At 37.8% G+C, this 72,089-nt stretch overlaps 2 protein-coding genes across 5 annotated transcripts in view; one reads left to right on the forward strand and one right to left on the reverse strand.

Moving 5' to 3' along the window:
* Positions 1-1,508: 1,508 nt before the first annotated feature.
* On the reverse strand, positions 1,509-33,994 carry LOC131061311 (peptidyl-prolyl cis-trans isomerase CYP18-1). 2 transcript variants are annotated; one of them, XM_057994930.2, is made up of 5 exons: positions 33,791-33,994; positions 33,614-33,688; positions 3,054-3,215; positions 2,800-2,958; positions 1,509-1,977 (listed from the first exon to the last, which is right to left on the reverse strand). In XM_057994930.2, exons 1-5 carry the CDS (start codon positions 33,791-33,793, stop codon positions 1,963-1,965), a joined length of 414 nt encoding a protein of 137 aa, XP_057850913.1. In that variant the 5' UTR covers positions 33,794-33,994; the 3' UTR covers positions 1,509-1,962. The 2 variants fall into 2 exon arrangements, with proteins under 2 accessions (XP_057850913.1, XP_057850912.1); XM_057994929.2 differs by lacking the exon at positions 1,509-1,977 and adding an exon at positions 2,228-2,620.
* A 30,816-nt stretch (positions 33,995-64,810) lies between these two features.
* Positions 64,811-72,089, forward strand: part of LOC131061310 (uncharacterized) — an 11,941-nt gene continuing 4,662 nt past the window's right edge. Inside the window, exons 1-8 of one of the 3 annotated variants that reach the window (XM_057994927.2) lie at positions 64,811-65,060; positions 65,864-66,006; positions 66,805-66,981; positions 67,104-67,192; positions 68,288-68,397; positions 68,557-68,863; positions 69,799-70,035; positions 70,138-70,355. In XM_057994927.2, the coding sequence (XP_057850910.2) occupies positions 68,630-68,863; positions 69,799-70,035; positions 70,138-70,355 (689 nt within the window). In that variant the 5' untranslated portion in view covers positions 64,811-65,060; positions 65,864-66,006; positions 66,805-66,981; ... (1 more) ...; positions 68,288-68,397; positions 68,557-68,629. Of the gene's footprint in view, positions 65,061-65,278; positions 65,582-65,863; positions 66,007-66,804; positions 66,982-67,103; positions 67,193-68,287; positions 68,398-68,556; positions 68,864-69,798; positions 70,036-70,137; positions 70,356-72,089 lie in introns of those variants that run through there. The other 2 variants (XM_057994928.2, XM_057994926.2) reach the window with 2 other exon arrangements.

Consider the following 72,089-nt stretch of genomic DNA (forward strand, 5'->3'; position numbering starts at 1 on the left):
GCAAATCTAAATAATTTGCACACCTAATTAGGGCACACTTAGATTATTTATTTATGTTTTGTGTCATGATTGAATGAATGAATGGAGGAATTTTAATGATGTCCACAAGACCATCAGTCCAAGGGATCAAGTCACATCCTTAACAATTTTTTAAGTTATTTTTTATTTCGATTCTACTATGAATCTTGATCAAGAAACCTATAGTTTTGTGAAATTTTGTCTCCTCAAGTAGCTCATTTAGACTACCTACCTTCAAATTGTTTTCATATCATACACAAATATCCTTATATGCTTCACACTCAATGATGAAGTGTCATTCATTTTCAGCCATCCCTTTGATGCAAAAAATACATGTCCTTGAATACAATCTTCCTAGAGTAGTTTGAGACCTTTCATAATCATGATTGTAACACTCGTCATAATCTTATGGTGTCATATGTCTCACCCTTGCCTATATAAGTAAAATTTCTAGTACAATTTATACAACTTGTATGCATTATACCATTATTAGCAATATAACATTCTTTATTGCTTCTCTCGTGTGGAAGAATCTTTGATTCTACAAAATATGATTACCCATACGAGTCCTCGAAGTGAATTCAACATAGTTTCAAAGCTTTGATTCTACAAGCCCCTTCTCAAAATATGATTACCCATACAAGTCCTCGAAGTGAATTCAACATAGTTTCAAAGCTTTGAGTCTACAAGCCCCTTCTCAATTTTGGAGAGGTCTTGCAAGGTTTTTTATTTTGAGTGCATCTTGGTCCAAACTCGCAAGGTTTTTTATTTTGAGTGCATCTTGGTCCAAACTTGACCTTACCATTAAGTTTAGAATATCCACGTCCATATAGATTGATTGTAATTTTTATTAAGATTTGTTACAATCCTATACCATACTATCCATGTAAGTGCCATATCATCATCTAAATACTCAACCTATTCTCTTAGTTGAGTATGTGGGCTAGCGAAATAAATTGTGCAAGGTATCAATCATTTATGTGCCATATTCCTTATTAAAAAAAAAAAATGTTATAGGTAGGGATCTTTTTTGGTTATTGCTAAGTGTTTTGAGAGTTTTTGACATCAAGATAAAGGATAGATGATCATGATAAAGACATAATGATCAAACAATTATCCTTGTGAGCATTGAGCTGTCTGCCAATCAATTGTCCCTCCCTTGTCTTTTATAGCACAAGGGCTCCAGTTAAGTATGGTCCACATCATCATTAGACTACCACACAACACGGGAATAGGCCCAGGTTTGGAGTTTATTGAGCCCATAAGCAGGAATGTCTACACACGATTTTCCTTCAGACCTGCACACGAACCATATGAGAATCATAATTAACATAGCTTGGTACAGAGTGCTTGGCCTCAATGTAACTTTGTGAGTTCGCAAGAGGAAACTACGAAAGGAGAGAGTTCTGCGTGATTCAAACGATCAAGAAATAAGGAAACTCAAGTTTTTTAACATTAAATGACTTAGAGCAGCAGGTGGTGCCACCTTTTTGAATTGGTCATTTCTAGGATGTGGTAAACATGTTTTGGGGACGGCATAAAAATTTCCTAAATCTTTGGCACATCTGGGGTACAGCTAAATAATCTAAAAGCAGCTGAAATTTTGGAAGGCAAATATAATGTGTTGACAGGTTTTTGGCATTTTTCCTTTCATTTTTATGCAGTATATGGAGCAAGCTGTCCAATACTGAAAAAGTAGAATGTCCCTTCCCAGGGGGAACACTGGTTATTTCCACCCAAATCAAGAGCTGCAAATGTTTTCTTTTTTTTTGCGTTGAAAACTGGGACTAGAATCGCATTGATATACAGCTCATTAAAATGTACCAGTTTAATCTCTATAAAACTCCCATTTGTATGTGACTAAATCATATACAAGGGTTGTATCCTGATTTGACTTGATTTCACATCTAGAGTGTCAGAGCAGTATTTTGAGGGTAACAAGTTTCAATTCACGTTCACCTGCAAAATAACAAATTATCTGATTGGTAAATGCTGGACTATTGTAGCAAACACAAAAGAAAGGTACAACAAACTTTTGAAATTATAATCTGCATGCAACACCTAGTTCTATTTTTGCAAGCCTCATCACCAATAGTAATTTTTCGCTTTGACTGTTAGTTTTCTGATGGATGATATTTGAATGAAAAGGCAACAGTTTATTCCTTCTAGGTGAAGACCACATCTATTACTGCCTTTAAAGAACGTTCCCTTTCGGATAAGTGAGTCAGATTTATTGTTTGAAAGAAAATGCCAGCTTTGAATAGGAAAACCAAAGTTCACAATAACACCTGCCAACTTGAGAAATATTCAGCGCCACAGCAATATTTTACAAAATCTTCTGCATGATGATCTACATTTGATACCTAAATACAATGTACGATCTCAAATTGGTTTCATTAGAATAGTGATATAAGATTAAAACACTTTCTAAGGGGCTTCAATACAAGTTTAATATGTTTACAGCATTACTCCGAACGGAAGAACCAAAAACTAAAACTTATTATCAAAAGATGTAAAACTATCCAGCAAGTGGATTTGCATGTATAGTAACACGATTCAATCTGATTTCTGCGAGTGGTCGGTCTCCAGGTCCTGTTGGAGTCTGTGTAAATGGATAAGCATAGTTGAAATTAATGATTCGGCACAAGTAGTTCCGAAAACAGGTCAATAGATGCCCCAACAGGTTATATAGTTTAGAGATGTCTAGATGGTGGTTGGACAACAAGAAACCTTATTAAAACTTCATTCAAAATATTATAATTTAGTTAAAGAGATGCCCACCTTTTCCATTAGGTCTAGAACTTCAAATCCATGGATAACCCTTCCAAAGACAGTATACAGACCATTCAGATGTGGCTGTTTGGCATATGAAATGAAAAATTGACTGCCATTTGTGTTAGGTCCACTGTTTGCCATAGAAAGCATACCTCTTGCATTGTGCTGCACAATTCAGAGTTTTTCTCAGCTTTTAAAGCAAATTATTAACAAAAACGTCATATGTGCATATTGCATGCCATAGAAATAATAAAAATTACCTTCAAAGAATCCCTTATCTCATCATTGAACTTTCTCCCCCATATGCTGGTGCCTCCTCTTCCCGTACCTGTTGGATCTCCACCTTGTATCATAAAGCCTTTGATGTTCCGGTGAAATATTGTACCATCATAATAACCACTGGCACATAGTGCTAAGAAGTTCTACAAATATTTTACGAAGAATCATTTCATTAAACTGATGAATGTTGTAAGCATACATTCAAATTGACTATCCCCATTTTAACAATAAACGATAAATATTAAAAAAGGTAAGAATCCAATGAATGTTAAGGTCACTGTATTGAAGAAGATGAATAAAGCTATACTACACTAAACATTACACCAAATCCTTGGCATCTATTTTCTATATCATTTCGACAGCTTGTTTAGGCAAAAATTTGTGGCATTTCCCTTAAAAAGTTTCTTTTCTTTTGCTTAATCTTCACAATTATTAAAATTAAATTTCAGACCATATACTAGCAGCATAACAATTTCAGCACCTCCAATAACACAACACAAGGCAAACATCAGCATTCCACCTTGATCACAGGTCAGCTTCAATCTCGTAGACCCCTAAAACTGATTGAGATCACTGAGTAGGGAACAGAACTGCTAGGGATAAATGGAAAGGGGATACAAACTTTATATAGTAAAACCAGGCACCACAAATTCTCCCAATATCCTTCAAACTATGCATCAATGGGAACTCAGAATTGGAATTTATCTGATGTTGTAGTTGTAAATGCCCTGATAGACATCGTCTGCCAAATGTGGTAACAGACAGAGGCTATGAAAACCATTTAATAAATACCTGGAAGAATTGAGGTCTCATGGAATACGGTGGTTGCATAGTATTCACAAAATGGGTTCATCAAAAAGATCTTGGAAAATTATGGGCAAATGCAATTGGCAGGTGTAAAGCCAACTCCAAAACTTTTGCCAGCATTCTCCTAGCTTGTGCCAAATTGAGAGCTTTGGAATAGGGTATAGACTATAGAGTTCCATCAAGGAATAACTGGAAGCTGATTTTGTCAAAAAACCTTAAGTCCAAATGTCCTTATAGATCATAATGTGTGACAATAGATCATTGACGATGATTATAGGCATAGATGGCACACTCGCAGAGTACTCGGCGAGTTGCCAAAACTCAACCTTAAGTCCAAATGTCCTTATAGATCATAATGTGTGACAATAGATCATTGACGATGATTATAGGCATAGATGGCACACTCGCAGAGTACTCGGCGAGTTTCTTTTAAAAACTCGGCTAGACTAAAAAAAAGAGGCCCAAACATGTGAAAAAATTATCAATTTTTGTTTTTTCAAGTCAATTTCATTCTCTTCATCAGAATATATACATGGAATATAACATTTAAGTATAAGTGATTCCATATATACTGTCAGGATGTTTGAGAGTGGTTTCGGACCTCCAGGAGTTATAATGCAAAATCTAGTTTTTGGAGGATTCTTCAATTTTCCAGACTTAGTCAAATTTCAAGATCCTTCGGCGATGCCCCTTGACCCCAACCTGGGGGTGTTGCCCCCAAACCCCCATCGAAAAATATAGGGGGAAACTGTGCTGATGGAAGTAGGGAAAATTTAACCTCCGAGTCTAATTAGGCTCCATATAACAACATAATTAGCATTGAAGAAATCCTGGTATTATACATTTTAGAGTTGAAAGTTTGAAACTATGAGTATGAATGATGAAATTTCAAATATGATGAAAGTTTGAAACTAGTTTTGGCTAGAGCTAGGAAGAGGAAGTTGTATTTACTTTTGGTTTTACAAAAACTATTTACTATTTTGCTTCCAGCCATCAGCATTTCTCATGAGGATGCGATTTTGTAGACACTTTGCATTTAAATATATCTAGAATTAGCTTGTTTCTTTTGTGTTATCATTTATTGACTCATTGGATGCATCTTCTCATTTAATTTTGCAAAAAAAATGCAATTTTTATTAAAATTAAGCATGTTTTTACGTTGTCGAGTTTTTCGCCGAGTTTTTTGGAGTTTTTCCCGAGTTTTCGCCGAGTTTTTTTCTCAAGGGCTTGGCGAGTCGAGCCGAGTCGCGAGTAGTTCAACTATGATTATAGGTATTCATATATTGTTAATCCTATGTTTTTGCATCTTTGTTCCTGTCATGTCCCCTAAATAAACATTTGACGTATGTTATAAAGTATTAATTATCTTATATGAATTTCCCCATTCTGTCATATATAATTAATATTTCATTTTGGGTAAAAGACATGTTTGTACTTAATTACATGTGTTATGATTTAACTATTACGGGATCATAACTACCAAAGTGGTCTTAATAAAGAATGGGCATTATCGATGGAGATCATCGTAGGTTTTATGAAAAGAAAAACAAGTCTGAAAGAGGAGATACAACCTGTAAGAGTAAGACAGGATCCATATACAGTCACCTTTCGTCAGAGATACTGACCTATTGGTGGATTCGTGGTTGTGAAAGTCGTGGACCAGAGAAGTGTTGCTATTGGACGCGTAATCTTACATTGGCGTCAACAGTGTGCGGAAAACTTCGTATTAACTCCAAATCCGCGTCGTGTAATATTCCCGAGCGTAGTATCGGGCGTTTGCAACCAAACAGTGACGGAAAATAGCGAGGACGACGGCCGAGGCAAAGCGGGTGTGGAAGACATTCACAGGGAAAATCGACAAACGCAGTGCAGTGAAAGGCAATCACGGGGAGAGACGACGAACACAGTGTGGAAATCTTTTCCGAACACGGGGGATTACACCGATCAATGCCACAAACTTATAGTCCCGATATCGGGAAAGGCTGCTATTACGGGACATGGCACCGATCATACCAAAGGTTCATGATGGGAGGAAGATGCCAGACAATTGCAACACAGGCATACAATACCCAGAGTTGACGTCGTATTGACAAGGAAACTACAGGTGCATAATAAATTCTCTGAAGTATTTAGATTTATAGTTTGAATGCCATGTAAATATTTATCTACACAGTGTTTACAAAAAACTGCGTAACAATGCTATGTGGGAACTTTGAAAAGTCTGAATTACATTGTTTAAGGACATCCTGAAGTTTTACAAGAAACCCACTAGTTAAAGCAATACCCGCTGCATACTCTGGAACACACAAACCGTCCTAAAATAAGTGATTCTCTGTATAACCTGAAATGGAAACGTTCACTTTCAAAATGTCCTAATAAGGAATTTTACAGTTCCTGATAAGATTAAGACTGTTGTTGAAGCTAGGAAAGGAACCTCTCTTTCTTATTCAATTGTGCAGTTTCGCATCAGTATGAAATAAAACCACAATGCCTCGGGAGGAAATATATTAAATGTGGATTCATGTCATACAAGGGCTCTTCTCAGCACAATTGTTTATAATGCTTTGCATTTCCTTTTGTTGTAGTCTGGTATTTGATATTTTACAGGACATATCATTTATAAGTTATTTTTATAGGCAGACACTGTCATGATGTTCACTGTTTTCCATTCGGAAATGTTATTTATGACTCTATGGGAAATCAACCAGGGTTTAATTATTAATGGTAATGCCAATGGCAATTGGCTGTGTGATATGAATACAGCTAAGATATGCTTGGAGTTGGAATACTAGTGTACTATTTTTAGAATCTCTTGCACACCTAGTAAACACTAGGCATGAACAAGTAAACTAGACAAATGGAACAAAGTTGGGGAAGTCTGCTTCCACTTAGTTAAACATAAACATTTATATATTTTGGGAAGGGTACAGTAAACTTGTGTGAATAGATGTGCCATTCCCATAAGACAAGTTGTAAGGAATGCCTTACATCCTTTATTTACTTCTGTTGCAAGATACGATTCTAGGGATTGCAATAATGTGATCCCAACCTCACCATGCATCCAATTGGCAGTCTTCTCTGATAGCTGGTAGCTTTTGGTTCTCCTGAATTGGAGTCACTGCATTTTCTCCCCTTATGTCTGATGTCAAAATAAACCTTGTTAAGACTCTTGTGATCTAAGAAAGTAGTTGGATATGTTTTGACTGTCTATGAACATCACTGTCTGAACTCAACCATAATTAATTGCCTACAACTGTAAGATAAGGCAGTAGAGACTTAGCAAAAAGGAGACATTTTATTTTTAGGATCTAAGCTGAGTCTTTCTAATCTGTTATTATCAAGGTTTTTGTCAGACTGTGAAGCCCACTTGAGGAACCTTGTATTAACATTGCGAGTCTTAAAATACGAGGACTCCGCTACGTGTCTCACCATTGTTTAAAGTTATCATCTGAGATGTCAAATCAAAAGGGTCCAAATTGAAAATAATGCACAATTTGCAATTTATGCTTGTTTGTTTCTTATTGGTTGATCATAGATCTGGGCACATTTACCAGTCAACACATTTTCAATCACATTTGATCTTATAAAGTTATTGAAAAAAAAATCAGGTCAATGAAGGCTTGCAAACAACAAGTATAAGAAAACAGATGTGAAGCAATAATATTAAAAACATATTCTAGAAATATCAAAAAAAAATTGTTTTCTGTTTTAAAAAGGCTGCAAGAAACATTCAAATTTCAACATTCCTTGAAAAAATAAGCTAGAGAGTACCTTTAAAATAAAATTTTTAAAAAATATCAAAATATATAGATCAATACAAAGCAAGCATTGTGATGTCTAGGAGTCAAAGATTTCAATCTTCTCATAACCCAATGCAAAATTTCCATGTTTTTACCGAACTTTTTTTGACCAGCAATTTATTAATATACACTATTCAAAACTCAAAACAAACACCTTAAAACAGCACTACATGCATACACTGATTTTAAATCAGAAACCTTAAATTAAAATATACAATGAAATTTTTAGGGGATAAATTGGCCACTTCGCTCAATTTAGAAAATCCATACACAAACACAAGATACAAGAGGATAAGATGAAATGCCATTCTAAAATTATTCAGATATCTAAGCTTTGGTATTCTTTTGGTGGAGATGTGTGTCCAGATTAGATTGCGTAGTATACACTATTGAGGCAACGGAATAAGCAAATGAAAAGATAATTGATTTACTTATGGAGGAGAACATTAAAAACCCAAAATCAAAAGGAAATCTGATCAGTATAACCCTCATTGGTATCCTTTTGTATGAAATGCTGAAAACGAGGTGATTTCTGATTGTATAATTTGGGTATTTATTAGCAAAAATCAATTCACTACCTTCAACATTGTTGGCCAACTTTTTAATCTTGCCTGATGTCAAATACAAAACCTGGTTTGAGTAAGGATCAACCAAAAAGTCGGCCCAGAAATCAGCTTATGATTCTGAGGCTTATATCCATAAACTTTACTTCCCAACTCACAAAAATATGAAACAAAAATGCACAGCAGCATAACAATCCAGAGAATTCTGCCAAACTAGCTTGCTCATAGTAATGTTGCAGCCTCTGTGTATCCTAGAATCTGACTGTTTCTTAGGGGCTCCTCTACTTCTACCAGAGTCCCTTTCTCCTCTGAATCTTTTGCCCGTGGGTTGCAGACTGGCTTTGACACCTCCAAAACTTGGCTACTATTTCCATCTGTAGTTGCTTCCAAAGCGGGGTCAACCCTATATTCCACCACTGCCTCCAGTCTTCCGTTTGGATCATCCTCCCTTGAAGCTCCTATATTCCTACAATCCTCTGAAGTCTCCTTTGCCTCATCTCGATTCCTCAATCCACCAAAGTGCCTGCCAATGAAACCCAAACCTGATCGATTGGCCCTTTTTCAGATTCAACATTAACCTCCACTCCTGCCTTGCCCTGTTTTTCGAATGGAGTAACTTCCTTGTTTGATCTGGAAAGAGTCCTGTTGTGATTTTCTTTCCTGCTAACCTTTGGTAATTTAATTTCTATCCTTTGTTTCCAAAAACCTGCCTTTGATAGGATCTCCATCTCCTCCCAACACTCCATCTAAATCCACTATCATGCATATTCTGGTGAAAGCTCTGCATTCCCCTTCCACCGTTTCCACATCAATTCTTACAAAGGAACCCAGCTCTTCGCCAATTGAACTCAAGGCCTCTATGCTCCAATATTTGGTAGGCAGATTATGTAACCTAATCCAAATTGGAGTCCTGCCCATCCTTTGTGTGAATGGATCAAAGTTTGGCTCCCACTCCTTGATTAAAAAAACCCACAGTATCCATCATCAAGAGGTATACCTGAAGGATTTCTTCCTTCAAATTCGCTAGTTTACATTCTACAATAAAGAAACCGTTAGTGATTTCCCTGACCTTAACCCCTTCACACCAGTTGTCCTCCCACCACTTGATGATTTTACTTCTGGAAGGCCCCCAACAAGCTCACTTGACAAAGAAAGACTTATCTAGGGTTTTTGATGAAATGACATTGGTTTTGCTCCAGGGCATTATCATCTTTCTATGCTCCCTTACAATTATTTCTCCCTTGCCAAAACTAGTTTTCCGAACCTCAAAAGCCATACATTTATATTCTCCCGAGGTTGCTTGGTGTTCATTGAAGCCCAATCTTTCTTCCAGGAAAGGCTGCTCCCTTGTTTCTGACCTAGTGGGATTCTATTTGCCCTGGTCGCAAATGGGTGGATTGTATCCCACGATGCCGATTGTAGAATATCTCTCAACCATTCCCTGTTAGCCCCTCCATTCGCAACTATCCAATTTCTCCCTGATCTATCGCTCGTCCCTTCTACCCAAACTTGCACCATTATTCTAGTATCCCACAATGCCAATTGTATAAAATCTCTCAACCATTCCCTGTTAGCCCCTCCATTCGCAACTATCCAATTTCTCCCTGATCTATCGCTTATTCCTTCTACCCAAACTTGCACCATTATTCTATATAGTTTGGTTTATGCTTATTCATATTTAAGTTCTCCCTTTTTAATGCATCACACCAAGATTTACTACATATAACAGAACATTAAACCTTAAACTTCAGTCAAGGTTAAGTCTAAGGTTAATCTGTCAACATTGGTTCTGTTGCAAGCACCTTGGTTGTTGTTGCATGAGGGAGATCATATCAAACAAAGAAATTAGTATTTAAAATTTGAGAAGAGAAAGTTTTGAAAAAAAAATTAAATATTTTTTCCAATTGGGAAAGATAAAATAAGGAAAATGAGAATGTAATGTGCAAAAAAGATATTTTAAAGGAAAAATTGATGAAAGTTAAACAACATAGTTCAAAATTGAAAGCAAAGATAAAGGGGTTAGAGAATGAGATAAATGAATATTTACGTGAAAATGGCAATCTTGAAAAAGAATTGGAAAAAGTTAAAATAAAAAATCAACTAGAAGAAAATATGAAGATGGAAAAGAAAATTAGTTTACAAATCATAAGTTAGATCAATTACTTGCATCATACCAGAAGGAAACTCGGTGTCCAAAGTCTAAGGATTTGTTATATGATACTTATTGTTGTTCATATGATTCAAGTTATTCGTTTCATGAATCATCTGACAAATTTGATATAGCTAAAGGTTCTTTTGAAAAAAAGTGTAAGGTAAGAGGTAATGATGATTTTGAATCTACAAGTATTGATAGTTGGGATGATGATGACAAAGGATGCTCTCCAAATAACGTTGGGTCTTAAGACAATGGGAATAATAGGATATATAAGAAAAGTTTATAAAGAGCCTATTGAACCAAGTGTGAGGAAAAATAATGAAGTACGTGTAATATCAAAAATATTATCCCTTGTAATTAATGTGACAAGTGGCGCTTTTCCTCCATGTCATCGGAGGTCAGGATCCGCCATCATGTCCTTCTCTGTCCACTCAGACCATCCATGTCAGCTCTGGCCGAAGCATTACCTACTCTACCAACCTGACACCTTCGAGGACACATGTGTGGCGCGGAGACGTCCGCGCAGCATGCTAGCGTCCCGCAAATCTGACAATCCGCAGGTGGCCATTTGAGCACTACGCCTGCGCCCGGAAGGAATCGTAACGCCTCTGCATGCGCCCACCGACATCCGAATTCCTTCCTGGGCCTTTATCTTTCACTTTGGAGGTATTTTGAGAGGATTCTTTGGCAAGTTTGACAATCTTCTTGCAGGTTAAGCTCTTGGAGACCATTTTGGACAGCATTCCATCAACACCACCATTGTTGTAGCATCTCAAGTACACTACACCAGCATTTCCAACAATTGTTTGTAAAAGGGGAGTTTCCTTAAACTCTTTCTTCCATTTTTCAATACTTTTTATCAATCTTTTGTTGCATCCTTTCAATTATCTTTATCATATTATTATTCCTGTGGCTTCTTGGGTTGTCCGTGGAGGTGGAAACACCAAAGCGGGGGTCTGACTTAGGCAGGCTCCAAAACACAATCCCCAACATTTTCCTTTCTTGCATGTGTAAATATATTGTTGTGAAGAGGAGATTAACTTGCAAGAGGCTTCATAGCGTGGACCTTTTGTTTGTCTATTTCCTTCCCTTTTCTCCTTCCATTCTATCTTGGTTATTTCGTATATCGCGTTTACTAGTTTAGATTCATTATTTTCTGTACTTTTATTGCATCAAAATCACACTTAAAACTTTTTGTATGAACTTTGTACCTCATTCGTACAGGACGACAACACGCCGCGCTGGTGTCCCAGATCCGCGCACTCGTCCCGAGGAGCGAGGCTTTGCAAAGCCGTCCAGAGACGCTTCTCGGGTGTCTGACACTTCTTGCATAATTATGTTATCCCCTGGCTCATCTCAACGCCAAATCACATAGGTAATCGGAAGGACAATTTGTCCTCAAAGATGCATCATCCTTGAGGTGGCAAATTCCCTCCATTACATTTTGGTGAACCCGACGTGAAACACGATTATCTTTGCATTTAGCCTTTTAAATTTTCAAAAGTTTAAACATCTAAAAAAATATATTTAAAAAAAAAAAGAAGAGGAATACCCAAAACAAAAACTTTCATTCACATTTAGTTTAAATTTCTGCATTTTCCGTTTATCATTTAAAACCAACTTTATCATTCGGTGTCCCTGTAGTGTGGTTTTGGATGTCGTGTTGCTTGTCTATGAGCTTTACAACTCAGACTGAAACAAGAGTCGTAGTCAGGAGGTCGTCTAGGCGGAGTTTTCCCCCTAATTGCTACAGTCCTCCTCTACCCGGCACCATGCAGGGTGGGCAGTTGTTTGATCCCAATGAATTCTTGACCTCTCACAGTCTGAAATCTATTCTGACTGGGGGGCCTTCTCCTTCTAATTCGCAACCTGACTCTCCTAGGATTTCTACCCCGTCTTCCCCTCCTGTGGTCGATCATGATTCTGCGGTCACTGTAGACTTTGAGAAGATCAATATGTTGGAGCATAATCTTAGAGACTTTGAGGGTTTCTTGAACAAAGAGAATGTCCTCCAGGCCGGGAATGTCACGAGTACCTTGAGAGACATGTTAATCTCCGACAAGAGAGGCCTGGAGATGTTGAGGGCCTTATCCATGATTGTTAAAAGCCATGTGCCCCTGGCAGATGCACCCCCAGTGGACAATCAATATGATCCTTTTAATTCCCAGGTTAGTGTTAGCATTCCAGGGCTAAGCGCGCACATGGTGTACTCCACCATACCTAGTGTTAGTGCCTCACTCACTCCCTTGGGCTACACAAGTATGGCTGGTAGTTTGAGCTCCGTCGCTGCTCAGGTTTCAGTAATTAGCACTAGCACAGCATCTGTCGGTGGCACTGGTCCTTCTGGAGGTTCTGGTGGAGGTGGCGGCCTATCTGGCCCACCTCCACCTCCTCCACCTTCTAATCATGTCCTAAATACAATCTTACAGAACATGGGACAGTTACAGTTGCAGCTAACGAACGCCTCTGCTCGGAAGGAATCGTAATGCCTCTGCATGCACCCACCGACATCTAAATTCCTTCCTAGGCCTTTATCTTTCACTTTGGAGGCATTTTGAGAGGATTATTTGGCAAGTTTGATAATCTTCTTGCAGGTTAAGCTCTTGGAGACCATTTCGGACAGCATTCCATCAACACCACCATTATTGTAGCATCTCAAGTACACTACACCAGCATTTCCAACAATTGTTCGTAAAAGGGGAGTTTCCTTAAACTCTTTCTTCCATTTTTCAATACTTTTTATCAATCTTTTGTTGCATCCTTTCAATTATCTTTATCATATTATTATTCCGGTGGCTTCTTGGGTTGTTCGTGGAGGTGGAAACACCAAAGTGGGGGTTTGACTTAGGTAGGCTCCAAAACACAATCCCCAACATTTTCCTTTCTTGTATGTGTGTAGGTATACTGCCGTGAAGAGGAGATTAACTTGCGCGAGGATTCATAGCGTGGACCTTTTGTTTGTCTATTTCCTTCCCTTTTCTCCTTCCATTCTATCTTGGTTATTTCGTATATCGCGTTTACTAGTTTAGCTTCATTATTTTATGTACTTTTATTGCATCATAATCGCACTTAGAACTTTTTGTACGAACTTTGTAACTCGTCCGTACTGGACAACAACGCGTCGCGCTGGTGTCCAAGATCCACGCGCTTGTCCCGAGGACCGAGGCTCTGTAGAGCCGTCCAGAGACACTTCTCGGGTGTCTGACACTTCTTGCATAATTTTGTTATCCCCTAGCTCATCTCAACGCTAGTTCGCAGAGGTAATCGGAAGGACAATTTGTCCTCAAGGATGCATCATCCTTGAGGTGGCAAATTCCCTCCATTACAGTACGTATAAATGGAAAATAAAATGATGTTACAAGTACAAGAAGTACTAACAAATCTATTAAAAAAAATGCAATGTTCTCATTCTCATAGGAAAGGACATATAAAAGAGATATGTTTGGATCTTCATCCTTGTAGCCTATGTGGTTTGAAGAATCATTCTACAATGTGTTGGAATAGGGAGCTAAAGAAAGAACATATGAAAGATTGTATGCAAATGAATTATGGATAGACTAATGCATCTAACTGGAAAAGGACTACAAATATGTTTAAAAAGTTTTACAATTCATGTCAATAATGATAGCAATCATGAAAAGTTTGAATATTTGTGTAGCACACCAATATTGCTCATAAAGAAGTAAAGAATAAGGGTAAGACTACAATGGAAACATGTCACAAAATCAAAGAGGGTTACTACTAAGGAAGAATCATGGCAAGAAAGATAATCATGAAAAATACAAGGGACTTTACCAAGTTGTCTTGAGGACAAGACAATGTTTTAGGCTTAGGGAGAATGTTCGTAGGATATAAAGGGTTGTGAGGCACCACAAATGTCATTTGGGTCATTTCTAGACCCATATATCCATTATATACCACTTAAATAGCCTTAAAACACCTAGCATACCAAAATAAGCTATAAAATTGTAAAATATTATAGAAGAAAAGGCAATTTCGTGGAAATAAGATAATTAAGTGTTATTACAAAAGGATATGATGGAAATGCAATATGAAAAGGCATTAAGAGATTATATAAAGAGGGAAAAGTGGGAGATAAGAGTGTAAAATAGTGTGGAAACATGTGTGGATTAATATGAATTAAATATATGTGAGAATACAGAAGAGCAAAAGATATACGTGATATATGTATGGATAAAGCATGATGAACGAAATATAAGCCATGTGTAAGCCATTAAAGTGATATATATATATATATATATGGTTTATACTTATTCATATTATAGTTCTCTCTTTTTATTGCATCGCATCAAAGTTTACTACATATAACATAATATTAAAACTTAGACTTCAGTCAAGGTTTTTTTTCAACACTCCTCTTTGGCTTCTTCTACCAATCTTATTTTCTTATTGTTCTCTGGATCTTTGTCCCCTCCAATTGAGGCATGCTGTCCTCCATTAGAGAAGGGGCTTGTTATGTATCAAAGGATGTAATGTTCCCGACTTCCGGCCGTCAGCCAGCCCCAATAATTAATAAATAAAATATTTTAAAAATGGCATTATTAAATATTTTAAAATAACGTTTTCGGGTGACTTGACCAAGCCACCCTTGAGTTGGTTTTCCTTGATGCGGGCTCCACACATGGAACAAATGCAACAGTCTGTCCAAATGCAAACTTGGAAGGCCCTTACTTGGTAGGACATAGCCCCTGCCAGTCTTCTACAAAGTACCATATTGTTTGGCTTGTTTGGCTCTTGCTCTGTTCAGTTGCTTGTCCAATCTGAGCATTATCTAATTTATGTTACCTGCGACCGAGAAGATACAGCAGCGATTCAAGAAGTATTTGAATCCTTGAAAGGAATCGCATGATATTCAGTATGGGTCCCTGGAGTTTTCCATAAAAGCTATAGCTAGGTGTGAATGACAAAGTGCTTGAGTCTGGAGCAGATTGGGAACATCTTTGAGGCAACGAAGTTGCATTCTACTTTACTTTTGTCTAGCAACACAGTAAGGTAGACTGAGTTGGCGACTAGGGGAGGTAGATGTTATTCAAAGTTGTGCATATAATCTATTGCCAGATCAAAGGTGTTAGCAGCTACCTCTGGTTGGACATGATACTGAAAGGGTCGATACAGCATGCTCTAGGATGCAGGTTGAGGGTAGCAGAGAACTATTTGTATCTAAAGAAGCACATACCAATCAGCATTCCAATCAAGTATCTATTCAGAGTGAAGCTGCATTTCCAAAGGAACATTCCAGCAGGTTCATTTGAGATTTACATGTTTTTCTAAATGTAATTATATTGCCTTGGCAACTGACATGTAAATCTGTTATCCATGCCCATATACTTGAACTGTGAAATCAGAGTAGCTTATTTGAATTTTGAGATGATATGCTTCTAAGCTTATTGTGGTTAAACAAATCCTGTTTAGATCTCCAAACAAATCTGTGTTATTATATTCTAGATTAGATTTGTAAAAAGATTTTCTGTTGGTTTCTTTTAGTGGTATCAGAGCCACCTTCCTACCAGCCTGTGGGAAGTACAGCTTCATGTAAATACGAAGCTATGGATCCAATGCCTTTAGAAGGTCAACCACATGAATATACTAAAGAAGTGGCTAGATGTCATGCCAAATATATGAACTTAGGAAATGCCATCTGACAAGATAAAACCTTTATTGAATATTTTGAGCTTCAAACGTATGGGCAAAGGAGAAGAAGATATGGGGAGCAGCCCTGCAAAGAGAGTTTCAAATTGGAACAATAGGATTAGAAAAAATGCACATTTGAAGCCGTCCAAATCTTTGAAGAATATTTAGGGCTGTCTGATCAAATTAAATTTGTATATCCTTTTGATGATTATTTGGGATATCTTGATTGGATAAATCCAAGAGGAAGGGGACTTTATGACAACATAAGTCAAATGAGAACAAAAGAGACAAATTCAAAGAGGAACCTGAAATGATGAATAGTACAGGGGCATGAGAGGAGGTCAAGGAAAAAGTGATAGTGGAGCAGAAAGAAAGGTCAGAGTCTCTAGATGTCAAACTGGAGGACTCTTCAATGACAGAAGATAGTAATATCCAGAAAACATCAGCCCAAATTCTAGGTATGAACATAATTGCATCATGTAATGATTCACAGTATGTGAGAATGATTGAACCATACAATACCATGCAACATACTAGATGTCATGTTGTCATGATTGATTCATTTGAGATTGAGTGTCATGTAGAAGAATTGCAAGTTAATCTAGAAATCCCTATGATTATGCACTCCAATTACATGGAGATGGGCCAAGAAACATTAGCACTCCTTTGTTCCAAGATTGATAAGATCATTGATGGAGTTTGGAAGAGATATGTTTACCTCAAAGTAGCGCAGCGGAGTGGCAAAGCAGAGAGATTGAGGTTGATATGGGATCCTGGCATTCAGTTTTCATATGTAAGTATGGATTCCTTGAGGACAAACAATCTCCGGGATGGGAGGACTGTAAAGTTCCCAATTTCCAGTTGTCAGCCAACCCCAATAATTAATAAATAAAATTATTATATATTTTTAAATAAAGTTTTGGGCCAACTTGACCCAGCCACCCCTGAGTCGGTTTTCCTTGAGGCCAACTTGTTTTAGAATGATATCAATAGGTGAACAGGAGAAGGATTAGGCGTTGAATGAGTTCCATAATCCACGCATTGAATGAATGCAACAATCTGTCAAGACACAACCATGGAAGGCTGTTACCTAGTACGACATAGCCCCTGTCAGTCTTCTACAGAGTACTATATTGTTTGGCTCCTACTCAGTTTAGTTACTTGTCTGATCTGAACATTATCTGATTTATGTTACTGCACAGATTGGTGCGACCAGGAAGATTACAGAGGCAATTCAAGAAGTATTTGAATCCTTGAAAGGAATTGCATGATATTCAGTACAGGTTCCTGGAGTTTTCCGTCAAACCTGTAGCTGGGTGCGAATTCCAAAGTGATTGAGTCTGGAGTGGATCAGGGACATCTCCTGAGGCAGCGAAGTTGCATTCTACTTTACTTTTGTCTAGCAGTGACCTCTGGTTGGACACAATACTGAAAGGGTTGATACAGCAAGCTCTAGGATGCAAATTGAGGGTAGCAGAGAACTATTTGTATCTTAAGAGGCGCATACTGTTGATGTGTATTTTGTACACAACCAAACATAGAATAAAATACCTAAAGGGTACCTTATCCTCTCTTGAATAAAGTCTCCGAATGCTGAAGATGTCGCGAAAAGGATCAATCGGGATGACTTCAAGGTTCTTTGTATGTAGGATCTCTACGTGTGGATAAGCTCTCTGTGGTATGATGTGATTTTGCTGGAATCACAAGGGGACTTACACTTGATGACCTAAACGTCTGATTTGCTGGAATCACAAGATTTTACTGGCTTAGATTTGAAAAAAAAAAGAAAAAAAGGATGACGGCGAGGGAAGGATCTAATTCTGACACTAAGAATGTAGGAGCAATGAATGACCTTTGATGAAATTCTAATGAAGTCTTGTCTTGACATCCCAGGACCATCTCCACAAGGTTAGTGCGATCTTCGGAGGAAAGCTTTATGATGTTCAGATCATCGCTACAGGCATAGACACCATCAGGCTGATGTATATCAATGAAGAAGCGACAATTGAAGTTAAGTTTAAGTTGAATGATTCCAGTTGACTACACAAGGCAAGTCTGCAATCAACAAACTGCTAGTAGTATGGATATACAAATTTCACCATCAATAAAACACATTTCTTCCACTCATCTAATAACATGAAATCAAATCTGAGAAGTATAAAGACCATGCAAATTGTTGAATCGACCCATAGATTTCACCATTTCTGCAATGAAGTTTTACAAGTCTTTTACAACAACATCTTGGCAACAATCTTTGCCTTCTCTTGCTATTCTACTCTAATTGCTATTCTATCAACCGACTATTCACTATTAGCTAACTATTCACCTACTAACTCCTGACTAACTATTCACTAACTATTAGCTTTCTATTATCCTTTACAAATGAAGAGTCGGGGTTTATATAGTGCCCTCAATACCATTCAATGGCTTGGATCAATTTGAGATCAATGGCCAAGATTTTACAATGAAACCCTAATTAGGGTTTGTTACAACAAACTTAATTCTGACCAATGAAATAATTGCATTATTTGGACACATGTCTTCTCTGGAATATTCGACCAATGGATAGCCAAGGTAGGTACATCGAAGTTTGTGCCATCTCCCATGAGTCAGGTACATTGAATCTGGACATGCTGAGGTGGACCAACCCGACTGGAGGAGTGATGACTAGGATGCCACCTTGTCTAACACTTGGTTGATGCTCAATTTGGTGATGCTTTCCTTCAAATGTTGGACTAGAAGATAGATGGAGAAGGTCGTCCTTGTTGATGCTGGATTGGAGGAGGTCATCCTTGTTGATGCTGGACTGGAGGAGGTCATCCTTGTCCTGGCTTGATCTTCTTTGATGAGGGTCCGCCAAGTAATTGATCCTCCGACTCCGGGGCCGCCATTTGATGCCTACACAAAAGATTAAAGTTAGCCTTTGAACATCAAACCTTAAAGCATAGAATTTAGGACCTTTCAAGGGTATAACTTAAGATATTAATTTGAAAAAGACATGATAAATCAGGAATTATACATTTTCAAATTAATTATGAATGGAAATTGGATTTTCAAGACTTAAGACTTTACAAAATTGCTATGAAATCACAATAAGTCTTGAATAGAAACTTCAAAAATTTGATTCTTCATACCTCCTTCTTTGAAAGCTTAACTATGAACCTTGAAAAAATGGAAGAAAGAAGCTCAAAATTTGCTGGAAAAAGATTGAATTTCTGGCCTTCTTTTGGATGAAATATGCCTCAATTAGCCTTTTCGCCTTCCACTAGCCTCCAACCACTGAACAATTTCTGGAAATTAGCCTCCAATCTTAGCAAGAAATTCGCTCCAATCTGCTAGAATTTGCTCCTCCAATCTGCTCTTGAAATTCGCATGAGAAGAATAATGAATGAATGATTTGAAAATGCTACAACACTCCTCTCTTATATAGGGCGCTCACCCTAATCAAACATGAGGCCGACCTAGCAAATAAACAAAAATAAAATAAAATCCCTTTTAGAAGGAGGCCGACTTGCTTGTAAAGGCAAAGAAATGAATTTTGAGCGCTCACCTTGATTTTTTAAGTTTTAAAATTAATTCCAAGGCTTCAAAGGTGGGTTTTTTCATTTGTTTTAAGGCTTGGAAATTAGTTAATTAAATTATAAAGGCCTTAATTCATGCAAATTTGATTTAGCTTCCCAAATGTCTTGAATTTGGCAAATTTAGTGAAAATTGTGGGCTAGCTTAGGAATATTAAGGTTTGATCAAGACTTAATGAAACTTGTTTCCTCCTTAAGCACCAAAATATCCAAAGTGATGGTTTGAACCCCTTGTCTAGACTTGCTCACTTGATAAAATTGAAATTTTCTCAACCAATATTTGCAAATTTCCATGTCTTTGTATTCTCAATCTTGCAATTTGGCTTAGACTCAATCAAACAAGGTTGAATGATAGATTTTTTTTTTTTTGATATTTTCGCCCTGGACCCTTTGGAAAGGTCAAGAGCGATTTTTCCAATTAGGTCTTGAATATCTCATTTCTTTCACTCCAAAATCTCCCGAAAGGCGAGCTTATGCTTGTTTTGACCTAATCAAGTCTTGCATTTCAATTATTTATGAGGAAATTAGGTGAAAATGTGAATCTCGCCCTGGGCCCTCTGGAAGGGTCAGGAGCGATTTTTCTCATTTGGGCTCAATTCCTTCAATCTTGATAATCATTAGCAATTTGGAGTCATTCCTAAGGCCTTCTTTAATCATGATCCACACTAGATTTGGCATGAAACTAAGGGAAAAGATAGATTTTGCTCAATTTCGCCCTGGACCCTCTGGAAGGGTCAGGAGCGATTTTCCCTTTTTAGACCAAAATCATCATTCTTTCAAACCCAATCTTTATTGCAAGGTAAATTCTCATCTTTCTTCGCCCTAGGAACAAGGTTTTAAGCTCAAGCAAGGTTTAAAATATAGGCTTGCAAGGAATTTCGCTCTGGACCCTTTGGAAGGGTCAGGAGCGAAATTTCCTTCCTTGGCTAAAACACTCATTCCTTAACTCCTTCAAACGTCCTTAAAGATTTCAATATGCCCATTTTCTCTTTCAACATACCTTAGACTTTTCAATTTGACCAAATAAGGCAAGAAATGAGTCCTAGGTTGATTTTCACTCTGGACCCTTTGGAAGGGTCAGGAGTGAAAATCACTTTTTAAGCAAAATCTTGATCTTTGAAATCATCCAACTCCCTCTCAAGGCAAGAACATTCAAAAACACCTCAACACGTGCCTTGGAAACTAGGAACTTGGTCTTGATAAGTGATAAATTGAGGTGTATAAGGATTTTCGCTTTGGACCCTTTGGAAGGGTCAGGAGCGAAATTCCTAATCTTGGCCAAAATCCTGACTTCATTTTCACATTTCTCCATCCAAACAAGTGTTTTGCCCTCAAAGATCCATGGGAACGAGTTGGTTCTAAGTTTGGGTCAAACTAGAATGTCATATGGACAATTTCGCTCTGGACCCTTTGGAAGGGTCAGGAGTGAAATTCGCTCTGGACCCTTTGGAAGGGTCAGGAGCGAAATTTGACATTTTAGACTCTCCGTCAGGATCATTTTATGGAATATAACATTTAAGTATAAGTTATACTTTAAGTTATATTCCATATATACTTTCAGGATGTTTGAGAGTGGTTTTAGACCTCCAGGAGTTATATTGCAAAATCTAGTTTTTGGAGGATTCTTCAGGATCAGGACATTCCAGACTTAGCCAAATTGCAGGATCAGGACATTCCAGACTTAGCCAAATTGCAGGATCAGGACATTCCAGACTTAGCCAAATTTCAGGATCAGGACATTCCAAACTTCATCATTCACCAACTTGACCTAACTCAAGCAAAACCTGCTATCCAGGTGATCCCCCTGGCGACACTCAAAAGCTAAAGGCTAACAGACAAAACCCTAAAAGACCTAGAAAACAAACCCTAGAAAGCAAAAAGCAGGGGTCCCCATTTGCAATGGGGCGATGTGTGAAATGGTCACAACACATACCAATCACCATTCCAATAAAGTACTACTAGAGAAACAAAAAATCGCCTAGACTCGGTGAGTCCTGAGCCAAGTGAATCTCGATGAGTCTAGGGGGCTCGGACTCGGACGCAGCCGAGTCTGGGGTCCAGACTCGCCTAGACTCGAACTCGCCTAGTTTGGCGAGTCCCAACTCCCAGACTCGGCCGGCGGCAAAGACATTTTAAGTTTGAAAAAAAAAAACTTACGATATGTTTTCAATTAATTTTTTTTTGTTTATATTATGCTTTTGGCCTAAAAACGAACTTCATTTCATTCATTTGGCAAAATAGGAGGAGAAAAGTGAGTTGTGAGGAGAAACAAGGGTTGTGAGTCAACCATGCAGCGCATCTAGTTGTGAGCGCAATTGGAGTATGTTTGAGCACATACACTCCAAGAGGCGCAATAGATTATCTGTGGAGAAGTTGAACGATCTTGTCTTTGTTCACTACAACCTCCACCTCAAACAGAAACGGAGTGCACAGAATGACATCTCCCCTATCATTCTAGATGAGGTTGATCTTGAAGCCGAGTGAACCACTGAGGCTACAGAAACTGTCTTTAGTGACGACGACATTGATTGGGTCGACCAGGCAGGTAGAGAGGCTGAGGCTGTAGCCATGGCAGAGGAGCAGAGAGCACGAGCAGAGACAGCAGAGTAGAGGCAGACACAGATATTCATATACCTGATGTTAGTGAGGGTGGCATGGTGTCACAGGCAGAGGCTATGGCTGCCGAATCATCCAGGACCTACCTTAGACGCCTTCGTAGGAGGGATGCAAGCTCCTCTGAGCCATAGGCTTGTAGTTGTTTTTACTTTTGATATTTGTATGGAACATTTGATCATATGATGACATGGATTTTTTATTCCATGAGTTTTGTAATATTGTATACATTTGACAATATTTATATATCTCTGTTTGTTATTTTCTTCAGCTACAATTTGCGTTTATGCTTATGTGATTGATGTATACTTGTGTATATAATCAAATTAGCTTCTATTTGATGATGTTATTGTGTCTTTAAGGTGTATTTAATAAAGGGTGCATGAAACAAGTTTTAAATCTTTAAAAATCTCTAAATTTCTTGAGTTTTTCACTTTCTTTGTTGATGTTATAGCTAGGTCGGATCCCTTCTAGGGCCGACCTAGCACGTTTAAGTGACTAATTGGCCCTTGGCCTTAGTCATTTCTCATATGCATAATCATAACTTGTATCAAAACGTGTTGGGGCTGACCTATGTTGAGGTCACTTGTAATGTGTGAGGCTAATTCTGTTTTGGCGCCAATCTTAATGCATTGAATTGTAATTAAATGTGCTCTCCTTGCAAGCCGACTTAGGTGAATTAGAAGGCTAAGTCTCCTATATATACAAGGCATCAATCATTGTATCAACACAATCATTCATACAGCGAATACATCCTATGATCAGCGAATATCTTCATTCAGCGATCTTTTCAGCAGTGTTCAACGAATCATCTTCTAGAGTCAGCGAACTACTTTTGGGGACAGCGAACTCCATTCAAAAGACAGCAAACTTCCTTGTGGCAGCGAGCATCTTGTGTATTGCAAATAAGTTCTTCATTGTTGTGTTTGCCCTAGTTTGAAGACATAATACTACTGTGCATAGTTTGCTGGTTCTAAATGCTTCAAGTGTTGAAGCCAAATTGTAAAGATACTTACTAATTATTGCATAATAAGATCTGAGATTTATAGCTGGGTTTTTCACCTCCAAGAAGGAGGTTTTCCCGGGTATTTTGGTGTTCTTTGTGTGCATTGATTTGATTATCTGTTATTGCTATCTATATTGCTACAGTCTGATCCAAAATTAACATGGTATCAGAGCTAAGGTTGTCTCAGTGGTGATCAGACTTTGTAGCAACGCTCCTACTTCACATTCTTCACGCCATTTCCAGCATTCAAGATGGTGTATGGTCTCAAAGTTGAGGACAGACTTGAAGGAGCATTGAATTTCACCTCATGGAAATTCAGAATCCTTGTTACCCTAGAAGAAAATGATCTTTTGGAATTCGTGCAAGGAAAGGAACAATGCAAACCTGAAGATCAAGAAGAGAAACTTCAGTTCAAGAAGAATGCAGTCAAGGCCAGGAAGATTCTAATTGACTCCGTGAAAGATCATCTTGTTCCTATCATCTCCAAGATGTCTTCAGCCACAAAGATATGTTTAAGGCATTGAAAGGGGTGTATGAAATTAACAACACAAGTAGGGCACTTGCCTTGAGACAGCAACTTCATCAAGTCAAGATGGCTAAGGGTGAATCAGTTATATCCTTCTTCATAAAGATTGCAGAATTGAGAGATCGGCTCAGCGCCATTGGAGATGAAGTTGTGGACGAGGACTTAGTCATGCTTGCATTGAATCAATGATCTTCCTCACTCATGGGAGCCATTTATCCAAGGCATGAGTAGGAGATCCAAATTTCCCAAGTTATCAAGATTGCATCCAAGAGGAATCAAGATTGGCAACAAGAGGAATCATCAAGAGCTCTCATGGTGAAGACTCTCATGTTCTTGCTACCCAATTCGTCAAGAAGAAAGGAGGAAATTGGAAGAAAGGCAACTTCAAGAGGAACAAAGATCAAGGGTCAGAATTTGCACCTGATTCTAAGAAGAAGAAAGATCTCTCGGGTATTCAGTGTTTCAGATGTGACAAGTTTGGTCACTTCGCAAGAGACTGCTTGTCAAGACCGAAGCAACAAGGGGCCAACATTAATGAAGTTTCAAATCAGAAGGAAGCGGAAGACTACTCCAATGAATTCCTCTTCATTTCAGCCTTGTCAAGCAACATTCCCACGGATAGTGACACCTGGTTGATCAATAGTGGAGCCTCTAGACACATCACCGGTTATCGGGAGCATCTTTCAGATTTGGTGGAGAGGGAGTCTAATCTCCAAGTGATCATTGAAGATGATGCACGCTATTCTATGGGAGGGTTTGGTGCTACTTCCCTCAACCTTGTTTCAGGAATCTCTCTTCATCTCAGTGATGCCCTGTTTGTGCCAGGAATCAGGAGGAACCTTATCTCCATTTCAGCTTTGGAGGATAAAGGTTACTGTTGTGACGTTTTCACACATCGCCCCATTGCAAATGGGGACCCCCTACTTTTTAGGCCCTCCCGGTCTTTTGGCTTGCGTTTTTGGGGTCTTTCCGTAGCAGTCTCGTCAGTCTCTCTACTTTGCAAGTGTTTGGGGGTCATATTGGTCAAGTCTACCTTTCGTTTGAGCAAATTCAGCTAAGTCGAGGGCATGTTTTGTCTTGTTTTTGGGTTTATGCCTTTTGTCCTAGATTTTAGGGGTTTCTGTTAAGGTTTTGAAGAAACTGAACATACAACTAGAATCAAAACCCTTCAAGGAACCTCCCAGTAAAATTTGAGCCAAAACGGAGCAACTTTCTATTTTTAGAAAGTCCCTAATTTTTAGGGATTATTCCGGGTCTCGGAATGTCATTATTTTGCCAAAAATCAAACTTACTATTTTCAGTAAGTTTCTATTTATAGTAAGTCATCCCTGCACTCTGTCTAGGGGTCTAACACTGACATTTTGAATGTTTCTATTTTTGGAAAGTCAATACTGGCAAGGTCAGTCAGATAAGGCGACAAGGATCAGATGTTCACAAACATTTCTAATTCCAGTAAGTCAGACAATAGACAGAGAAAGCAAGAAATTGATCAAGTGCTAGAAGCCTATGCCTAAAATGGAAAGCTCAGAAATTCGCCAAAATGAGAAAGGCAAGGACAGATGGAAAATTCCATGAATCCATGGCATAGTGGAAATTCCGCCCAAATATGTAGTCAAGCACCAAAATGGGATTCCCAAGGACAGAAGGAAAATCCATGAATCCCTAGCACTGGCAAAATTCCACCCAAGTCTGGAATTGGGCGCAAAAATGGGATTCCCAAGGACAGAAGGAAAATCCATGAATCCCTGGCACTGGCAAAATTCCGCCCAAGTCTGGAGTCAGGTGCTGAATTGAAGATCCCTAGGAGAGGAGGAAAATCTGCGAATCCATGGACAGAGCAAAAATGATCCCAAGTCTAGAGTCAGGCGTTGAATTGAAGATCCCAAGGACAGGAGGAAAAATCCATGAATCCATGGACATGGTGAAAATGCGCCCAAGACTGGACTTGGGCGCCAAAATGGAAAAGGCATTCATAGGTGGAAAAATCCGCGAGTCCATGGACAAAGTGAAAATGCGCCCAAGACTGGACTAGGGCGCCAAAATGGAAAAGGCATTCACAGGTGGAAAAATCCGCGAGTCCATGGACAAAGTGAAAATGCGCCCAAGACTGGACTGGGGTGCCAAAATGGAAAAGGCATTCACAGGTGGAAAAATCCGCGAGTCCATGGACAAAGCAAAAATGTGCCCAAGTCTGAAGTCAGGCGCTGAAATGAGATTCCCAAGGAGAGAAGGAAAATCCATGAATACTTGGCATGGTGAAAATTTCACCCAAGCTAAAAAATTGAAATTTTGCCTAAGGCATGGAATCCAAGGAGTCAAGGAGGAATAAAAAGCAAAATTCCCCTCGGGCGAATTTTCGAATATGCTATTTTTAGACACCAAATCTCAACCAAGTGTGGAAAATTTTATAGATTCGAAATCGGGATGAAATTCCCCATCCAATGAACCTGGCTTCTAAATTTTAGGAGGATCCCTAAAAAATAGGGATGTTGAAAAGAGGACATGGACAATTCACAAAACAATGAATTCCTTCCTCAAGAGGAATTCCCGCCCCAGCCTTGTGGAGGGCGCCAGAATGAAGAATGCATGGAGAAACAGGCAAATTGCAAGAGTCCTTGACCAGGACATTTTAGCACCCAAGTGAGAGAAGGAGCGCCAGATAGAAGGAGGCATGGAGGATTCACAAATTCACTGAATCCTCCACCAAGTCAAATTTTTGTCCAAGATGAAGGACAGGCGCCAAAATGAAGGAGGCATGGCGGATTCACAAATTTCATTGAATCCTCCACCAAGTCAAAATTGCACCCAAGAAGAAGAAATTCCAAGAAAGTGAAAAAATTGGCTGTGTGTCGAAAATTCCTTCCTTCAGGACAGAATTCCAGGAAAAGTAATAAATTGACTAAGTGTTTAAAATTTCTTCCTTCGGGACATAGTTCTTGGAAATCATGAAAATTGGCTAAGGCATGAAGAATTTCCTTCCTCAGGGTAAGGAACAAATTCCTTTCCAAAGGAGAATTCCTCCACAACAAGAAATCACACCCAAGGATGAATTGAAGATAAAATTTCTAAGGCAAGGAAGGAATCAAGGGATGAACTGAACAGGAAATTTCCCCCCCAGGGAAGAATTTGAAAAATCCATTTTCAGGGCTCAAATGACCTCCAAATTTAGAAATTTTTGAAGATATGGATACGTGAGAGAATTCTCTCTCCTGGACCAAAACCCTAAAATTGTGGAAATTCCAAAAAAATAGGAGATGGTGGAGAATTGTTGAAAATCTCCTCCAGAGCAAGGAGAGTTCGAGAAACTTCAAGAAAAATTCTTCATGGATCAAAATCTTCTCTCCTGAAGTTCTCTCTCTCCAAGGTTTTCTCGCCAAGTGGCAGCCGAGTCGACGGACGTTTAATTAATGAAGCATCTCTCTGCATGCAGTCGTCACATTTATGGCATTATAACATATTCCTTCTGCATGCAACCGTCACCTTCGGAAGATGATGGTGCATTTATGGTATCACAGGCGATTTTTGCATGAGGGTACATTCATTGCATAGTGGGCACTTCTGGAACGTAATTAATTGTAATGGGGTGATTTTTGCATGGATGAATATTCAACGCATGTTGGGCGAATTTGAAAGAGGTGGTGCATTTGATGCGCAATGGATGCTATTTTGGGTACTTTTGAATTAATTGTATATGGGCATGATGGGTTATTAATTGGAGATTCCCACCTTGTTGCATCATGTGTGGAAAATCTTTTGGGCAAACCCTAATTAGGGTTTTGCATGTAGCCAGGGCTTGAAGCCTATATAAGGGGTGACCCCCCTCATTTGTAAGAGAGGGAGCTTTGTATGAAATTGTTCCGATAAGTTTTTGAGAAAATAATAGAGAAACATTGTTCTCTGATGGTGTCCACTTCAATTATTTTTTCAAAGCTTGCATGGTTTCACCTTCCTCGCTTAGAGTAGAAGTAGCATAATGCTTTGATTTCAATGGAAAATGTAATGGTGTTTGATGAATTTCCCTGGTTCATACTTTTTGCATCTTGCTGATTGTAAGTTGTAGTGTAAAGTTAGTCTGAGCCCCCTAAATTTGTGCTAAGTTCGATTGTGGATAGTCGTTTGGATTGCACCGTTTTGGGTATTCAAATGTACTTTCTCGATTTGAAAATCCTCTAGCATCCCCGGAAGATTGCACCGGTTCTTGCGGAGTTGTCGTTGATCTTGGCGAAGCAAAGCTTGGTTTATTTGGAATCTGTCCACCAAAGCACTATCCATTGTTATCACTGCCCTTAGGAGTAGATTTAGATCCTTCTAAACCCTTTCCCTTTTACTTTCGGTTCATTTTAGTCCGTTCGAAGCAGCAGCATCACAGAATTGTCATATCCGATGATGGAGTTCCAACCACAACAAAGAAGTGAAAGAATGATGCAAACGTAAGGCCCCTTGGATTACCAACAAACACATCAGCCAACTAAGTCACGTCCACGCATTGAAGGAACCTTGGAGTCGATTGTTTGAACTTCTTGCAATCTTAGCATACAATCACACTTTGACCAAGAGAGAGTGAAGTGACCGTTAGGCAACTTTATTCTATGTTCGACGTAGTCATAAAAAACACGTCAACAGTTACCAAGTAGCGTTTTCAGAAGGAAGAGTCCTTGCATGGCCAAAGAAATCTAGCATCAAATCTACTCGTGTGATTGGGAATCGGTATGAAAGTCTGTACAAGCTCTCCACTCGTCCAGTCCAAGCTCTCCTTCATGACTCTTCCAATTCAAGCGAGCTATGGCATAGAAGACTTGGTCATCTTCATTTACGGGCTATTCCAACAGTAGAGAAGATGGTTAAAGGTATGCCTAAACTCAGCCATGTTCATGATGATACTTGTAAAGGTTGTGCTATGGGTAAAAACACTAAGAGTCCATTTCATAGTAGTGAGAGTAGGGCTAAAGAAATATTAGCTCTTGTACATTCTGATTTATGTGGACCTATGTCCATTGCATCCCCAAATGGATATCTATATTATGTAACCTTCATAGATGACTACTCTAGGAAGACTTGGATTTATTTCTTAAGGTCTAAAGAGTCTGATGAAGTCCTAGGTAGATTCAAAGAGTTTAAGGCCTTAGTAGAAAACTTATCTAGAAAAAGAATTAAAGTGTTAAGGTCTGACAATGGAGGTGAAGACACCTCGGGTAGTTTTCATGATTTTTGTATTGAGGTAGGGATCAAGAGGGAGTTCTATGTCCCTTACAACCCATAGAAAAATGGGGTTGCAGAAAGAAAGAACAGATCTATTGTTGAAGCTCCAAAAGCCATGACTCATGATCAGGATCTTCAAACTTTTCTATGGGCAGAAGCTTCTAGAACAACCGTGCATGTTCAGAATAGATGTCCTCATCGGATATTGCAGAATATGACTCCAAAATAAGCCTTCTCAGGGTTCAAGCCTGATATCATATCAGTCACTTGAGGATCTTTGGATGTCTAGTATATGTACATGTGCCTATAAACAAGAGGACCAAGTTGGAACCTTCTGGCAAGAAAGGAATATTTGTGGGCTACAACAAAACTTCCAAAGCCTACAGAATCTACATTCTGGGTCAAAGGTACATTGAGGTCAGCAGAGATGTTACATTTGAGGAAGATGTTGCATTCAGAAAATCCAAAGGCTCATGCGTGGAGATAGATGATGAAGTCCATCCTCAAGACATGAATATTGATCATGATCCTGAGATTCAGAGGGAGCCTTCAGAACTTGAGGTGCACGATGATCCAGTTGAGCCTATGGATCCTACTGATGGGCCTAGAGATATTGTTGTAACTTGGAAAAGACCTCTTTGGGCAAGGAACACTATGCAAGAGGCAGAACAATTCGCGGCTCCTAGAGGTGCATTCAGAGAAAGTAAAAGACCTCATAAATTCTCTTGTTATGTTGCTTCGATGTGTAATCTTATTGAAACTGAACCTTTCAGTGTTGACGAAGCCGCAAATCAGCAAGTATGGAAAGATGCCAAGGACGAAGAATATCAATCCATCCTTAAGAATGATGTTTGGGATATTGTGTCGAGACCTAAGAGCAAGTCAATTGTATCTTCCAAGTGGCTATTCAAGATCAAGCATGCAGCTAATGAAAGAATTGAGAAATACAAGGCTATATTTGTGGCTCGTGGTTTCTCTCAGAAAGAAGGGATAGATTATGAAGAAACATTTGCTCCAGTTGCTCGATATACTTCCATCAAGACTATCATTGCCATTGCAGCAGCTAAGGGATGGAAGCTACATCAGATGGATGTGAAGACAGCCTTTCTCAATGGTGTGATTGAGGAAGAGGTCTACATTGAGTAACCTGAGGGTTTCGCGATTCATGGGAAAGAGTCTCATGTATGCAAACTGAAGAAATCTTTATATGGCCTTAAGGAGGCTCCTCGTGCATTGGATGAAAGAATTGACAGCTACTTCACAAGCTTGGGCTTCTGCAAGAATGATGTTGATCTGAACCTTTACTTCAAGGTATTTAATGGTGACATGTTGATCCTGGAATTATATGTTGATGACCTATTTGTTACAAGGGAAGATCATCTCATCCACAGGTGCAAGGAGTTGACTTCAGAATTTGAGATGAAAGACTTAGGACTCATGCACTTCTTTCTAGGGTTGGAAGTATGGCAAAGGCCTAATGAGATTATCCTAAGTCAAGGGAAATACACCATTGATATCTTGAAGAGGTTTGGAATGTTAGATTGCAAGTCCATGCCTACTCTGATGGAAACTAATTTGAAGAGATTGAGGGAAGCTGCAACTAGTTCAAATCTTGTGGATCCTTCTATGTACAAGCAGTTGATTGGATCCTTGATGTATCTAGTCAACACTAGACCAAATATTTGCTATGCAGTGAGTGCACTTAGTCAGTTCATGTGTGAACCGAGACAAATACATCTAGTTTCAGCCAAGCATATCTTGAGATACTTGCGTGCCACAGTTAGATATGGATTGAAGTACTCTTCCAACACAGTATTGAGCTTGGAAGGTTATTCTAATTTTGATTGGGCAGGAAGTGTCACTGATCGTAAGAGCACTTTTGGAGTTTGCTTCAGCTTGGGATCCGCTATGATTTCCTGGTGTAGCAGGAAACAGTTTTCAGTGGCATTGAGTACTGCAGAAGCAAAATACATTGTAGCATGTGTGGCAACTCACGAAGCAATGTGGCTTCAGAAGCTCCTTGTAGGATTGTTCAAACAATCGTTGGAGCCTACTACTATTCATTATGATAACCAAAGTTGTGTGAAGCTTTCGGTTAATCCAGTGTTCCATGACATATCAAAACATGTTGAGATTTGGTACCACTACATCAGAGATATGGTACAAAGGAACGTTGTTCAGTTGAGATACATTTGCACTGAAGAGCAGACAGCTGACATTCTCACCAAGCCTCTTGCTCGAGTGAAGTTTGCATACTTTCGAGATAAGCTTAGAATTGTGGAGAATGAAGCCCTAGCTGAGAGGGAGTCTCAGCATCAGTGATACATTGAGATGTATCTTCCACCCTCTGCGAGTAGGCATGGTGGTAATGCACTCTTCTCTGGGAGAAGTTTGAGGTGAAAGCCCTCTTCCATACTCTGCGAGTAGGCATGGTGGATCAACCCTCTGCAAGTAGGTATGGTGGATGTCATGGAAGAAATTCCATGATCTAGCACTTGTGTTTATTCACCCTCTGGGAGTAGCTATGGTGAACGTCATGACGACATCACGATTGCGTGATGGGCACTTGTGTTCATTTGTCTTCGTTCGTGGATGTAGCCATGATGGACCCACCCTCTGGGAGTAGCCATGGTGGTTGTCACTATGTGACTCGGATCTTGAGAAGGTCTCCTCCATAGCTAAGAGGGAGTGTTGATGTTATAGCTAGGTCAGATCCCTTCTAGGGCTGACCTAGCACATTTAAGTGACTAATTGGCCCTTGGTCTTAGTCACGTCTCTTATGCATATTCATAACTTGTATCAAAATGTGTTGGGGCTGACCTATGTTGAGGTCACTTGTAACGTGTGGGGCTAATTCTGTTTTGGCGTCAATCTTAATGCATTGAATTGTAATTAAATGTGCTCTCCTTGCAAGCCGACTTAGGTGAATCAGAAGGCTAAGTCTCCTATATATACAAGGCATCAATCATTGTATCAACACAATCATTCATACAGCGAATACATCCTATGATCAGCGAATATCGTCATTCAGCGATCTTTTCAGCAGTGTTCAACGAAACATCTTCTAGAGTCAGCGAACTACTTTTGGGGACAGCGAACTCCATTCAAGAGATAGTGAACTTCCTTGTGGCAGAGAAGATCTTGTGTATTGCAGATGAGTTCTTCATTGTTGAGTTCGCCCCAGTTTGAAGACATAATACTAATGTGCATAGTTTGCTGGTTCTAAATGCTTCAAGTGTTGAAGCCAAATTGTAAAGATACTTACTGATTATTGCATAATAAGATCTGAGATTTATAGCTGGGTTTTTCACCTCCAAGAGGGAGGTTTTCCCAGGGTATTTTGGTGTTCTTTGTGTGCATTGATTTGATTATCTATTATTGCTATCGATATTGCTATAGTCTGATCCAAAATTAACATTGCCGAGTCTGAGCCAAGTTTTTTTTGCCAAGTCCGAGTCCCGAGTCAAGTCGGCCTCACCGAGTCCGAGTCCCATTTCTATGAGTACTACTCAAAGTGAAACCGCATTTACCAAAGGAACATTCCGGCAGGTTCATTTGAGATTTACATGTTTTTCTGAATGTAATAATATTACCTTGGCAACTGATATGCAATCTATTATCTAAGCCCATATACTTGGACTATGAAATCAGAGTAGCTTATTTGGATTTTGAAATGATATGCTTCTGAGCTTATTGTGGTTAAACAAATCCTATATAGATCTCCAAACAAATCTGTGTTGTTATATTCTAGATTAGATTTGCAAAAAGATTTTGAGTTGGCTTATTTCAGAAAGACTAGGAGGTCTGATTGAAAGTTTGCCTTCCCTTCCTTGGAAACTTGACTTTTGATCTCTGCTTTTACAGCTTCACCTTTAATTTTCAACATTTTTCATGTGATGTTTCATGTAAGTGCAAACCAAAAAACTGGTATTTTTGTTTCTCCAAAGTTAAGAAGCTAAACCAAGCCCCTTACTGCAAGAAAACGTATACTCATTTCAGATTGGATGCTGAGGGCTAGGGGTAACACATAAATAAACCAGGACTCGATTCAAACATGTATTCCTAAAAATAACCCTAGTAGAACCGTATTAAGGTCAAGTGAACTCACATGTTTGTCACAGACTGCTTAACTTAATTCTCATTTAAAGTGGTGAATACCAAAAAATATTACTCTGCTTTAAAATTTTGCATCCACATTTGACACTACTGGTTATATTTTCTTGCTTTTTTTTTTCCTTGAAACTATCACCTAAGCTTCCTGGTCGCCTTTTTGCCAAATGGATCAGTTTGGGTCACTTTGTTGAGGTTAGCTGAAAATAACAAAAAGTACACCACAACCTCACAACATGTCCACTGGAATTATAGCCTGACGAATTGCAGTGGAGTTCCCGTGGTTATAGCTCGACCACAACCCCTTACACAACTGCACTGCTAGTAATTACTAAAACAATATTCCAAACACACTAAAAGCAATTACAGCTGAGTGCTGTTATGTAAATGGCATGTCTGATTAGAATTGAAACTCAAATGTTTCCGTTTGGTAAGTAGAAGAACAAACCCAAATGACAATTTGTATAAAACCCTACAAGCCGCATAAATAATGTAATATGAATTTCAAATATAATAAACCCCTGGGAAATACCTCTGCAGCCTTTGGCACCTCGTCACAAGAGATTTCGCATTTGATATCTCCAAGGTTTGTATGAAGCGTGACAGACTAAAAAAACAAGAAAACAAACACAAGTTAAAACATTAAGATTTGAAAGATGCGTAAATTTTCAATGAATGGAAGTGTAAACAGGAAACTGAAGGGGTTTACCATCGATAGCTTTCCGAGTTGGAGGAAGGTTGCAACCCAGCTATAGCGAAAAATAAAGCGAAGCTCTAAACGCCCTCCATTGCAAGTATATGTGTGTGTATTGGAGATTTAGAGACTTCTGGAAAAATAATTATGTAAAGACCACTAGTAAAGCTTACCATTCTATAACTTAAGCTTTGCATCCTGTTTCTTCGTTTATTTTATTATCTTAGTGCTTCTTGGAAGGCGAGATGATACGGTATAGCCCATTTCAATTTTAAAAATAATTATGTAAAGACCACTAGTAAAACTTACCATTCTATAACTTACGCTTTGCATCCTACTTTCTTCGTTTATTTTATTAGTTCTTCTTAGTGCTTTCCGGAAGGCGAGTTAATACGGTATTGTATATGGTGAAAATGGATAACAACAATATTGAAAGACTAAATGAAATCAACCACAAAACCTTAGCCTAACAACAACAAAAATCCACCATAACATATGAAGATTACCTAAGACAATGCAAATCAAATGAAATCACAAAGATTATACCATCACATGTCCAATAGGGTTTGGATCTCCATTCTTTCTATCTTCATCGATCTTGCTTGATATATTTGTTCTCAGATTTTATATGTGCACAAGAGTTCAACAAAGAATGGAAATGTGGTTGCAAGTAGGATCGCATATGAAAGTTCAAAAGCATAGTGTAGTCGAATAATCATCGGGATGCATAAATTGATTAGGGTTGATAATGAAGGAAGTATCTCCTTATATAGAAGATACTATAAGAAATGAAGGGATAAAATTGAGAGGTATAAAAGAAGTCGGCTATGATTAAAGGCTAGGTAAAGAAAATAATAAAATAATGAAATGGTAGGTAGTGTATGAATTAAGATATGAATGACATGTGTCATGGGTAGAAAAAGCTAGTGAATTAATTAAATAAATAAATATTCATTTAATTAATAGAGAAAGTGGGATCAAAAAAATGATAATTTAAATAAATAAATGTATTTATTTAAATGAGAAATAAGGCTAGAAGAGGATAAATGAATTAATTAAATAAATAAAGATTTATTTAATTAATAGAATAATTAGGCTAAAGTAATTAAATAAATAAAAATATTTATTTAATTAGACATGACAATTTTGGGTGTCTACATTTTGCCCCTCTTTGAGACAATGCAGCTTGTCGCGTTGTTTCAAAGAAGATAATATGAACTGATACAAAGTTGCCTCAAGATGGAAATGATATGCCCCCTCGAGAGATTGGATGAAAATGTCTAGAAAGATCGCAGACAATCTCTCGATGAGAGAAAGAGGCTAAAATGGAGTGACCGGATAGAATAGAGTGACAGAGTCACGGGATAAAGAAGACTGACTCGGGAAAAGAGGGCTAGGGCTAGGGCTAAGGCAGTCTATAAAATAGACCACGAGGGCAAAACATCCTGATTGTCATCCACACATCTAAGAGATCAGAGTGCAGAGAGAGAATAGAGCAGCAGCAGTCAGCAGCGATGGCATTGGTTCATATTCCATCGCGTTCGCCGATTTCAGAGGCCAGCAGATGCAGGAGAGCCGGTAAGTACCACAAAACCTCCTTGTACTTTGTTACAATAAATGTTGTCATAAATGCATGTTAGGTAGTGCAATAAATTTGCTTTTGGTATGTCTAGAAAAATATCAAAAACGCTTAGGCGCGTCTGTGTTGGTGTCAGGCGTGTCTGCATCATGAATGCACATTTATGTCTTTAATGTCAAATCGACATTTCTGTGATGAACATACATTGTCGATTGGATAAGCTGCTGAGAGGATACACTCAAGCAGGTCCTCTGGGGAAGACTAAAATAGCAAATAGGGTCAGGATTGACAATTTTGTGATAGAACATATGTTGTCAATTAGGAAACTACTCAAGAGGATACACTCAAGCAGAAGCCCTAAGATAAGATAGATCGAAGCACTTTGTGATGAACAGTGAGTACCAAGACATAGTACTTTGTGATGAACAGTGAGTACCAAGACATAGTACTTTGTGATGAACAGGGAGTACCAATAGGAACAGCGCTTTGTGATGAACAGGAAGTGCAAATATGAGCAGCACTTTGTGATGAACAGGGTGTGCAAAACACGTAGTACTTTGTGATGAACAGGGAATACCACTAGGATAGATAGCAACACTTTGTGATGAACAGTGAGTGTCACTATGATAGAAGCAACACTTTGTGATGAACAGTGAGTGTCGTTTTGACTAACATGATTGCTTTGCTTGACTGCTGGAGGATCTACCTATGTTGGAGTCACGGGAGAGATTCTCATCAACTCAGAGGTTACGACTAGAGCTGATATTCGAGGACAGGGTTGCCATTGAGGTTATGGGTCTGAGATATATTTTGTATGTGCCTAAGTTTCGGGCGAACATGGGGTTGCTGACTGCGCTGGTTGAGAGATGGCACTCAGAGACTTGTAATTTTCATTTGCTGATGGGTGAGATGACAGTCACCTTAGAGGATGTATACAGGATTTTGAGGATACCGATCGATAGGGAGTTGATACCCTATGATCGAGACAGAGACAGGGATGCACTCAGACGAGTGTTTCAGGATCCAGGACTGGAGATGAGGGCTGGACACGTGGCATGGGACACGATGACACAGATAGGATTGGCACTAGCGATGGTGCTGGTAGAAGTGATCAGTAGGTTCCTTTGTCCGGATAGGGTGACACAAGGGGTGGTTGCAGAGGAAACAGGGGCTAGGAGAGATGATCTTGGGGCGGGTCCTTCCAAGGCTCAGACTTCGTTGAGGCCAAGTGGCTCCAAGGGAGGGAGTTCATCATAGCTGTAGAGGGCTCCCTATGTATCAATTTGTACTATTTTGTATGATGACGTAAACACCTTCGGGTGATTGTAGCCATATGATTTTGACATCACTGTAGCATGACACTTATGATTATATATATAAGATTATTCATCTTTGTGGCAGCTATATGCATGTGTACCTATGTGATGAGATGTTTCATGATGTATGTTTCTATGTAATGCTTATGATATGGATGCAAATATGTACATAATGGAATGCAATATTTTTTTATTTTTTTTAATGTTTTTATATGTTATGCATGGTGCAAATGTGAATGTATGAAATGTAGATGAATATGATAATGCAAATAATTATTTACATGATGAAAATATAAAACATGCTAACATGTGTTGTGTGCAGGATGTGATGCAATTGTGATATCTATATGTATGTATGCTTATATGTGATAATGCAGACACAATTATATGAAATGTAAAAGTTTTTGGCGTGTCATTATACTCAGTCATGTGATAGCAAGCTACACGGACTCAAGAAGGATGATGGAAGTCAATCAAGAAAGAGGGATGAAAGATATAAGATATGAAAGTGAAAGAGCTTCTTGTGCGTTATCATCATTAAGCTTTATTATGGCAAAATAAGTTATGACAATTGAGGCATATGTTCGACCCAGAAAGTCATTGTACCTGTTTGCATGGAGATAAGACAGTTGCAAACAAGGAATGCCCCAGTTCATACTAGACTCTCAGTGTCCTCATATCCTTGGACAAGTCATAGCATTACTAAGAGACAATCCACAAACAACAAAGAAAAATAGGTGACGATACCCCATCCTCGCCTTTCTAGTCAAAGACATCCTGGAGATAGAGTCTCTAGTCAGAGACATCTTGGAAAAGCTAAAAGACATGTCACCAAAAAGATAAAATCAAAAGAAAACCAAGACTCGACACCAACATCCACTATAGTCCTCAAGTTTAGTGTCTCTTATCACTTGTATAAGTCTTATTTGATTGTGGTCACAATGTTTATTTTCACAAAAATGATAGATAGCACTGAACCATAATGTTGTTTGAGTCTATTGAAAGATTTGATTTGTTGGAGCCCATTTTTGCTGCTTGTGTCATATGAAACTGACTGAATCCATGCAACTGATACTTTATTGCAAAAAAAGCAAAAATTTATTGCAGATCGGCGATGCAGATGTTGCTTTCTTACGGATTGTGCACGTATAGACTAAAGAAAACTGGAAGAAACTGTACTCCTCGAAACATGTGATATTCTCAGTTCCACACCCATCACTAGATGTAGGATTTGCCTTAGCCACAAATAGGAGTTGATTTATTATGGATGGAAAAGGTTGTGAAAAAAAATGTTTATTATGAATGGCTAACCAATCTTGGGTAGATCAATAACAGGCCATGATAGGAATGGGTAAGGTTTATTGTGGATGGATAGGTTGTGAGTGTGTGCAAAGTGAAGGATGAAATGGAATCCTGAAGGAGGGAGGAGCAATGTCTCTACACATGGTGCTGGTGACCCGGTTTTCACCATGGTACTTGCCCAAGGCACCACCAAAGTGGTTTTCACCGTTGGACGGATTTATTTCTCTTCACTTTTTCTTTTGTTTTTAATTTTTTTGTTGTCACAAGGCACCTGTTTGCTAGGTTTTCACCAAGTAACGATTTTTATGTTTTTATGATTTTTTTTGTATTTTGAATTTTTTGATTTTTTTGTATTTTTTAATTAAGATACTCTGAAGAGCTATGTGTAAAACCTGCGAAGGTGCATGTTGTTGATAGGATCCTCCAAAGGTTCACGCTCTATGGTTGAGAGTTGATATGCTCCAGATCCATATGCTGTTATGATGATGTAAGGACCAAGCCAGTTCGGTTTGAACTTGTCCTTCTTCTCTCTGTCTTGCTGATTTTTAGGATTTTTTCTGAGAACTAAGTCACCTACCTCAAATGTGTGAGGCTTTACATTGTGATTGTAGTTGCATTGTTCCTTGACTGAATGATGTGTATCTTAGGTGTTTGTCTTCCTTGATAAATGAAATGAGATAGAATTACTAGTGTGTGGACTATGTTTGCCCGTATGTGTGTCACCTAAAGAAGTTTGGGCATCCCTGATAACAAAGTCCCTTGAGGAAGCTCCATTAAAGGTCCATGATGTATCACCGGAAGGGAAAGGATGTGTGAAACAAGTGGATGAGTTATGAAGGCTTATGATTGCGAAAAGAAGTGAAAGTAGGATAGCATGATGGAGACTTAGAATCAACAAGTATTCTTTTTGACTTTAAATTTTAGAACTTTTGCCCCCAATTATTTTGATATTAGGGGAGATCAACTCTTGTTCTTTTTCGTTTATAGGATTTTTATCTTTGACCTTGATTTTTTCAAAGTCCAATTGCTTTTGATTTTGATTTGTACTAAAGGACTTATCTTTAGTTTTGACTTTTAGTTTTTTCTTTCCAAAGCTTGATTTTTTATCCCCAATGAGTAAAGGCTTTTGTAATTCTTGTTGATCCAAGTTTGGAAGTGGTGTGGAAATGGAAGGAGTAGATGAAATGGTAAGGATATGTGAATTCTCTAGAGGGTTGGTGATACGCTCAATAGATTCTTCGTTGGATCCACTCTTAGGACTATTGATATCAAGAGTTGCTTGCACCACTAGAGGAGATTTGCATTCAGACTCAGTAGCCACAACACTAGGTGGTTCACATCCAATTCCTTGCAAATTATTTATAGATTGTTCCTGTCGACTGAATACCTTAGGAGATAGTGGGAGTTGATCAACATGAAAGATATACTCACCACATCCCAGATCTTTAATATTGAGCTTTTCTTTTAGCTTTGTTTGCTTTGATGTAGAAGCTTTTAAGGATTCAGGATCCACATATGTTGAAGATGGAACAACTTCTCGATTGACTGGTATTGTTATTTATGATCCAGGTCGCAGATTGTTGCAATATATGAATGGATTTGGATCCGCTTTGACGGTCACTTCAACTCCATTGTGTGGAAACTTGATACATCAATGATACGTAGATGGGACTGCGCTCATCTCATGAATCCATGGGAGTCCTAGCAATATGTTGTATGTGAGATCCAGGTCTAGGACTTGACAAACCACATCTTTTGTAACTGGCCCAACTCTAAGAGGCAAGGTGACTGTGCCCTCAGATGAACGGTCTTCATCATCATATGCTTTGATGGTAACTTTGTTTGTAGAATTCACAACTTTATCTGAATATCCCAATCGTTTAATAGTACTCAATGTACAAATGTTTAGACCTGCTCCTCCATCTATCAAAACTCGTTTTATTCGATGTTTGTGTATGAAGGTTTCAATGTGTAACGGTGCATTATGTGGCTGACTTACGGAGGTGTCATCGGCTTTTGTGAATGTAAGGGAGTATGGAATGGAAAGGTATCCCACCATGGCTTGAAACTGGTCCACGTTCAGATCAGTAGGAACAAGAATGTCTCTCAAGATTTTGTCAAGAATAGCTTTATGTGCAGGGGATATGCGTAAGAGCTCAAGGATGGAGATGAGCACGGGTGTCTTCCCTAACCGTTCTACAAGGTCATACTCAAGCTTGGTTGATGAGGAAGCGATGTTTTTAGTTGGAGCACCTTGCAAAGTGAATTTACCTCGATGAGTTGTAACATTACATTCAGAGGTAGGTTCGGAAGAAGATCCAATGCCTTTTAGGACAATCTTGGGTCTTTGGGTAGAAGTCTCGGGCATTTTGTCCTTGATGATAATGGTAGAGACATAATTGTCCATCGAGATGTGATTGATAGTTGAATCATAGTTATAAGATGCTTTGGTATTGTTGGTTTGGCCATCTATGGCTTTAGCTTTTCCCTTGTCATGCTTTGGGAATGGTTCCTTAAACATTTCATGTTCTTGGTTGGATGAGTGTCCTTCAATCTCAATGTCACCTCTATCAATGAGATCTTGTATGATGTTCTTCAGCCGATGACAATTTCCCATCTTATGACCCTTGCTCTTATGAAATTCACAATATTCATCATCATTCCACCAATTTGGTTTAACCTTTGGTTCATATGGGGGAAAATTTGGAATAGTGATTACCTTGTTTGCCACTAGCTTTTTGAAAACTGATTCTAGTGGTTCTCCCAATGGGGTGTACTTCCTTCGTGACCTTGAAGTTGTTTGAGTATTCACTTGATTGTTTGTAGAGCTTGATACAGAAAAAATGATTTTGGGTCATACTGTATTGGCATCCACAACACCATCATTGACTGTGTTCTTGTTTTTATTCCAAAATCTTGGCTTGTCTTTTCATTTATAGTCCTCTTTGTTTTCCTTGAATATCTTGATGACTCCTTGCTCAATTAGGACCTTTTCTGTCGCTAAGCCTTTTTCAATGATGTCCTTGAAGGTGGACAAACAAGCTTTCCTTAGACCATAGCCAATGTCTTTGTTAACATTTTGGGTGAACATTTCTACCATTTGTTTTTATGGAATTTCACAAGAGCATCTACTGGCTAGATTCCTCCATCTTTGTAAAAATAATGAAAAAGACTCTCCATATTTTTGCTGGGTGTTGCACAAAGTAGTGACTGATATGTCTTTCTCTATGTTGTATGATAAATGTTGGATAAATTCCTCTACTAAATCACCCCATGACTTAATACTAGGTGGGAGTTGGGAGAACCATTCCATAGCTTGATCACCTAAGCTCTGTGGGAATAATCTCATCAAGTATGTCTCTTCTGCTGCTACTTCAATGCAAGCTATGAAAAACTATCTTATATGTGCCTTAGGATCTCCTTTGCCTTTGTACTTATCAAACTTAGGTGTTACAAAGTGTGTACGAAATGGAGGCATTGGAATGCTCTTGTCAAATGGATAGGGACATATGTCTCTCATTGTGTAAGTTGGTTTCGGTGTATTCATGTCCTCCATTTTCTTTTGTAAGTCCTTGATTTGCTGTTCCAAATTGTTCTTAGGTGGAGACCGACTTCTTGGACCATACCCCATGCTTGAGGCACCGAGTGGAGGAGGAGCATGTTGCATATATGGATGATATTGATCATACACATGTTCATATGGAGGAGGTCTATAATGATGTTGCGTATATGGACCACTTGGTATAGAGTCATGGTGAGGAATGGAATATCCGCTTTGTCCATGTATACCATACTCTATAGGAATGTCATAAGTTTGTTCTAGTGTGTTTCCCCCACATTTGACGCGGGGTTTCCTTGTGTCCAAATTTTGAGCATGCCTTTGGATATCCAATTGCTTTGGTTGTTGATCCTTAGCATTGGTATGTGATTGAGCATATTTTTCTACACAAGACTTCCATAATGGTCTGTGAAGGTGAGTATCATATGCTTGACCATGTGTGTATGGGACCTCTGGTTTTTGAAACAAAGATGATGATGATTCAGGCACAAGATGTGGTCCTCTATTTCCTCCACTATTAGGCCTCCTTTGATCCATGTTGGAGTGAGTTTGTTGCAAAGGTCGATTTTCCATTATTTGAGACATGTCAGAATCATGAGGAATCTTGGCTCCACTATGTGCCATCACTTGTAAGAAATATTGTCTATCTCTCTTCATTATTTCCTCAACCAATCTATTGAAACGAGGATCCATAATGGTGTCTTCCACTTCTACTGAATATATTGAAATGTTGTCCATATTGCCATTGTGTGTATCATTGTTGTTTATAGTGTCCATGTGCTCAACATTTGGAATGTTTCTATAAGCATCCATGTCAGGTAATGTAGTATGATCAGAATTGAAAAAGACATCATTGTCATACTCATAAGCACTCATGTTTGTGGACTCTTGAGCCTCTTTAGCTTCTCTCCTAGATTTTTGAGAACGAGTTTCAACCATGAACTAGGTATTGACCAAGATGTTTGAGACTAGATGAAAATGGAAAAGAGTATGGAAGACCAAGAGTTGGATGAAATGTAAATGAATCTGAGGTTTACTTGCAATGTCCAAGGTGTAAGACCAAGTATGTATGTAGTAGAGTAGGTGTGGCTTCCAAAGAGATGATAGTTTCTCTTGACAAGGTAAGTTGACCTTGACTCTAAGTAAGACCAAATGAGACCCAAAGGTGATAGACCTTGATGAGGGACCACTTAGCAAAATGTTGTTGTATGTAGTGTGTTGACAAAGTATGATGAGGACAAGCAAGTGACCTTTTGACTCAAGTTTAGACAAATGTGTATGTAATGTAAAGTGTAAAGCAATGATGGACTTTGTGAGACCCAAAGACAGGTTGAATGCTAGATAAAAACTTGAAGAGATAGCTTAGGAAGCTCAAGAATTTTGAAATCGATTGCTCTTGTTTGTTGGACTGTAATTTTTTTCAATTTGTGAAATTGTTGTTGTGACCAAATTTGAATTTTTTGACTATTTTTCATGACAAGAGGACACAATGTTGATGAAGACTCAATGTTTGCAAGTGTTTAGACTCAAAAATGACTCAAAGAAAAGTGTGTTGTTTGATGTAAAAAAAAAATTGCATACACTTGAAGACACAAAAAACACAATGTTTGGGTGTTTGGTCTTGAATGTTTGATTGTTCAAAATAAGTCAAGCACAATTCTTATGGCTGGCCAAGACAATAGTTGTTGATCCCACATGGAGTTTCCCCCGAGGCTACGTTATTCAGAGTGGATACTTAGATGCTTGACCCCACTGGCTCCACCCTCGGCACTCACTTCTCGGGGCAGCCAAGCATCAGTCCCCAGGATAACTCCCTGTGGCGAACTTTGTATCTCTACTAAGAACCGTATGTGTGTGGGCCGCTACCTGAGGTCCGACCTCCTGCCCCAACAACTAGAAGGATTTTGGCTTCTAAAACAAAAAGGTGCTAGTAAGGGCATCTACTTGTGTGGCCATACATGCGGCACTTTCAGCTCTGTAAATACAGAAGGCTTCTAGCCGGTAGGGGTTACGCCCTACAACTGATCAAATGGGTTTATGGGGAGAAATAGTGTTGGTATGAACTAATCAACACACGTTATCCATAGTTTTCACCATGAATACAATTATTTATAGTGGTTTGGAAGAAGATGGCTTTTCTTTTGCTACCACTTGGGTCGTTCTCTCCTCACTAGTAGTCCTAATGACCACACGGGGAGACAGACCCTCTAAAGATGAAACAAAAAGAGCCTATTGCTCAAGACACAAAAGACAATGGTTCAATTTTAGTGCACCAATTGAAGTGTTTGCTAGTCTATGAGAACAAGGCACATAATGAAGATTAAAAACCCTTGCCAAGGTCCTGCAACAAAGATTTGTTAGTAGTTTAGATTGTTTCAAATGATCACCCCTTTCTGCAAGCACACAAGTTAAGTAAATTTTAGATCCAAAAGACTTTGTGAAATAGGGGCCTTCAACAATGTTTTTTGTTGACCAACTCAAATATTTGATTCATCATAAAAAAAGAATACTTGTAAAATTTCAAGAGATTTCCAAAAATGTAAGAAAATCCAAAAAATTTGCTAATTTGCTTCAAAAATTAATTTTTTATGAAAAATCATAAAAAATTCATATAAAATGCAAAATCGATCCAAAAAATTTGAAATTTTTACTAGAGAGTCCTAATGGTCTTCCAAACCTGCATAAAAAATTTTTTGCAACAAATCGAAGCAGTTTCTGAGATATGAGTAAAATAATGCAAAACCCTAATTTTCAAAGATCCGATTTTTGAGGAATTATTTTGCATCAAATTTAAAATCACAAAGAACAGATCCTATGTATAATTCTGAGAGATTTCCAAAAATGTAAGAAAATCCAAAAAATTCTCTAATTTGCTCTCAAAATTAATTTTTTATGAAAACTTATAAAAAATTAATAAAATGAAAATTTGATCCAAAAAATCTGAAATTTTTACAGAATCCTTCTGATACTTTTCCTGACTTGCACAAAAAAATTGATGCCACAATTCGAAGCTGTTTGTGAGATCTTATCAAAATAAGGAAAAACCCTAATTTTTAAAGATCCAATTTTTAGGGAAGTATTTTGCATCAAAATTAAAATCACAAAAAACAGATCCTGTGGATAATTATGAGAGATTTCCAAAAATGTAAGAAAATCCAAAAAATTCTCTCATTTGCTCTCAAAATTAATTTTTTATGAAAAATCATTAAAAAATCATAGAAAATGAAAATGTGGTCCAAAAATTCTAAATTTTGGATTGAGAGCTCTTGATACTGTCGTCAACCTGCAAACAAGATTTTGTGCAAAAATTCCAAGTTGTTTGTGAGATATGATCAAATCTCTCCAAGATCTTGATTTTGTGTCCAAAACCCTAGCTGCACAAGGTTATTCTCCAAATTGTTTTACAAAACAGCAATATAGGGTTAAAAAAATCTGCAAAAAACACAGATCTAACAAAAATCCATGTCCCACCGGGCGTGCCAAATTGTATATGGTGAAAATGAATAACAACAATATTGAAAGACTAAATGAATTCAACCACAAAACCTTAGCCTAACAACAACAAAGATTCACCATAACATATGAAGATTACCTAAGACAATGCAAATCAAATGAAATCACAAAGATTATATCATCACATGTCCAATAGGGTTTGGATCTCCATTCTTCCTATCTCCATTGATCTTGTTTGATATATTTGCTCTCAGATTTTATATGTGCACAAGAGCTCAACAAAGAATGGAAATGTGGTTGCAAGTAGGATCGCATATGAAAGTTCAAAAGCATAGTGTAGTAGAGTAATCATCACGATGCATAGATTGATTAGGGTTGATAATGAAGGAAGCATCTCCTTATATAGAAGATACTACAAGAAATGAAGGGATAAGATTGAGAGGTGTAGAAGAGGTCGGCTATGATTAAAAGGTAGGTAAAGAAAATAATAAAATAATGAAAGGGTAGGTAGTGTATGAATTAAGAGATGAATGACATGTGTCATGGGTAGAAAAGGCTAATGAATTAATTAAATAAATAAAGATTCATCTAATTAATAGAGGAAGTGGGATTAGGAAAAAGATAATTTAAATAAATAAATGTATTTATTTAAATGAGAAATAAGGCTAGAAGAGGATAAATGAATTAATTAAATAAATAAAGATTTATTTAATTAATAGAAGAATTAGGCTAAGTAATTAAATAAATACAAATATTTATTTAATTAGACATGACAATTTTGGGTGTCTATAGGTATAGCCCATTTCAATTTTAAAAATAATTATGTAAAGACCACTAGTAAAGCTTGTCATTCTATAACTTACGCTTTGCATCCTGCTTTCTTCGTTTATTTTATTAGTTCTTCTTAGTACTTCCCGGAAGGTGAGTTAATACGGTATAGCCCATTTCAATTTCAATCAAAATTAGGGGAAGGGTAAAGAGTAGTTGCTTAAGTTAATTTGGTATATTTTTAAGAACTTAAAGTTATTGTCGATGTGCATAAAAGTCAAAAAGTGGTCATTTAAAGGTGTGTCCAATACATACTTAGAGACACCTCATATAACCATACACCATAACCACCTCCAAAATTTGCACAACTAATCTAATACATATTTTTCTAATAACCAATACATTTTTCTTTAATAATTGTTTTTATCAATACTTATGTATTGTTACAACCCTTCTTATGATACTAAAGATGTTTTCATACTAGCATAGTAATTTTGTGGTGAATACATGGTTAGATGTGAAATTGTGTCAAATATTTGTTTTCATTGAGTTTTAATTGAATTTAACTCTTAAGAACAATGAATGTAATTAATGTTTAAAACTTTATTACTTTGTAAGTGGTTATATGTATGGTCTAACTATAATTTTAAATCCAAGTTGGTTGTAGGACACATCACCGCCCTCCAAGAGGAGAGGGGGAGCATCATTGGAGAGGGGATTGCAAACGCAAGAACAAATCAAGTTGTCATTAGAACCTATGCACACACTCATGTAAAGATAAGGCATCCTTGGTTGAACTCTAAGAAGGTTTCTCTTGTGTTTCGTTTGGTTGTGTTAATAGTTTTATGTGGCGACCTAAGCTTGGGTAGGGTAGTTGATGTCGTGGTCCTCTAATATCTTTTATCGATTTAATTTCATGTGTAAATAACAGTTGTCAAATCTTTTCATCTAAATATTGCTTTGATTACTTATTTGTACATATGTATTTAGATGTATGATTGTATGTGTGTGTGTGTAAAGATATATGTGTAATAATAAGTAATATGAATTAAGTTGTTAATATTCTTGAAGAAAATAAATTTGTTACTATTGAATTTTAGATTAAGTTCTATTACCATGTTGAATTTTGCAACACAAGCTTGCAAGATCAAATAACAAACAAGAACACCTTCCACAAATGAGAGTGGCAAGAAAGATATGTCATATTTTTCAAAAGCAAAAAATACAAAATGAAGATTGCAATCCATAAATGCATGCTTTATAGAAAGCAAACATATGCCCTAAGCTAGGTTTAGGAAAACTAAACTAAAGAGTGAAGGAACTAAATAAAGCTCAACTAAGGCTAAACTAAAGTATCACTAAGTGAACTTAAGCTAGAAAAAAGAATGACACTAGATAGAAAAGAATAACTCTAGATGAAAAAGTCAAGCTCTAGCTAAAATTCTTTGACACCCCTCCTTAAGTGAAACTTTAGGGAGACGTAAAAAAAACTCTAATTGCATGACATGCAAAATTAGGTCCCGACAATAAAGGCCTGATGAGGTACCCATGTACAAAACAATGCAATGGAATCTCTCAAAAATAGAGAAAGGAAAAAAAACATAGTGGGAGAAAACTCCTCTCCAAAAGATAGAAAAAAAGAATGAAAGAGTAAGAAGCCTCCAAAAAATATCCCTGAAAAGAATAAGAACATCCTCAAAACACAAAGAATTTGTAGACAACTATCGAACGATAACTACTATAGTGTTGAATGAAGAAACTCCTCTAAAACCAAGATGATGGTCATGATCAAGTAGACAAGAATCTACACGAGTGCCCCTTATGACACTACTTGAACAATAGATGGCAAACAAAGGCAAAACATCTAGCAATCAAAGATATAGATGGCATAATAATCTGCACTAGTGACCCCAACAACACTACTTAACCATGCAAGAATAAACTAATGGTAAAAATGCAAGTACCAATAGTTTAAAGAAGTAATCAACTAAGGAGAAGTCATCTCCACAAAATAAGAATGCAAGAGTGTCTATACGGTAAAAGCTCCATCTCACCAAAATATAGCCAATACATCCAGCTAGTACAGAGGAATAAATATTGAATATGTAGCTCACTCTAAAGCAAAACCAAAGAAAAATTGGCATCAACAATAAAACCCCCTCGTAATGTTGATAAGGGAAAGAGATGATAGGTTCACTAAAACTAGTGTCACCATGTAGTGCATGAATGAGAATTTGAATGTGCAAAAAAAAAAACCTATGACTGAAAAGGGGTATGCAACCAATGCACATACACATGGAACAAGAATCTTTATAATTTGATGTCATCATGGAGGGACACTCACCGAACAAAGGTGTGATGGCAAAACAAAAGGCACTACACAACCCCCCATGACACTTTATAATATAGTACACGTACAAAATAAGGCACAATAGAATGTGAAAAATCCCCCAAAACCATACACAAAAGTGGCACTTTATCTCAGTGCATGTACAAACAAAGAAGTGCACAAAAGGATGCTCAAAATGCCCAAATAGGGCAAAGTGTTGGAAATACATGTAGAACAACCCAAGAGAAGTCTTCCAATGCACACAAAAGGTTTTCAAGAGCCAAAATTGTTGCAAGGTATGCACCCTTGGTCTTCTTGTGTTGTGCAGCGTAGTGCTTGGGTTTGTGACATGGCTTGACCACCTCTTGTTGATTCATTAAATTTTGTGGTTGTATTGGGCATTAACAAGTTGATCTTTTTGGTGCAACAAAAACCATGTTTCTAACAAGTGGTATCAAAGCCTAGGACACGAGTTCAAACCTCTTGCTTGTGTTGGGGGGGTTGTTGCAAGGTCTATGTCCTTGATCTCCTTGTGTTGTGCAGCACAATGCTCAAATTTGTGACATGGTTTAACTGCTCCTGTGGATTCATTAAATTTTGTGGTTTTATCAGACATTAACAAGTCGATCTTTTAGTGCAACAACAACCATGTTTTCTAACAAAAATGACCAAGTAATCAACCATGAATTGAAAGCATAAAAGAGTTAATAAAAAATACCTGAGGCAAAATCTAGAAAAAATAGTAGCAAATCTAGACAGAGGAATGAACCACCTTACAAATGATATTTGGTTTGAAAAATAAAGTTTGGACAAGATAGGCCCTTGAAGCACAAAACTAAACTTCTAACTTTGCAAACCTGGTACAAAAGTTTGGAGTAGAATCTAAAAAGGTAACAAGCACCACTAGATTGGCACCAAAACCAACTTTTCTGAAAATATCTTGTTAGCGCAATTTTGACTTCATATGACCAAGTTATGACCAAAAAACCAAATGTATGTCAATTAGAGCTTGGAAGACTTGAAGGTTTTGAGAAATGGAAATTTTTTGAAAATAGAAATTTACCAATATAGAATTTTTTCTAAAAATAAAAACTTTCTAGAAAATGGAAATTTTGAAAATAGAAAGTTTTCAAAAATATAAAGTTTTTGAAAATATAGTTTTCAAAAATGGGAATTTTTTGAAAAGGGTGTGTGCAAGATCAATGGGGTCCAAAAAGCAGCGATGTAAAAAATTGTGTTTTCCCTTTCCCTAAAAATTGGAAAATCTACTTTGACTTTTAAATGGGTTGGGAGAAAGTACATGTTGCTATGGTAAAACCCAAAGCTAAACAGATATCAGTTAATAATGGATATTCATTAGTAACGGATATCCATTTTGACAAGAACCTAAGGGTCTAATTTCAAAAAGCATATCAAGGATGTGTCTATATTCATTTGGGGACCATTCATGTCATCCTTTACATATTTTCATATCTGAGCAATTTATTCAATGTAGGGCATCCAAGGGTGAAAACCCTTGGTTTTCTCAGGGTTTGAGAGGATAAGAACCCTCTCGAGTTTCACATTTGGGATTAAAGGATGAAAAACCTTATTTCCAATCTTCAGTGGTTTTATTTGGGGATTCCAATTATGTTGAATTATTAAGGAATTGGAGTTTTTAGAAGTTTTATGCAAGGTTCTAAAGATAGGGTGATTTAGATCTCCAAGAAAAATACCGGGGGATCATTATTGATTGATTGATGTTCTTGTTGTTGTTCATTTTAGGCATTATTAATAGTTGATTGTTGGATTTGTTAGCTAAACTACTTTATTGTTACATTTCAATCTTATTATCCAACACACAACATTAGACGAGGGGCATTTGAGAATATAAAGATATTTTAATAGTTGTAAGGAATCAAATGTACTATTCTTTGATACCAAAGCTTGCTATAATTTTAATCTATTCACTCCTAAAAAACAACATCGCTCTACATCATCATGACTAATTACTATATGCTTCAATGAATTTTATCTAGTAATTTAAATTGAAGGAGGTTTGAGTGGGTATTATAGTCGATTTGAACGATACAAGTATTGGTTGTAGTTTTATGCATATTACAATAATAAAGCAATACTTGGGTTTCAAATGGATAAATCATTATGATTAGTAATTTCAAAATTCTTATTTTGGTTAGTAAATTCATTTTGGATTCCTCTTGAAAAATGATGTGATTAAAGAAATGAATTTTGTATGTATTTGGTTGTTCATGAAATCTCAATTTGTATTGTTCATAATCAACATTATTGTTAAATTTAGTTGTTGGTTTGTTTGCATAGATTTTGAGTTTAATTACAAGCATGAATTATAAAAAATATTAAATCTAGAAAATCTATAATACATCATACATGGAGATTCTTCAAGTTTATTACAATCTTGTTTCTCGAGATAATATATTTAGTTGTGTTAGTGCCTCTGGGGGTTGAGTTCTTTCTTTCACAAGACTTTCCAAGGGTGCATCTAGTGTTTTTATGCAGTACATGCTTTTATTATTTTACATTATGAATTCTAAATACTTATTTTGTATATTTTTACTCCCAAGGGTTATGTGGAATTGCATATTATTGCTATAAATTTCCTTTTATTTGGTATGAGAACCTATTTGTCAAGTTATAAGGATTATAACATAGTTATAAGAGGAGACATCTTTGCTATTAATCCAAGTTGTGTGAGTGTTTTTTTTGTGTAGTTGAATCCATAGTCTTGTAAGAAAAAAATGAAGGTATATTTAAAGTTTTTTAATTACAAATATAGGGTTTGTATATTTATTTGGGAAATGGGTTTTTGTTTGGACTCTTTTTGAGATAGTTTTAGAGGTTAAATTTTGTAAATGGCCTCTTAGGCTAAAACATAACTTATAAGAAAACTATAGCTCAATGTGTCAGTGCGTACATGTGCGTGTGCGTGTGCATGTGTGTGTGTGGACAAAAGGGGCAAAATTTTATTCAATTAAAAGAAGTCACTGTTACAAGAAAGAAACATCCCCAACAACCCGAGGCCAAAAACATCCAACCAGAAAAACCAAAATAGAGAAAAGACTCAACCAACCAAAAATAAATATATCCAACACTAATCATGCATATCCCTCGAAATCATTCTCTCTTGTCTTTGGGAACACTCCATGGAAAGATGTTCCCATCCATCAACACTCCAATCACCCATATGCTTAGAGACCCATTTGGCCAGACAATCAATAACCCCATTCCACTCCCTTGGGATGTGGACAAAAGAAATGAAATCTAGAGAACTGCTCAATAGATGAATCTACTTAACCACCTACACCAATTTTGAGCTCCCATTAGCACTATTCTACTTATTAAAAAATTGACTAGAATCTATGAAACTCTCTCACAAATAACTTTATGCCACCTACGCACACAACTCCTTCCCAAGACAAAAAGAATAGCTAGAGGTCTCATAATATTATTGGTTTTATAACCTTTATGGATTAAAAATAAGAGGGAAACTCTCAAACTATCCCTTCCAATACCTCCAACTCTAGCATGACCAAAATTTCCTCTAGAGGACCCATTTATATTAATCTTGAAGACCCCGCTAGGAGACAAAGACCAATACCAAACTCTTAGAGTTTTCCTAATTAGAGAATGCCTTCCCTTAAAAGATGAGAGTCACAAAACTTTTCCAAATAAACCCAAACCCTGCATCGCCTCTACCTCTCGAGGCTCTAGGAGAGCCTCTATCTCACACTTAGCCTAGATAGCCTCTTAAATTATACCAATAATTTTCTACAAAACATGCAGAACCACTAACTTCTTGTCTTGAAATCTCTTATGGTTCCTTTCAAGACAAATTTGTCAAATGACGAAAGAGAGTCCAATACTCCGTGCAACCTGAATAAAAAATTCCTCAGTAGGTGGTCTCTCCATGCTCATCTAAAACTCTTCAAGAGAGGAGACATGAGCACACGCCTGCTTCCAAACATCAAGCACCATAAATGCCAAATGGCCCTAGAGAAATAACACTAAAAAATAAACGAGAATAGTTTTCTACGTCATTATAACAGAGGACACAAATAGAAGGCCCTTGAAATCCCCACTTTCTCATATTCTCCCAAGTGAGACATTTATTGCGAGTGACAAGCCAAAAGAAAAAATTACACGTAGGCCAAGCAAACTTATTCCACACCTACTTGGACAACAAAGGAATTCATCCATTCCATGCTTTTGCCTATCCAATTCCTGATACCCACTAGCCACTAAATAAACTATTGGTATATGACGAATAATCATGTTATGGGGCTTAAATTTAGTGACTTTGTCAATCACATTGTTATTGTGATCTATTATTTTTGCCTCGCTTATTTTACATTATATTTAATATTGTTTATTGATCTAGTAAGCTTAAAACCCTAGCATAAACCTTTATCATCAGGGCTCCAAGCCAAGAGATATTTGCTCCTCAAAGAATTGCATGTTCACCCTCCCAAAATTTGAGATAGATCAGTACGATCCTCCACCAAGTCCTTTGGCAGCCACTCATAGGGATCCTTCCACTTAAACACCTCCACCTGCCCCACTCTCTAAGGAAATTTGAAACCTTCAGCCCTCATCCCATTAGCATTATGTCAACCGGTATGAGGACATGATGACATTGTATGTTGTCATTGATGTCAATATGCTGAAGAAGAGAGAAGCGGTATGTTACCAAAAATCGGTATATGTGAGAACCGGTACATGGAAGCTTTGTATGACAACCGGTTGGTAGTCTCAACTTCAGGGTTTCTGGTTGAAGTACTTCAAGCCTATGTGACTCAACTGGTGACTTTATGTGATGAGTTAGCATTATAATGAAGAATAGATCGTGTTGCCACGTCGACCTTGTGCGCGTGAAGGATCTTGCATGAAGGAGATTGTCCCTATCTACCTCGGGAATGTGTGAAGTCTGTAAATGGTGATAACGCGTGATGGGTTATCAGCCGCCATGAAATCGGTGGAAAATGAACAACGGAGAACGTCTTGAGATTGGTTCAAGACTGTTGCATTTAATGCAATGTGCTCAATGGTCAGGATTGAACTGTTTGAATTGCTTAACCTAACAGGTTTAGGGTTTAGGGTTTATGCTACCGACCTATCTATTTCCTATAAGGTCGATGTTGTGTTTCTTTCTGAGGTTGTTGGCAAAAGTTGTGTGTGTGTATCCAAGAGAAGAGATACGTGATTCTTGCCAAACTAGAGAAGAAAAGTGATACCTGCAGAGTGTAAGTGCAGAAGGCGAAGAGGAGCTAAAGCAAATCTGCATTGGCATTGAGTGTTATTACCAAATCATTGTAATACCTATTGATCTCTAATCACTTCAACAGTTGGGAAATCCCTTAACAGGGTAGCTTTAACTGGCTTACTGTAAATCCTTTAATAGGGTGACTCAAAACCATTGAGTTCTTGAAATCCTCTAACAAGGTAACCTTTAATAGGGTTTAACCCTTAACCGGTTATTCTAGCCATCCCTTAATCGAGCGATCCCTGATAGGATCGGTTCCTAACACAACCTATTGTATCAGTCTTTAACCGGACAAGGCTCCTAACAGAGCGGACTTCTAAAGAGTTCAAAAACAACTTGTGGGTATTCATCCCCACCGTGGTTTTTCCCAATTGGGTTTCCACATGAAAAATATGTGTGTCATGTGTGGTGTTATTCATGTGATGGTTTAAGTGATTTGTGTCTGAAGGTAAATCATGTTGATCTAGATGTTTATATATCTTTGATGATAGATTACATGTTCATGGACTAGGGTGAAATGAAAATGAAGTATTAGATTGTATGAAAAGATAAGTGTCAACTGGTTTATGCTTGTCTCAGTTACTCGAGGTTTTGCTGGTTGTACTTTGTTTAAGACCGGTGTTACTGTTTGTCTGCCAAAGCATAGTGTCTGCTGACAAACCGGTTTAGGATTGTGTTTTTGTCTGTACTGATTCACCCCCCCCCCCCCTCGTACCAGTTTGGTACTATTCATTCATCATTGAGTTATCAATTGGTATCAGAGCGTCCTCTAGGTCCTTTGTGTTATAAGCTTAACCGCTTGAGGAAAAGATCCCAGTCTAATGATGAAGAGGGAAGGTCCAAAGTTCAATAGAGATAATTTCAGTATATGGAAAGACAGAATGAAGATATACATCAGAAGCATGGGTGCCCAACACTAGAGTTATGTTGAGAATGCTTATGTTTCCCCTACCGATACTCTCACTGATGACCAAAAGAGAGAGATGCAGGAGAATGGGCAAGTCATGGAAGCCCTAATTAGCAGCTTATCTGACATTGAGTTTATTGATGTCCAAGATAAAGTAAATCCCAAAGAAGTATGGGATACTCTTGAAAATATCTATGACGGTGATGAACATATAAAACAAGCTAAGGAAGAAATCCTTAGAGGGAAGTTTGAAGACATGCAGATGGTTGAAGGAGAGACCATTCAACATTATGGAATAAGAATCAAAACTGTTGTCAAAGATATCAAGAGTGCAGGTGGTAAAATGAAAGATTCCACTGTGGTAAGCAAAGTCCTGAGATCCTTATTACCGGTCTATGCAACAAGGGTTGCTGCTATTTAGGAGTTGAGATCAATAGACAAGACTAAGGTATCCCTAGACTCCATCATTACAAAGTTGACAACCTATGAGCTAAATAGTTTTGATGGCAGTGTTCAAAAGACTGAATCAACTTTTAAAGCTTCTGTTGTACCATCCAGAAAAGGAAAAGAAGCTAGCACTAGTGGTGAACCAAGACAGAGCAGAGAAATGGATGATGAGGAGGTTTTGATGGCATTTGAAGCTCTTCTTGCCAGGAAACTCCCTAAAGGAACCAGTAAATACAGAGGTAACCTCCCTTTGAAATGCTTTTCTTGTAACCAAATAGGACATATTGTTGTAAACTATCCTAATGGTGACAACAAGGACAAACCAAAAAGGTTCAAGAAATTCAAAGGAGGAAATCGGAGAAACTGTTTTATGGCAGTTGATGAAGGTGTCACAGATGAGGAGTCAGAAGATGAAGAAAATGAAGATATTGTGTTTGTTGCTGTCAAGGAAGATGTGTCGGACAAGAAGGCTCTTGTCTCCCATTTTGATAATTCCAATGAGTGGATTATCGATACTGGTTGTTCTCACCATATGATTGGTGACCGGAGCAAGTTTCTATCCTTGGAAGAGTATGATGGTGGTGTGGTTCGCTTTGGTAATGATGCACCATGTATGGTCAAAGGAAGAGGGTCCATCTCTCTAAATGGAAAGAGTAGTGCTAACAATGTGTATTGGGTTGATGGTCTAAGACACAACCTTCTGAGTGTTGCCCAGCTGAATGATAGTGGTCTCACTCTGGAATTCAAGAATGGAGTGTGCAGAATCAAAGGAAAGAATGGTGAATTGGTGGCCACCAGCATGCAGACCAAAGGTAACCTATTTCAGCTGAATGCAAATATAAGTACATGTCTTATGGCTAAATTTGATGATAGCTGGATATGGCATAGGAGACTCTGCCATGTAAACTTTGATAACATTGTGAAGGCCAGTAAGATCAAGGCAGTTAGAGGGTTGCCGGTGCTGAGCAAACCAGAAAATACCTTGCGTAGAGAGTCTCAATTGGGGAAAATGTCTTCCTCAACCTTTAAAGGTAAACCTTTCATTGCCGACAATTTGCTTGATCTTGTGCATACTGATTTGTGTGGTCCTATGAAAACTAGGAGTGTGCAGGGTGATGGGTACTTCATGATTATCACTGATGACTGCTCAAGAATGATGTGGGTCACATTCTTGAAAGACAAGTCTAAAGCTTTTTTAAAGTTCAAAGCTTTCAGAGCATTAGTGGAGAAGGAAAGCGATAAAAGGATCAAGTGCCTGAGAACTGATCAAGGAGGGGAATTCACTTCCGATGAATTCAACAAGTACTATGAAGAACATGGCATCAAGAGGCAACTGTCTGCCCCTCAGACTCCACAGCAAAATGGCCTAGTAGAGAGGAATAATCGGACTGTGGTTGAAGCAGCTAGAACTATGTTGATTCAAGGAAAGGTAGCTCACACCTTTTAGAGAGAAGCGGTGAGCATTGCAGTCTACACAATGAACCGGGTACTCATCAAGAAAGGTAAGGATACAACTCCTTATGAGTATTGGACCGGTAAGACACTTGTGGTTAGCTACTTTAGAGTGTTTGGTAGCAAATGTTACATCAAGAGGAGCGAACACCAGAGCAAATTTGATGCGAAATGTGATGAGGGAATATTCTTAGGGTATTCCACCAAGAGCAAAGCTCTCAAGTGTTTCAATAATAGGACTCAGAGAATTATGGAAAGCATCAGTGTAAGAGTTGATGAAACCTTTGAGAAAACTGAGGAAACTGGCAGTGAGCAAGTGGTAAATGAACCGGTTGTAACCTTCTGGGAACCGGTTGTCAGTCAACCAAGTACCAGTAACAGTGTTCCTACACTGGTAGATGTAGATGCCGATACTGATGGAGATGAGGATGAAGAAGAAAAGCAAGAGAAATCTATCAAGACAATTCCTCAGTATGTCAAGCTGAATCATGATCTTGAGAAGATCATAGGAGATAAGGATGCAGGAATCCTTACAAGAAGAAAGGTCAGAGAAAACTCATGTATGATCTTTGAATTTGAGCCTAAATCATTCAAAGAGGCACATAAAGATGAAGACCGGTTCAAAGCAATGGAAGAGGAACTTGACCAGATAGAGAGAAATGGTACATGGTCTTTGGTACCCAGACCAGAGCATAAAAATGTCATTGGTACCAAATGGGTTTTCAGAAATAAGCTGAATGAGGATGGCACAGTGATTAGAAACAAAGCCAGACTGGTGTGCAAAGGATATGCCCAAGAAGAATGAGAAGACTATGGAGAAACCTTTGCTCCTGTAGCCAGATTGGAAGGTGTTCGTATGCTTCTTGTATATGCAGCTTTTAAAGGATTCAAAGTATATTAAATGGATGTAAAATTTGCATTCCTAAATGGTGTACTTGAAGAGGAGGTGTATATAGAGCAACCAGATGGGTTTGCCCTATCTGAAGATAATGACATGGTGTGTAGGCTACATAAAGCCTTATATGGTCTAAAGCAGGCACCTAGAGCATGGTATGAACACCTGCACTCCCATCTTGTGAAGATTGGATTTGAGAGAACAAGCAAAGATAGCAATATCTACTTGAAGTCTGAAGGAGATCAGATCCTGATCTGTGAGGTATTTGTTGATGACATTATCTTTGGTGGAGATGACAAGACTAGTCATGAGTTTATAGATGAGATGAAGAAAGAGTTTGAGATGTCACTCATAGGGGAGATTAAGTTCTCCATTGGATTGCAGATTTAGCAGATGAAAGATGAAATCTTTATCACTCAGTCCAAGTATGTCAAAGAGGTGTTGAAGACCTTTGGTATGGAAGATAGCAAACTGGTTGGTACACCGATGGTGACCGATTGTAAACTATCCAAAGAGGATGACTCAGCATTGGTTGATAAGAAGGAATACCGATCAATGATTGGTAAGATGCATCATGTATTGCATAGCAGACTAGATATTGCACATGCAGTTGGCATTACTGCAAGGTTCCAGAAAAGTCCAAGAGAATCCCACTTGGTTGCAGTCAAGCGGATTCTTAGATATTTGAAGGGAACTATTGATTATGGATTGTGGTATCCATATAGCAAGGATTTCAATTTGAAAGTATTCACAGATGCTGAATGGGCAGGTAATGTGGACAGCCCGAAGAGCACAACCGGTGGTACATTCTTTCTTGGTGGTAGACTGGTCTCATGGATGAGTAAGAAGCAGAGTTGTATCTCTCAGTCTACAACGAAAGCAGAGTATGTTACAACTTTCATTAACTGCACTCAGACAATTTGGATGAAGCATGTATTAAATGGCTTCAAAGTTCCTGTATCTAAACCGATAAGTATATTTTGTGACAATACTAGTGCAATTAACATCTCCAAGAATCCAGTTTTACATTCTAGAACCAAGCACTTTGAGCTTAAGTATCATTTCTTGAGGGAAAAGGTTCAGAACAAAGAGATTGCATTGGAACATGTTTCCAGTAAGGATCAGTTAGCAGACATATTCACCAAGCCTCTCCCAAAGGCTACATTTATGTACTTAAGAGGTGAATTAGGGGTGCTGCCCCTTCAGGAAGTAAACTAAAGGTATATGCTCCACGTTAGTCAAGTATTGCATAGTCAAATTTTTCTTCAGGATTGATATGTTGAAGGATGCTACTCCTTAGGGGGAGCAGCATAATGGAATAGGGAAGCTTGTGCCTCCACTTTGGCATTGTTGTCAAAGGGGGAGAAGAAGTGAAGCGGAGAAGATATATGCAGAAATTGGGGGAGAAGATGTGAAGCAGAGAGATATCTTTGTATATTGTCACCAATGCCAAAGGGGAAGATTGTTGGCATTATGTGAACCGGTATGAGGATATGATGACATTGTATGTTGTCATTGATGTCAATATGCTGAAGAAGAGAGAACCGGTATGTTACCAAGAACCGGTATATGTGAGAACCAGTATAACATTGTGAACCAATATATGTGCCAAAGTGAAGCGGTGTGTTTGTTCAAGGTGAACCGGCATGTGGTTATGGAAACCAGTACATGGAAGCTTTGAATGACTATCGGTTGGTAGTCTCAACTTCAGGTTTCCGGTTGAAGTACTTCAAGCCTATGTGACTCAACCAGTGACTTTGTGCGATGAGTTAACATTGTAACGAAGAACAGATCGTGTTGCCACGTCAGCCTTGTGCACGTGAAGGATCTTCATGAAGGAGATTGTCCCTATCTACCTCGGGAATGTGCAAAGTCTGTAAATGATGATAACGCGTGATGGGTTATCAGCCACTATGAAATCGGTGGAAAATGAACGATGGAGAACGTCTTGAGATTGGTTCAAGACTATTACATTTAATGCAATATGCTCAATGGTTAGGATTGAATCGTTTGAATTGCTTAACCTAACAAGTTTAGGGTTTAGGGTTTATGCTATCGACCTATTTGTTTCCTATAAGATCGATGTTGTGTTTCTTTCAGAGGTTGTTGGCAAAAGTTGTGTGCGTGTATCCAAGAGAAGAGATACGTGATTCTTGCCAGACCAGAGAAGAAAAGTGATACCTGCAGAGTGTAAGTGCAGAAGGCGAAGAGGAGCTAAAGTGGATCTGCATTGGCATTGAGTGATGTTACCAGATCATTGTAATACCTATTGATCTCTAATCACTTCAACAGTTGGGAAATCCCTTAACAGGGTAGCTTTAATCAGCTTACTGTAAATCCTTTAATAGGGTGACTCAAAACCATTGAGTTCTTGAAATCCTCTAACAAGGTAACCTTTAACAGGGTTTAACCCTTAACCGAGTATTCTAGCCATCCCTTAATCGGGTGATCCCTAATAGGATCGGTTCCTAACAGAACCTATTGTATCAGTCTTTGACCAGACAAGGCTCCTAACATAACGAACTTCTAAAGAGTTCAAAAACAGCTTGTGGGTATTCATCCCCACCGTCATTTTTCCCAGTTGGGTTTCCACATGAAAAATCTGTGTGTCATGTGTGGTGTTATTCATGTGATGGTTTAAGTGATTTGTGTCTGAAGGTAAATCATGTTGATCTAGCTATTTATATATCTTTGATGATAGATTACATGTTCATGCACCAGGGTGAAATGGAAATGAAGTATTAGATTGTATGAAAAGATAAGTGTCAACCGGTTTATGCTTGTCTCAGTTACTCTGGGTTTTGTCGGTTGTACTCTGTTTAAGACCGGTGTTACTGTTTGTCTTCCAAAGCATAGTGTCTGCTGACAAACCGGTTTAGGATTGTGTTTTTGTCTGTACTGATTCACCCCCCCTCTCAGTACCAGTTTGGTACTATCCATTCATCATTGAGTTATCACACCCATCTAGCCTCTAAATGCGAATATATAGAAATGATAAGAAGAAAACCATCCCAAGAATCAAACCAAAAGAGGGCCTTAGAATAGTTATTGTGGATCCAAAACAAGCCCTTCTTGATTAAATTAGCTCCCCTTTTTTAGAGTGTCCCAGATCATAGACTCCTTTCTAGATACGTGGATCCTAGGCACATCATGACACTCCACTCCTCTCAAGTACTTATAAGTAAGGATCTTGGCCCAAATTTGATCCTTATTAGTGCACCATCTCTAGTACACACATGGCTAATAAGGCTTGGTTAGTAAGAAAATCATATCATAGACTAAGACCTCCTTTCTACCTTGGTCTACAGATAGTCTCCCACTTAACAAAACTCCACTTTGATGAGGCCAAGTTACCAAATCCCTAATCAAAATTAAGGGAGTAGTTTGAGCAAATAACTTGTAAAAGGGGAGAGATTGGATCACCTATTTCAATAACATTCTCTTTTAGCAAAGGAGAGCCACCTAGAGATCCAATGATTTACTTTCCCCCAAAACTTATCCAACATAATTTGTCACATCCCCCTGGGTGGGGGTTAGAGGAGAGAGGAATTTCCAAGTACACAAAAGGAAGAACCCTGATCTAGAATATGAGAATACTAGTTATCCACTTGGGTAAGAGGGGGGTGTTGAAGAAGAAGATATGAGACTTTCCTTCATTAATCTGCTACCTTGAAGCTACAATATAAGCCTGTCTAAAACTAGTTTCTTCTTTGGTTTTGAAAGCCCCATTAGGGATGTATGACCGACAAACTATAAGTGGGAGAGAGAGGGGAGGATATTACCCCAAATGTATCTTGAAATCATCCCTTAACTCACATATTTTTTAAAAGATGACCCGAGCCTTCAACCAGTAAAATGAATAAGTATGGTGAAAGTGGGTCTCCTTATTGCAAACCCTTCAAAGCACCAAGAAGAGAAATGGGATCGCTATTAATTAGAATATAATATGAAGTAGAGGTAATGCAACTCATCACCAAACTAATTCAATAATTTCCAAAACCAAAGATATTAGGAATTTTTTTAAATAAATGACCATTTGACTTGATCATAAGCTTTGGCCATATCAAGTTTGATAAACATGGCATTTTGCTTAGGAGACTCCATGGAGTGAATGGTCTTAACAACAATGACCACCCCAACTACAATTTGCCCGCTTGACACAAAAGCACCCTACTCTTTAGAGATGATTCTTTGAAGCCACCTCTTGAGCCTTTTTGTAATTAACTTAGAGATGATCTTATAAACCAGTTTGCAAAGGGAAATTGGCTTGAACAAATCTAATGACTTACTACTCCTCTCTCTTTTAGGATCAAGCACCATAAAATTAGAGTTCATAGCATTCAATATCTGCTTGCTTCATTGTGATTCCTACACCACATCCAATAAGTAAACTTTGATAATCTCCCAAAATCCTTGAAAGAATTCTATCAGGAAACCATTCATCCCTATGGATTTCCATTATTTCATCCAAAATAGAATTCTCTAATTCACCCAAAGAGATAGGCATGCTAAGCAACTCATTCATTTCATAATAAAACTAAAGAGGGAATACAATCCAAAATAAGATTCTATTCCTCAGTCACAACGAGAGAGTCCCCCAAGAATACAAAAGAGAAATACTAAATAACCTCCTTTGAAATGTCCTAAAAAGAGGACAACTAGACTTCTTGGGGGTAAACATAGAGGAGATTGAATTTCCATGTCTTTTGTCCTAGACAAAATTGAAGAAAAAAGTTATATTTCTATCTCCTTCTTGGAGTCAATTAATATGAGACCTATGTTTCAATTAATCTCCTCTCACAATTCTCGTTCCTTATTTTTCCTGGTGATACAATCTAACATGTTCTAAGCCTCTGCCTTTACCACAAAATCTTCCCAAAACACTACCTATTCCACTTCTTAAGATGATACTTGACAAATTGCAACCGTTTGACAAAGGAATACATAACTTTGCCATGATCCAACTGACCCTTTCTCCACCAAACACCCATAATGTCCTGTAATGAAGGGTCACGTAGCCACATAAGTTGAAACTTAAAATTAGGATTCTTATTTGTACCAAACTCAGACATAAAGAGCTTGATATGCCATTGATTAGAGCCTCTTCATTCTAGAATTTCAGATCTGGTCATCTAATCATTATCGAGCTAAAAGCTCAAAACTAGAAATCTATCCAATCTATCCAAAATAATGACAACATTAAAAACAAAAAAGCACAAGAACAAATTAATAAATGTAAGAATCCACTCTCTTTGAACCTAATAAACCCTCCACAACACCCCTAAAACCCACATTACTCCCCACTAACATGCAAGAGCCCCCATGCAACTAGAGAACACAATAGCACAAAAGCTCATGCAACACCCACAACACAAGCTGATCTAAAAGGACCCCACACGTCCAAAACACCTCACAAAACAACCCTAGCCTCCAACGAACATCATGTCCCCCACAAACCCTACACAACATGAAAAAAAATAGGAGAAAAGGTGCGGCTAGGGTCTAAACCTAGCTTGCGTAGGTTTGCAATCGACACACAACAAAAACAACAACATCATAAGTGATTCAATAAATATTTTAGATAACATATATATCAAACCATTTTTTAATGGTATGGAGGGATCTTCATAGTTTAGATATCACACACCTGTACAAATCCATAAAACGTTGTATGCATCATTATGCAACTTATAGATCTATGGTATGATAAAAAAAAATTCTTTAAAAAAATATTGTGGCTAATTCTATGAGACATCGTTTTACTTAACATATGGAAAAGTAGGTGTTTGAATGTTTTCTCTACCCATGAGGTTCACTGAGAAGGAAAAATTCTCAGGTTTTACTCTGATATCGTATTTCAAACTATTTTTTTATGCTTTCAATTGCAGGGAGGTCCCAAAGAACAATTGAAGATCCATAATCAACTGGATAGAATCAAGTACGAACTTCTAAAACTCCACAAAAATGATGCCTTTTGTTCCAAACAACTTTAATAAATGTTAAAGTTCAGAGCGTGACCTTCTTGTTTTCTCAGTTCTAATAAGTTTTGGGGCAACTACATCATGTTAAGGTGTAAGTTTGATATATCACCATATTAATTATCTTTGTTTGCCTCCATAGTGAGGTTATTTTATGCTTCAACATTGTATGTAATGTGAGTCTTTTGCAAGTAGCTTTTGTAATGGTGTTTTGGACCTCCTCGATGAGGTATCCCTTCCCGAGTTGTTTTTGGTTATTTCTTTGTAGTAGTTTTGAGTTGTAAGACTACTGAGAGTTTACCATTTTTATTTTTTGGCAATCTTCTGGTTGCCTAATTCTATGTAATTTTGTGCATTATTTCAATAAAATAAAAAACAAAATATTTATTATCAAAATTATGCAAATATTGCATCACCTAGGTATGGTTAGTAAAAAAGATATATTTTTATTGTGTGCAAGTATGGCTAACGACATCATCATGAATGTGGGATATGGATTTTGTTATAAGAGTAATATGTAAATATATAGGTCCCTTGGATGAAGGAGATTAGAAGTCCAATAGGTATGCACTAACTCTCAATCAAGAAGCGAGTTAACTTAGTTTGATTGATACAAGGTGACCTTGATAGAATAAACAAGGCACCTAACTACCATCAACTACAAGTTGATGATGTAGTGGTGGCACTTGTGTGGCTCAAGTCAACATATACATGTCATTATTAGTTACTTACATGAGAATAATTAAATATTAAATTAGTGAAATATCATACATGATATAATATATCCTAGGCAAATAAAATATTGCAACAACATGGGAGCTAGCTATGACGAAGAGAAACGTGTTTGACTTGCTTGATTGTAATCAATTTAGTGATGTGACATCATCGAAGACATAAATGGTAAGTGCAAAATCTACCATACATGTATCTTAATATTGATGCAAATATACAAGTAATGATTTTCAATATATTTTAATCCTTAGATTATCTACCTTCATGGAGACTATTGTTCTAGGACTTATTCTCAAATATAAGAACCTAGGTGCACAATTTAAAAGAATTGGCATGTAAGTCCATGGGTAATAATGACAATATTATTTTGTTTATAAGGTCAACACCCTTGTTTTGCTACTTTTAATATAAAAAACAATTACAATATTCAAAAGGGTTAGCTCAAAGAGTCAAAAAAAAGAATTTGAATCAAAGAGACTTATTACATCTTCAGCCTTGTTTAAGAAATTAGAATGGTTCTAGTGAGGATTGATTTAGACCATATAGATTAAGGTAGGTCAATTGATGATAGACTAAAAAAAATTATCATCATATATACAAACAAAATTTAAACTCTCCACCCTTAGAGAACCAAACATGTCTTAAGGGAAAAACATGGCACTCTTCAATTCATGCAAAAAGACAATGGATCCACCGAACCGCATTAATTAAATAAATAATTGAATAAAATGTTCCGTAACGCCTATATTTGCTGGGCAAGAAAGCGACTCAGGTATAGAATTGTGATAGTTGCATTGCCACCGAAAACAACCCAACAAATAGTTAAAAAACGAAACGTAAGACGGGCAAAATTTGTCGCAGACGATAATGAGTGGCCAGTCAGCAGATGGGGTCCACTTAAAACAGAGAAATTTTCCGACGTGGCAGAACCCTCACACATGATGTCCACTTAAAACAGAGAAATTGTCCGACGTGGCAGCACCGCCACACACATTAACTGTAAACAGCATATGCTTGCTTATACGATGCGATCAAGCAAGAAAAGCAACAAAAGTAAAAGAAAAGCAAAACAAAGCGTGTAGCGCATTGGATTGCTGCGCAGCCGACGCCCAGGGTTTGTTCGTAACGTAGTATTTCAAGCCGCTGGTGGCGAAAATATTCTGAAGAACCAGAGATTATTGTAGATTTATCCGCGCATTCAATTCTGTCGTCTGCCGTGCCAACAGTTCTCCGTTACTTGCCCGAGATTCACGAGGAGTGGTTGTCCAAGAAAATGTCCGCTCTAACAGGGTAATTGTCGTAAATCTTAGTAAATTGAATGCGTTTTTGCAGTTGACTTTTATGTATATGTTTTTGCTGCAATTGCACTCATGAATTTGAATGGTAATTAGAAAATTGTTTCTGTATTTTTATAGCATTTTGTGGCTTTTCAGATGATATGTATTGAATTCGCGTGTTTTTGCCTTTATTTTCGTGGAATGTGGGTGGATTTGCTGGCTGAAATGCCGTCTGTAAAGTTTATCGTAGTTTATGATCCGTCGTGGAGTAGGATTTCGTGTAGATTGCCCCTTTACGAGACATGGAAAACCTCAGAATTTCTAAGAAATTTTATGGGTTAAGGTTTTTGGCGTGTGTCAGGTTAGAATAGGCTGCAGTGGACACCAGTTTGATTAGAATAGGTTCGAAACATTTCCGAAGTAGACGTGCGTGGCAGAGATCGATCGACCAAGCTTTGATACAGTTGAATTGTTTTTTCATTTGATGGGGAAATGCCTGATTGAGGTTGTGGTTCACCATTGACATGACGCGGGGTAATATCTACACCACAACCTTATTGTGACGAGGGTTTCTAAATCTGGATTAAGCTTTCCATGGCCGTATTCCAGAATTGTTACACCCCGTCCTTTAGGGTTGTTGGCTGCCGTATTGCGGCAGGGCTTTTTGATTACCGGTCAACCTCTTAAATAATATACCAGCATAACTCATTGGACTAATAGTTGAATTGTTAGCATTTGTTCTGCTATGGCTTCAATATTTTGAGGGCTTATGTAAGCGGTAAATTATGGCTGATTTTGATGGAATTGCATGTACAGGTTTTGCAAACAGTAAATACCTGGTGTGAGCCCATTCAATTTTCTTGCTACACAGTAGATATCTTATAGATTCAGTGGCCTTGCGGTGTTAAAATGTTGCTGCTGTTGGGCAGGTTTCGATGACAAGATTCTGAGATTGTAATGTAAGTTTAGCCAAAAAAATTACTGCTGCTTATTTTTTTCGTATTGAGTTTAGCGGAAGTATAGAATTATTTGTTATTTTGTTTGGCCTTGTTGTCTGCATCACAACCCACCTCGTTTTAGCCCTATCAATAAGTTGAACTTTAAATCACGGTTCTTTTGCTTGGGATTGATTCATTTGCGTCATAATCTTCTAGGTCTTAACAATTGAGAGCCCCATTTATAAAATAAGTGCTAGATGGAGATCCATATAATGAAGATTTAAAGAGTTAAATATGACACTTCTTTATGCTGCAGTAACAGAAAGGCTTGACTGAATGTTAAATGATTAGAAATACAATCCGTTTTTTTTTTGTTCCCTGTATATTTAGGTTGGTCTGATTGGATTGCAGAGTTAGAAGAACCTGCAAAGAAACTTTGAAGGGGAGAAATTAAATTTGACTTGTTAGGGCATGCAATAATACATGCTTGCTGCTGCTGAAGATTAGCCAGCTTTGAAATATATATCATTGTAATCCTTATCCAAATAAACCCCATTCCATCATGTGTTTTTTCGTGGTTAGGATTTAATTGTTTTTATTTTTGATATATAGATCTATTTTATCAAAGAAAAAAATTCCTGGTTTCAGCTTTTCACAGTGTCTGTTTCTATTTGATAATGAATTAGGAGGTAAATTGGGCAATGTGCCTACAACTCCTAAAAGACCCAATGTGTGAACCTTCCTGCCCCTTTGTTGAGATACTAGGACTGACATTTGTCTTGTGCAGATTTTGATGGTTTTAACTTTTTGCTTTGTCAGGTAAGCTGAATTAAAGTATTCAATGTGCATGAAACACAAAAAACTCAATCTCAATCGTGGGGTTCATCATGGAAATGTTATTGTTTAGAATTTGTGCCCATTTTTATATTTGAAAACGATGGTAGATGCGAAAGGGCCACTGCTTAGGTGCAAGTTGCTGTTGATAAGAAGAGACTGGTAACTGCTTTTCTTTATATTGCTGATAATGGACTTATGTTTTTTGCAGGAATTTATCAACTCTAAAGTAGCTTAGTTTACTAATTGAGTATTTTATTAACTGCTTGTTATGGATCTTTCAGATTTGCTCGTGTGATAATCTTGTAGAAATGGTTGATAGTAGACACGCAAAATGTTTCGTTCAATCTTGTGAAAGGAATGCGAGATTATTGTAAGTTCAATAATCCTCTTGTTATTCTAAGTGCCACTTTTTTTCTTCTTCTTGTTCTCAATTTGGTATTGTGTCAGGTTTAAAGCTAACTAATGAACATAAATTTTCTGGGTCGTTAAGAGCCTCAGATCCTCAGTGATGCAACAGATGTCTTAAGATCGCTAGCTGTTTTGCAAGTCTTTCATACACTAATTAGAGCATGAATGTGCTTGCACAAGAGGGACTGTAGGTTTGATATTAGATTAATCACAGCACACACATGATGTTTGTTTTTCTATTTACGCAACTAGTTGAAGAAATGCTATGTACGAAGACTTAGATCTTTCATGTTTAATTGAAGACAGATTCAGGTTAAGTTCCTCACTTCACATGATGGCAGTAATACCACTTTAACATCATATGAAGGAATTTGTAGATATTCGATCAAAGGGTATCTGAAACTGGGTAAATTAGTTTCATGTTGCAGAGATACTTTTTTTAATGTTCCCCAAGGCATCTCAATTGTATTACATTAGACAAAGAGCTACATTGTGTTTTGGGTATCCAACCCTGGGTAAGTTAGTTTCATGTTGCAGTGACACTTTTTGTGTTCTCAAAGGCACCTCAGTTGTATCATGCCAGACAAAGAGGCACATTTTATTTACTATTACTTTAGCTCAGTTTAGATGGAATATGGCTTCTTGGATTATATTGAAATGCATTGAGATATGATCTATAAAGCAGGCAATAATGTATGTCAACAATAACAATAAGCAGTTAAACTTGTCTGCAGTTATTATTGATACAAGTTGGTGTTTAGTTTCAATTTTTTTGGCAGATATGTTTTTTATTATTTAAAGTGCAACTGTGGAAATTTTTTTAGATTACACACTTTTGTGTTTCTCAGGTTTTCTGACAAAATTTGTTGTTTAGAAACATTATTTGATTATAAAAAATTCACTATGTCTTTTTGATACCTATGATTCTTCATAATATGAAAATCTCATTTGAGCTGACTTGTCTTTTAGCATATTGTTAGTTGCAAGCTGTTAGATGGCATAGATCCTTGAATTGTATTAACTTGAATATTTTGGTTTTTTGGGTCAAAATGTCCAGATTAAGATTCCATCATACCACACATGGACTTCTTGGAGGGTGTCAGACTGCTGACATACAGTGGTAACAAGCAAGGGCAATCTGTACGGGGGCTGTCATTCATTTTAAGTGTAATTATTACAAATTTTCTTTAGGATCAGACTTATTCTATTTTTATTACAATTAATAAGTTCTATTGAATTAATTCAAATTGCGCTGTTTTACGTACAATTATGAAGGCCATATAAATCCTTCACATGAACTTTGTTTTTTGTGGTCTATGTGTACAGATTCACGTGACTGGATTGGCCTGTTCATAGTTAAGAAAAGAACAAGAAGTTGTCCATTGCTTCTATCGGATCAATGAGGGAAGTCATTCTGAATGTTAGGCAGGTGACATGTCAGGAAAAAACTGATTATGTTAGATTAGGTTTTCTAGATGAACCAGAGTCCCAGGAATTTGGGAGGTTGCAAGCCATGAAAAAAGCAGACAAGTATTGCATATGCCGGTGGATTAAGGTGGTTTTATTATGCTTTAGTCTGTTGGCACTTGTAGCTGCTTTTATCATCTGGGGAATGCCAATTCTAATTGACCAGGTTTGGAAATGTTCTTATTCTTTCCTTCGGAGATTTCTAGAAATAACTTTTAATGTTCCTTTTCATCATTGATAAATTTAATATCCAGTGCAGCTTAGTTGAGATGGCATAATGGTGTGAGTGCATGTTATGGTAGTTTTTGTTACAAGCTAGGGTTGCTTTGCACCAAAAGATCGACCTGTCAATGCCTGATACAACCACTAGACTTATAGAATCCACAGGAGGCTGTTAAACCATGTCGTGAATCCCTGCGAGGGACACTGGCCCATTGCCAACAATCCCCCTCTCAGCGTCACTCGCTGCGGCTTGCGTGATTCGAACCTGTGACCAAACTCTAATACCACTTGTTACAAGCTAGGGTTGCTGTTGCACCAAAAGATCAACTTGTTAATGCCCGATACAACCACTAGACTTATAGAATCCACAGGAGGCTGTTAAACCATGTCGCGAATCCCCGCAAGGGACGCTGGCCCACTGCCAACAGTATTTGGACATATATACTGCAATTGGATAGAAAAATTTGACATACTTTTAGATTTAGATGGGAAGTAACATGAGAATGAGCAGGAGGGATGGAGACATTGGCATTTCTGTGTGTGTGTGTGTGTGTTAATGGGCACATGTGCAAACTGCAATATATGCTTGTGGTTGGTTCTAGCAATTTGGCTGCAAATGATTGTGTGTCATAACATATTCCAAGTCGTCTGGGATATATTTGCAAGTGTTAGGGAAATAGATGAAGGAGTATGATATCTGTATTTTAGAACATTCCACATCTTTTGCTAAATTTTATGATGTGTTTATGAATAGTTAGATTGGAATTGGTTTTGTTCTTGCATTAGATATTGGAAGATGAATTACATGGATGTTGCCTTCTCTTGCTCTAAAAAAGTAATTTTCTTCTCATAAAGGCCTTATTCTGTTCCTTTTGATAGGTGATTATACCAGTCTTGGATTGGGAAACAGCAACTTTTAGTGTGAATGCACTTGTATTTGTGCTTATTGGGTCAATGGGTTTGTTTCCTGTTTTTCTGCTACCATCGGCACCTTCAATGTGGCTGGCTGGGATGACATTTGGATACAGCATTGGATTTCTGATAATAATGGCAGGAACCAGTATTGGCATGTCCTTGCCTTACTTCATTGGGTCACTCTTTCACAGCCGAATACATGTAAATTTTTACCCATTTCCTTGTAGTTCCATGTTGATAAAATGCAGTTGATTGTAATTAGTAAGATATCCTATAATGGTAAATATCTCTTTTCTAATGCAGAAATGGCTTGAAAGGTGGCCTCAAAAATCTGCACTGATAAGGCTAGCAGGAGAAGGAAACTGGTTCCATCAGTTCCGAGCTGTTGCTCTTTTGAGAATCTCACCATTTCCTTACATTGTTTTCAACTATGCTAGTGTTGCAACAAATGTGAAATATAGTCCATACATAATCGGCTCATTTGTTGGAACAATTCCTGAAGTTTTTGTTACCATCTACAGGTCAGAGATCTTCATCATTTGAAATTAAATTTGATGCATGAGCATGCCTTCCCTGATTATTGGACCCATTTATGTAAAATTTTGCATTGAAGGTTTTGTTAAATATAGTAGTTTGGTGTTGCATTGTTATTGACAAGAATTAATAATTTCCATACAAGTGTTGTTTTCACAGTTTATCAAATTATGTGATGATTTACAAGGATTCAACTGTCTAGTTTGAGTCAATATTCATTGGTCCACATTTCTGAGTAGCATGTTAGAACCCATCTCTCATGACCATGCATAATTCTATTACAATAGAATTGATAAGAACCCTCATAAAGTAGCATGTTAGAAGCCAATATTATAGAGTCGACTGTTACTGCAACTGGCTTCATCCCCTTAGTTGCAATGTCACAAAGTTTGCTTAGACTCTTGTTTGAGTGAAACCTTAGTGGGCTCTATGAAATTCTAAAAAATTGAACCATGCTTCTGTCGAAATAAGTGGGAACTTTTATTTACCTTTTTTACCTCCCAATATTGGAGTTTTTTTTCCATTCTTGCATTCCAGATATGAAAACCTTGAATCTCTCATTGTCATTCAAATTACTTTAAGTGCCTTAATTCGTCCATTAAAGAGGTAATCAAGCATCAAATTAAATGATTAGGGACATCTTGGAGGTCTGCTTTGGAGAGTTCCTAAAGTTGAATTTTGATGCAGCAGAACCTTGGTTTGTTTGGGTGGGCGCTTTGGTTTTATCGTGCTGTAGGCAGCTTGTGAAGGCACCTCTTTCTTCCTTGGGACTAGGTCTAACAATGAAGTGGAGCTAGGGGTTCTTAAGATGTCAACATTATTAGGCTATAAGATTGGAAGCCAAGTGGTATCCTGTTGGAGGCTTATCTCTTGAGTAAATGTTTGGAGAAATTTCTTTTCTTCACTGGTATAGGGAGTGTAATAAAGCAGTAAATCATTCAGCAAATGTGTGAATTATCCTATTGCCCTCTCTGCAAGGATCAGTGCTAATTTGGAGGAATGGGATTGCCTCTCTTCCATTCTCTTAGCAGATAATTTACTCCACGTGGAAAATTGTGCTCCTGATTTTAGCTCCTCCCTTAGATTCTTCCCCCAAATATTTATGATTTTCTGAAAATACTTTTGGGCAGGCTGGAGGACTTCAAAATCATTATGCAGTTTCCAAATGGCTTCGCTGCTCATGTCACCTTTATATCAAAGTGTCTTTGGTGTGTATGGTAGGTAGTTGCTCTGGTTTGGAGTGTATGAGTGGCTTCTTTGAAGGTGAGGCTTGTCTCTTGCTGCATTGTGCTACAGTTTTTGTGTAGTCATTTTTGTGCTTCGATGATTCAGACCCTCCTTTTTCCGTAATGCAATGTGGATACTTGCCTTATGGAGGGGCTGTTTCAGATTATCATCTATGAAATACTTTTGTCATCCACAATTTGCACACCCACGAATTTGTTCAGCTGGTCCTTGGACGAGAGGGACTGGGTAATACAGGAATGTACCCGACTAGAGCTTCCATTTTGGATGATTTTAAGACCACATTGGAGGCTAGGGTTCCGATGCAGATGTGAAGGAGAGAATTCTAAGTAGGGTGCTCCTGGGAGTGGAAAATCTGGTTCTTTGTGTTAACTCTGAGGAGGCTTTAGTGGGATGCAAATAAAGTCCTAGTTTGAGGTTTTAGTTGGCAGCTCTGTGCACGGAGTTTCAGATCATATACTCCCAAAATGAGGAGC

Source organism: Cryptomeria japonica, chromosome 11 (assembly GCF_030272615.1).
Source record: "Cryptomeria japonica chromosome 11, Sugi_1.0, whole genome shotgun sequence".
Lineage (NCBI taxonomy): Eukaryota > Viridiplantae > Streptophyta > Pinopsida > Cupressales > Cupressaceae > Cryptomeria > Cryptomeria japonica.

Excerpts from the sequence above, each read along its gene's own strand:
- LOC131061311 (XM_057994929.2), bottom strand. Across the intron at positions 3,216-33,613 it reads AGGTGCCAAAGGCTGCAGAG|AACTTCTTAGCACTATGTGC; the intron begins GTATTTCCCAGG and ends AAATATTTGTAG. Across the intron at positions 2,959-3,053 it reads AGATAAGGGATTCTTTGAAG|CACAATGCAAGAGGTATGCT; the intron begins GTAATTTTTATT and ends TGAATTGTGCAG.